The 69,232-nt window shown below is 33.3% G+C and overlaps 9 protein-coding genes across 15 annotated transcripts in view; 3 read left to right on the forward strand and 6 right to left on the reverse strand.

Moving 5' to 3' along the window:
• Positions 1 to 14,893: 14,893 nt before the first annotated feature.
• Positions 14,894 to 17,090, reverse strand: LOC112698132 (WEB family protein At1g75720). Its single transcript, XM_025751528.3, has 2 exons — positions 16,845 to 17,090; positions 14,894 to 15,723 (listed from the first exon to the last, which is right to left on the reverse strand). Exons 1-2 carry the CDS (start codon positions 16,980 to 16,982, stop codon positions 15,187 to 15,189), a joined length of 675 nt encoding a protein of 224 aa, XP_025607313.1. The 5' UTR covers positions 16,983 to 17,090; the 3' UTR covers positions 14,894 to 15,186.
• A 313-nt stretch (positions 17,091 to 17,403) lies between these two features.
• On the forward strand, positions 17,404 to 21,169 carry LOC112696377 (hexokinase-2, chloroplastic). 2 transcript variants are annotated; one of them, XM_072196836.1, is made up of 10 exons: positions 17,404 to 17,477; positions 17,639 to 17,937; positions 18,127 to 18,277; positions 18,525 to 18,707; positions 19,080 to 19,154; positions 19,252 to 19,407; positions 19,654 to 19,749; positions 19,850 to 19,980; positions 20,327 to 20,408; positions 20,639 to 21,169. In XM_072196836.1, the coding sequence occupies exons 2-10, from the start codon at positions 17,666 to 17,668 to the stop codon at positions 20,975 to 20,977; spliced, it is 1,485 nt and encodes a 494-aa protein (XP_072052937.1). In that variant the 5' UTR covers positions 17,404 to 17,477; positions 17,639 to 17,665; the 3' UTR covers positions 20,978 to 21,169. The 2 variants fall into 2 exon arrangements, with proteins under 2 accessions (XP_072052937.1, XP_025604897.1); XM_025749112.3 differs by lacking the exon at positions 17,404 to 17,477 and having other exon boundaries at positions 17,521 to 17,937.
• A 2,966-nt stretch (positions 21,170 to 24,135) lies between these two features.
• Positions 24,136 to 26,389, forward strand: LOC112696379 (AP-2 complex subunit sigma). Of its 3 annotated transcripts, none has more exons than XM_072196838.1 (5): positions 24,136 to 24,436; positions 24,550 to 24,699; positions 24,964 to 25,096; positions 25,920 to 25,979; positions 26,156 to 26,389. In XM_072196838.1, exons 2-5 carry the CDS (start codon positions 24,605 to 24,607, stop codon positions 26,195 to 26,197), a joined length of 330 nt encoding a protein of 109 aa, XP_072052939.1. In that variant the 5' UTR covers positions 24,136 to 24,436; positions 24,550 to 24,604; the 3' UTR covers positions 26,198 to 26,389. The 3 variants fall into 3 exon arrangements, with proteins under 3 accessions (XP_072052939.1, XP_025604904.1, XP_072052940.1); XM_025749119.3 differs by having other exon boundaries at positions 24,159 to 24,436; positions 24,959 to 25,096; XM_072196839.1 differs by having other exon boundaries at positions 24,164 to 24,436; positions 24,959 to 24,973.
• An 82-nt stretch (positions 26,390 to 26,471) lies between these two features.
• LOC112696378 (uncharacterized) lies at positions 26,472 to 31,636 on the reverse strand. 4 transcript variants are annotated; one of them, XM_025749113.3, is made up of 12 exons: positions 30,767 to 31,636; positions 30,260 to 30,486; positions 30,106 to 30,154; positions 29,588 to 29,706; positions 29,124 to 29,343; positions 28,803 to 29,040; positions 28,639 to 28,705; positions 28,511 to 28,568; positions 28,302 to 28,426; positions 27,745 to 28,116; positions 27,333 to 27,554; positions 26,472 to 27,034 (listed from the first exon to the last, which is right to left on the reverse strand). In XM_025749113.3, the coding sequence occupies exons 1-12, from the start codon at positions 30,873 to 30,875 to the stop codon at positions 26,681 to 26,683; spliced, it is 2,160 nt and encodes a 719-aa protein (XP_025604898.1). In that variant the 5' UTR covers positions 30,876 to 31,636; the 3' UTR covers positions 26,472 to 26,680. The 4 variants fall into 4 exon arrangements, with proteins under 4 accessions (XP_025604898.1, XP_025604900.1, XP_072052938.1 ...); XM_025749115.3 differs by having other exon boundaries at positions 29,597 to 29,706; positions 30,767 to 31,595; XM_072196837.1 differs by having other exon boundaries at positions 29,208 to 29,343; positions 29,597 to 29,706; positions 30,767 to 31,358.
• A 2,624-nt stretch (positions 31,637 to 34,260) lies between these two features.
• LOC112698133 (gibberellin-regulated protein 11) lies at positions 34,261 to 34,973 on the reverse strand. The gene is made up of 2 exons (XM_025751529.3): positions 34,786 to 34,973; positions 34,261 to 34,697 (listed from the first exon to the last, which is right to left on the reverse strand). The coding sequence occupies exons 1-2, from the start codon at positions 34,862 to 34,864 to the stop codon at positions 34,516 to 34,518; spliced, it is 261 nt and encodes an 86-aa protein (XP_025607314.1). The 5' UTR covers positions 34,865 to 34,973; the 3' UTR covers positions 34,261 to 34,515.
• Positions 34,974 to 39,573: 4,600 nt separating this feature from the next.
• LOC112696380 (gibberellin-regulated protein 1) lies at positions 39,574 to 40,711 on the reverse strand. Its single transcript, XM_025749121.2, has 3 exons — positions 40,224 to 40,711; positions 40,090 to 40,126; positions 39,574 to 40,007 (listed from the first exon to the last, which is right to left on the reverse strand). Exons 1-3 carry the CDS (start codon positions 40,299 to 40,301, stop codon positions 39,826 to 39,828), a joined length of 297 nt encoding a protein of 98 aa, XP_025604906.1. The 5' UTR covers positions 40,302 to 40,711; the 3' UTR covers positions 39,574 to 39,825.
• Positions 40,712 to 43,580: 2,869 nt separating this feature from the next.
• Positions 43,581 to 45,081, reverse strand: LOC112696381 (uncharacterized). The gene is made up of 4 exons (XM_025749123.3): positions 44,707 to 45,081; positions 44,256 to 44,596; positions 43,957 to 44,162; positions 43,581 to 43,866 (listed from the first exon to the last, which is right to left on the reverse strand). The coding sequence occupies exons 1-4, from the start codon at positions 44,927 to 44,929 to the stop codon at positions 43,818 to 43,820; spliced, it is 819 nt and encodes a 272-aa protein (XP_025604908.1). The 5' UTR covers positions 44,930 to 45,081; the 3' UTR covers positions 43,581 to 43,817.
• Positions 45,082 to 62,322: 17,241 nt separating this feature from the next.
• On the forward strand, positions 62,323 to 64,735 carry LOC112696382 (uncharacterized). Its single transcript, XM_025749124.3, has 4 exons — positions 62,323 to 62,906; positions 63,347 to 63,409; positions 63,542 to 63,616; positions 63,891 to 64,735. The coding sequence occupies exons 1-4, from the start codon at positions 62,538 to 62,540 to the stop codon at positions 64,419 to 64,421; spliced, it is 1,038 nt and encodes a 345-aa protein (XP_025604909.1). The 5' UTR covers positions 62,323 to 62,537; the 3' UTR covers positions 64,422 to 64,735.
• A 765-nt stretch (positions 64,736 to 65,500) lies between these two features.
• Positions 65,501 to 69,232, reverse strand: part of LOC112696384 (tubulin beta chain) — a 3,745-nt gene continuing 13 nt past the window's right edge. The window contains exons 1-3 of the mRNA XM_025749125.3: positions 68,625 to 69,232; positions 66,659 to 66,928; positions 65,501 to 66,448 (exon numbers count right to left, since the gene is read on the reverse strand). The exon at positions 68,625 to 69,232 is cut by the window's right edge and continues 13 nt beyond it. Coding sequence (XP_025604910.1) covers positions 65,763 to 66,448; positions 66,659 to 66,928; positions 68,625 to 69,042 — 1,374 coding nt within the window. The 5' untranslated portion in view covers positions 69,043 to 69,232 and the 3' untranslated portion in view covers positions 65,501 to 65,762. The remainder of the gene's footprint in view (positions 66,449 to 66,658; positions 66,929 to 68,624) is intronic.

A 69,232-nucleotide genomic window follows, 5' to 3' on the forward strand; every position in this document is an offset into this window, starting at 1 on the left:
ACTTGTATAACTTTTTAGTGATAGGAGTCCGACTTGGTTATGTCGGTCTCCTTTAAGTTATTTTTCGTAGTCCTCTTTCTTGGATCTTTGTCAGATCTCTTTCAGGGACTACTTGTATAACTTTTTAGTTTGGGACTGACTTTGTTATGTCAGGCCCTTCTAAGTTAAAGTAATCCTCTTTAATAGGGTTGGCCAGACCTCTTTCCAGGGTTTACTTATAACTTGGGTTGACTTGGTCCGACTTCTGAACGTCAGCCAGTCTTTTAAGTTATTATATTAGCTATCCGTAAGACTTCGTCGGGTTCTTTTTTTGGATTGCTTTCGATAACTTCTTACATTATTCTGTGTTCATCTTTGCCAATTTGTAGAAAATGGTTGGCGTCTTTAGATCGTCCTTTGGGTGAATCGCGTTTTCACCTTTATCGGACGATTGTCTTTATCGTGGTCGCGTAATGAATTTGTTTTTCACTTTCTGCCGACCTGTTGCTTTATAATCGGACGATGAATACTTTAGATTAATGCGTCTTGGAATCTTGTAGAATATCTAAGTAAACTTTATTCAAAGAAAAAATGCAAATATATACATGTGGAATTTTCCTTGTCCCTTTAAGTCGGGTATGATCTAGGTCTCTACATGGTGCCTCATTAAAAAACCTTTTCAGGAAAAAGAGTGCATCCATTTAGTGAGATCCTTTACCTTTTCTAACTGTAGTACCTTCTTAGGTTGCAGGCGTGCCATGATCGATGAAGCTCTCGTCCATTAAGCTCGGACAGTCTGTAGTAGCCCTTCCCTAGTACTTCAATGACTCGGTAGGGTCCTTTCCAGTTTGCTGCCAGCTTTCCTTCTCCGGGTCGAGCTGTTCCAATGTCATTTCTGATTAGGATGAGATCATTCTCTGCGAAGCTTCTCGGCACTACCTTTAGATTATATCTGGAAGCCATCCGTCGTTTTAGAGCTTCTTCCCTGATCCGAGCTCTTTCTTGGATTTCGGGTAACAAGTCGAGCTCTTCTCTCTGAAGTTGAGAGTTTGCTTGTTCATTGTAGTGGACTACTCGGGGAGATCCTTCTTCGATTTCTATTGGAATCATTGCCTCCGCTCCGTATGTCAGTCGGAATGGTGATTCGTTTGTAGTAGAATGGGGGGTTGTTCGATATGCCTATAGGACTTGTGGGAGTTCCTCGGCCCAAGCTCCTTTTGCTTCTTGTAGCCTCCGCTTTAGTCCGGCCAATATGACTTTGTTGGCCGCTTCGGCTTGTCCATTGGCTTGGGGATGTTCGACGGAGGTGAACTGGTGTTTTATGTTCAAGTCGGCCACCAATTTTCTGAAGCCTGCCTCTATAAATTGGGTACCGTTGTCCGTGGTGATGGAGTATGGTATCCCAAACCTCGTAACAATGTTCCTATATAGGAATTTTCGACTTCTTTGAGCGGTGGCGTTGGCCAGGGGTTCTGCCTCGATCCATTTTGTGAAATAGTCTACTCCTACTATGAGGAATTTTACTTGTCCCAATCCCTGTGGGAAGGGTCCGAGAAGGTCGAGTCCCCATTTCGCAAATGGCCAGGGTGAGGTCACGCTGATGAGCTTTTCTGGTGGGGCAATGTAAAAGTTGGCATGCTTCTGGCATGGTGGACATGTCCTTACAAATTCTGTAACCTCCTTTTGTAGAGTTGGCCAATAGAATCCCGCCTGGAGTATCTTTTTGGTGAGAGCTTGCACTCCGAGATGATTACCACAAATGCCGCTGCGTACTTCCTCCAAGACTTCCTTTGTGTTGGAAGTTGATACGCATTTTAGTAAAGGTGTTGATATCCCTCTTTTGTACAGTGTGTTGTTTATGATAGTGTAGTACTGTGCCTCCCTTTTCAGCCTCTTTGCCTCCTTTTCATCTGTAGGGAGTTCTTCTGTTTTGAGGTAGTTTATTATGGGGGTCATCCATCCTTGATCCCGACCTATTATGGCTAGGATTCTTTCTTCTTCCGCTATTGACGGGTTCTGTAGTACCTCCTGGATGAGGCTTCTATTGTTGCCCCCTGGTTTGGTGCTGGCTAATTTTGAAAGGGCGTCAGCTCAGGCATTTTGCTCACGAGGTATGTGGCAGATCCTATATTCCCCGAGTTGTCCGAGCTATTATTTGGTTTTATCCAAATATTTTTTCATGGTCGGATCTTTGGCTTGGTAGCTTCCTGTTATTTGTGAGATGATGACTTGTGAGTCACTGTAGATGTTGAGTTTCCGAGCTCCAACCTCCCTAGCCAGCTTCAGACCAGCTAATAGTGCTTCATATTCTGCCTGGTTGTTTGAGGCCGGGAATCCGAATTTAAGGGAGAGCTCAAGTTGAGTTCTTTAGTTGCTTTCAATTATTACACCCGCACCGATTCCTGTTTTATTCGAGGATCCGTCTACGTATATGTTCCATTCTATGGGGATTTTCGGGATGTCTGTAAATTCTGCGATGAAGTCGGCCAGGTGTTGCGATTTGATTGTTGTACGCGCCTCGTATTGAAGGTCGAATTCGGACAACTCGATTGCCCATTGTAGGATTCTTCCTGCTAGATCTATTTTTTGCAATATCCCTTTTATGGGTTGGTTGGTTCGAACTTTAATGGTATGCGCTTGGAAATACGGGCGAAGCCGCCGGGATGTGAGGATTAGAGCGTAGGCAAACTTTTCTATTTTCTGGTAGTTCAGCTCGGATCCCTGTAGTGCTTTGCTAATGAAGTAGACAGGTTTTTGCCCATGTTCGTCTTCTCTGACTAGTGCTGAGACTATTGCCCGGCTCCCTACTGCGAGATATAATATGAGCGGTTCTCCTTCTCGTGGCCGAGATAGGATAGGTGGCCGTCCTAAGAACTTCTTGAAGTCTAGGAAGGCTTGCTCACATTCTGTCGTCCATTCGAACTATTTTCCCTTTCTTAAAGTAGCATAGAAGGGAAGAGATCTTATCGCAGCTCCTGCTAAGAATCAGGATAGAGCGGCCAACCTCCCGTTGAGTTGTTGTACTTCTTTGATACAGGTTGGGCTCTTCATGTTGAGTATGGCTCGACACTTGTCTGGATTTGCTTCAATCCCCCTTTGTGTGAGCATGAAGCCCAAGAATTTGTCGGCTTCTACTGCGAAAATGCATTTTGCAGGATTGAGCCGCATGTTGTGTTTCCTGATAGTGTAAAACACTTGAGTCAGGTCGGATAACAATGTATCTTCGCTTTGCATCTTTATCAACATATCGTCTACATAAATTTCCATGATTTTTTCGATGTGATCTAAGAAAACTTTATTCATTAGCCTTTGATAAGTAGCTCCTGCGTTCTTGAGACCAAAAGGCATCACGATGTAACAGTAGTTTGCTTTCGGTGTTAGGAACGAGGTTTTTTCTTGATCTGGTGGATACATGGGGATTTGGTTGTACCCTGAATATGCATCCATGAATGAGAGATACTTATATCCTGATGAAGCATCCACTAGAGCGTCGATGCTTGGGAGTGGGTAGGGGTCTTTTGGGCAGGCTTTGTTGAGGTCGGTGTAGTCAGTGCACATTCGCCACTTCCCATTTGACTTTTTCACCAAGACGACGTTTGCTAGCCATAGTGGATATTTGACTTCCCTTATGAACCCGGCCTCAAGTAGCGCTTGTACTTGTTCTTCTACAGCTTGGGCTCGTTCTGGTCCAAGTTTTCTTCGTCTTTGTTGTACCGGCCGGGATCCCGGATAGACTGCCAAGTTGTGGCTCATTAGTTTGGGATCAATACCTGGCATGTCGGCAGCTTTCCATGCGAGGAGATCAACATTATCTCATAGGAACCGTATTAGTGATTCCTTTGTGTCTCCTTTCAGGATCGTGCCAATATTAGTTGTTTTATCCGAGGTGTCTCCGATCTGGATTCTTTCTACTTCTCCTTTGGGTTGTGGTCGGAATTCTTCTCGCCTCTGAACTCCACCGAGCTCGATTGTGTGGAACTCTCCTCCTTCACCTCGGAGGTTTAGGCTTTCGTTATAACAGCGACGTGCCATCTTTTGATCTGCCTTTATCGTAGCCATCCCTTCCGCAGTTGGAAATTTCATACATAGATGTGGGGTTGAAACTATTGCGCCTAGTTGATTTAACGTTGTCCGACCTATTAAGGCATTGTAGGCTGAGCTTACGTCGACCACGATGTAGTCTATCTTGAGTGTTCTGGATTGGTTCCCCTTTCCAAAGGTTGTATGCAGCGATACGTATCCCAGTGGTTGTACTGGGGCATCTCCTAGTCCGAACAGGCTGTTCGGGTATGCTCTTAGCTCTTTTTCTTCTAGACCGAGTTTGTCGAAGGCAGTTTTGAATAAGATGTCGGCAGAGCTTCCCTGGTCAATTAATGTATGGTGAAGGTTGCCGTTTGCCAGTATGATTGTAATGACCATGGGGTCGTCGTGTCCCGAGATGATTCCGGATGCGTCTTCCTTGGTAAACGTGATTGCTGGGATGTCTGGGGCTTCCGTTTTTCCTTCGACGTGGTATACTTCTTTGAGGTGTCGCTTTCGGGATGATTTGGAGATTCCTCCTCCGGCAAATCCGCCATGTATTACGTGAACGTGTCTTTCCGGTGTGCGAGATGATCGTTCAGATCGTCCAACATCCTCATCCCTTCTTCTTTTTCTTGGCTCATCATCCCGATTGGCCAAAAACCGATCTAGCTTTCCTTCTCTTACTAGTTTTTCTATGACTTTTTTCAAGTCAAAGCATTCGTTGGTGGAATGCCCTCGAAGTCGGTGACACTCACAGTATTCATTCCGATTTCCTCCTCCTCTTTTGCCTTTAAGTGGCCGAGCTGGAGGGATTTTCTCTGTATGGCAGACTTCTTTGTAAACACCTACCAAGGATACCCTAAGAGGAGTATAGTTATGATATTTTTTGATTTTCTCTCCGGAGCGATCTTCCTTTTTCTTGAATTCTTTATCTCGGTAGGTAGAACCGAACCTTGAGGTTTCGCCAAGTCGAGAGTTTTCCTCCATGTTGATGTATTTTTGTGCCCGTTCTTGTACTTCGTCTAAGGATGTAGGGTATCTCTTTGATATAGATTGGCTAAATGGTCCTTCTCGTAGGCCATTTATAAGGCCCATAATGGCAGCCTCTGTTGGTAGACTTTGTATGTCCATGCATGTTTTGTTGAATCTTTCCATGTAGTTGCGAAGGCTCTCCCGATCTCCTTGCTTGATCCCTAGTAGGCTACGTGCGTGTTAGGCTTTGTCCTTTTGTATGGAGAATCGGGCCAGAAAATTCTTGGCCAGGTCGTCGAAACTCGAGATGGATTTTGGGGGTAGGTTGTCAAACCATTTAATGGCTGTCTTGGTAAGAGTTGTTGGAAAGGCTTTGCAGCGAACTGCATCTGAAGCATCTGTGAGGTACATTCTACTTCTGAAGTTGCTGAGATGATGGTTGGGGTCCGAGGTGCCGTCATATAGAGTCATATCCGAAAGCTTGAAATCTTTTGGAATTTTGGTCTTCATAATTTCTCTGGTGAATGGATCTTGATCTTTCTGAGAGCTATCTTCTGTGGATGATCGAGTAGCTTTAGTTTTAAGATCGGCTTCGAGTTTTACAAGCTTATCTTCTAGTTCTCTGCGCCGCCTTATCTCCCGGCGTAGATCTTCCTCTTTTTCACGTTGATGTTGGGCTTCTCTCTCGAGTTGCTCCAATCAATTTTGAAGTGCTTCTATTACTCCTGGATTTGATGAATTTTTGTCTCCATTGGTTTCTGGAGTATCTTTGAGTATTGTGTCCGCGTTTTTATGCGGCGTTCTATCTTCCAAACCTGAATTGTGGTCGTTGTCATGGTCATCTGCCATGTCAATGGGATGACTTCCAGGTTCCCCAGCAACGGCGCCAATGTTCCGAGGGTTACCTGAAACGGTAGGTCGATCTTGGATGAGATCGTCTGTGTTGGTCAGAATCGACGTGTCCGGCAGGTGGGTGTCGGCCGGAGCTGGTGTGTCCGACTTGTTGGACTTGGTGGCGGTGCTGATCCTTCGTCCCCGGAGGGTGGGGGTACCTGCAAGAGACTCCGATGCTTAAGTTAGCAAGGGTATTAAGCAGGTATTGAGTAGAATCAGAGTATGAGTTATACCTGGGTGCCCCAGTGTATTTATAATGGTGAGATGTGGCCTCCTGTGGATAAGATAAGTTAGTTATCTTATCTTATCTTTATCTTTAAGTGAGGTCATCTTTAAGGGAACCGCCTTTATCCCTATGGGCTTTGGGCTGCCCTTGGATTTGGGACGTGTTCCTCTATTTGGGCCCTTTGTTTGGGCTTTCCTGTGACTTTGGCCGAACTCTTTGAGAAGAGGTCGGGTTGTCCTGACCTGAAGAGGTCGGTCGCTTTGTCTGTAGAACATCCCGGGTTGGACATTTCGACCCAGGGTATGAACACCCGGATTGCAAATCAATCTTAGAGAACATACCGGCACCCTGTAATTGATCCATTAGGTCGTTGATTCTAGGTAATGGATATTTATTCTTCACAGTAATTTTATTCAGTTGCCGATAATCGATATACAAGCGCATACTTCTGTCTTTTTTCTTTACCAGTAACACTGATACTCCCCACGGAGAAACACTTGGTCGAATAAAATGCTTACCCAATAGATCTTCTAGTTGAGCCTTCAATTCAGCCATTTCTAAAGGTGACATCCTGTAAGGAGTAATCAAAATTGGACCGGCTCCAGGCACCAACTCAATTACAAATTCAACCTCCCAGTTAGGTGGAAATTCATTAATATCATCTGGAAACACGTCTAGAAATTCACATACAACCGGAGTCTGCTCTAAACTCTAATCATCACCTGATACTCCCGTAGTTAATAACATAATACCCCTGAGTTTCAGTTCCAGAACAATTTACTATCATAGAGTTCAAATAGTAACTATTCACCACAACCGGTGCTTCTGACCCTTCCGGCATAAAATGCACTGACTTCTCAAAACAATCAAGCAAAACATGATTCTTGGGTAACCAATCCAATCCCAAGATGAGATCTAGACCAGTCATCGGTAAATAAATCAAATCATGCACAAATTCATGTTGTTGTACTCGAAAAGGAACTTGTGGACATCCTAACCTAGTCACCATAGCTTCATGAGTAGCATTATGCACTTTCAAATCATAACCTAAAACCACCATCCTCAATCCTAATTCATTAGCCTTTTCAAATGCAATAAATGAATGAGTTGCTCCAGAATCAAATAAAGCATTTAAGATTTTACCAGCCATTTTACAGTTACCTCTAATAAGTGTCTTAGATCCCTCAGCACCTACTGCAGAAGTGGTGTACACTCTCCCTAGCTGCTGTGCTCTACCAGTCTCATACTTCTTCCTCTCCAGAAAATTACTGGCCAAGTTCCTGGGCTGTCCACAAAAATAACATACCCCAAGTCCTAATCTGCACAGAACTCCAGGATGATACTTCCCGCACCTCTAACAGTTCAAATCCTGCTGTGGCTACTTTCCAAACCTTCTTCCTTGATTAACATTAGTATTCGGCCTTCTGTAATTATCCTGGCCTTGATTCTGCTGCAGAAAAAAGCCTCTACGCTTAAAATTCCTACTTCTCAGAGCAAAGTTTCTCCCTGAAGTCCTTTGAAAAGGCACCCACAAACTTCCTTTCTCTACTGCCGCCTTCCTCACACATTCCTCAACCACCATATTCTTATTCACCAATTCAAAAAACAATCAGATCTCCATTGGTGCAACAAAGCTCAAAATATCACTCCGAAGACCTCCCTCATATACTTAATACATTTCCACTCAGCAAAATCTTCAGTTGCACCTTGACAGATACGAGAAAAGCGACAAACTTCTCAAACCTGCTAGTATACTTAGTAACAGTCATTGGCCTTGCTTTAATTGCATTAATTAAAGTTCCTTGGTATTTCTGACCGAATTAGAAAAGTATTTATTATAGAAATCTGTTCGGAAGACTTCCCAAGGAATCACAGCGCCATCTAGCTGCAGGATACGTCGTGTTCCCTGCCACCAATATTGAGCCTCACCTTGCAGCTGATAAGTTCTAAACTCAACCCATTGCTCCTCAGGAACCTGTTGAGCCTGCAGTGCCCGTTTCATAGCTTGAATCCAATTATCTGCATCGGTGGGATTTGAGGTTCCACTGAAGGTCGGAAGGTGGGCCTTCTTCGTCATTATTATTTCCGTGATTACTCTGTTAAGTACCTCAGCTGTCGCCTGTATAACTACAACCATATTTCCCAGGGCAGCCATAAAGTCTATTGGGTCATTCCATGCTAGGCTAGGAGTAACGGTGCTTATCCTACCTCTACTTCGGCTGCGACCGCGTCTGCGAGTCAACATCTGGTCCCTATACACACCAAAAAAGTGATATTAAGTTGATCAGTCTGAATATCGCAGGTCTAATACTTTAAATTCCAAATGCATGCTCACAAACATTTATGCCATATATATCAATCAGATATCCTAATAGCACATAAACACATATACAGAGAATGCATAGAAGCATAATCAGTCCGTCTTTCAGACTCTATAGGAACGAACTGATCTGATACCATAATGTAATACCCTACCACACTCAGCTTTACGCTTAAGTTGTAAAACAGAGGTGATGTGGTATACGACCTCTAAAATGAAAAGTGTACATATAATAGCAAATAAACTAAGAGCCTTGAAGAACCGTTGAAATAAAAATCGCGGAATAAAAGCGCAATATTCAGAAAACGAGTTAACTTGCGTACAAAGAAAACTATAGCTTTGAAGCATAATATAAGAAAAGTAGGAATAGAGGATCAAGGATACAAAATAACAAGCTCCTAACTCAGCCCACAAAATCAAAGCTGGCAGGAGAATATATACACATATATATACATATCCAAAACCCAAATTTACATAAACAAAATTCTGTTTCTCCATAAGCCTCTAAGAGGGTCAAAAGGATCAAGTCTTGCGGAGAGGAAACTAAGTACGTATATATATATATATATATATATATATATATATATATATATATATATATATATATATATAACTGTACAACAAAATAACCCGATAACTACTTCGCTTCAAAAGTCCAGACGCCTAACAAGATGCCTCTCGACCTACATCTGAAAAATAACATAGTATGGGGTGAGAACCAACAGTTCTCAGCATGGTAAAGGTGCCACACATATAAGATATAAGGTCCTAAAAATGCCAGAGGCAATCCTAGAACACCGACACTCAGATTACGAAGCTTAAAGTATTAAACAGAAGTCATAAAAGGTAGTTTTCTACGAGTATCTAAGCCTAACTTAACTTAATCTTAAATCTAGTTTTACCGCCTTTCCACCATACTTCCATCTTCGACAACATATCATAGACAAATAAGAAGATAAAGACAAACACAAGAAGGTTACAAGTACTGCAGGTAGCAAATATACATTTAACATAGCAATTACACTTAGGCACACCCAGTTAATGCACAAAAAAGTAATTCAAGTAATATGCACATGATGCATGCCTGTCCTATGGCTGATGAGTCTCATCTGTCGGTTATTAAGCCAACCTAACAAGTCTGGTTTGCTAAACCTTTGGACTGTCCCACGACGTGCATCCCCAATAATCTATGCATAGTTTTTTCTCAAATAATCAATATTGCTCAATGGGGGTAATATTCTCGAGAATTTATAAGTGCCCGGTCACCCTTACGTCGTAGGGTCAACAGAGTATCGAGTTTTTGACCTGGTACACGTGGTGGCAAGCCACGGTACTTTACCTAGGGAAGCTCGTATCTCAGATCATTTAATTAATCAAGCCAAGTATTATACATAATCATTCATAATATTTCATAATTCAATTCATCACTTTTTCAGCTTTACTTCAGTTCCAAGTTATCCCCACTTCCTAACTTCATCTGCTTATCCGGTTTAATACTATTATTTATGACTAAAGGAATGAAAATAGAGGTTGAGTTCAAAATAGGGTTTAAAACTCAGAAAATCATGTTTACTGGAATTGGGGCCACGCGTTGCGTGGCTCACGCGTACACATGGGAGCGTAAAAAGGCAGCTCGCGCACGCATCCCTTTATCATGCGTACACGTAAATGAATACTTCGTGTCACGCGTACGCGTGAATCATGCATACGCGTGGACATGCATGCTGGTCCTTTACGCGTACGCACAGTTAAAAATTCCATGCCACGCGTATGCGTGGACGTACGTTTTTCGAAAAACCTGATTAGGCAGAAAGCTGCAGAATTACATAATTTTTAACCAAACTTTCGACGCACATAACTTAATCATTTTAAATCGTTTTTCATCCGTTTTTCAAACGGCATAAACTTCACGAACCCAATTTTCATTTAAAATAAGTTGGAAACAAATTGAGGGTCCGGAAGCCAAGTTATAGCTCGCCGAAGTTTGGCCCAAAATCAAATTTTGCAAAACTCCTTAAACCTTATTTTCATTCAAAATCTCCATTCTATTCATCACCAAACCTGCCAATACCAATACAATATGCCAGCAACAAAACTCTACACCATTTTATCAACCATCATTCATTAACATTACACAATCTCACATTTTAACAACTCCATCATGCTCTCATTCAAGATGTATGTAATCATATAATCACCAACTCAACCATGTTCCATACTAACATCAATATAACAACAATATCCATCACATAACCAAATCACATCATAAATATGTAGGATACTAAGCATTGTACATTTCTGTGCGTTCCAGCTTATTCTATGGTCATCTTGCCTAAGTTTTCACAGAATATTATATATTAAATGCACAAAACCTAAACCATACCTTGGCCGATTTCTTCGTAGTGATCAAGGCAACTTATTAAAACAAACACATCCCCAAAAACTTCAACAAAACACTAGTGTTCAGCTTCTTCCAAGTTCTAATATCCACAATTTCAAGCTCCAATTATTTATTCACAGCCTAATACACATTCATAACACATATATACCCAATTTAGTACTCAAGGCATAAATTCAGTAAATTAAATAGGATTTATGGTATCCTCACCTTATCCAAGTTTCGTATAAGCAAGAGTGAACGTTTTTCTCAAGCTAATTGGATCCTAAAACACCAAAGAGCAAAGAAATTCAATACCTCTACATAATTTTTGAAATTTGGGGGAAAGAGTGGATGAGAACAATAGTTACGTATGAAAGTATTCCAATAGAAACGTAGAGCTCGACGCGGTGGTCGCGTGGCCATAAACAGTGTGACGATCGGAGCTCGAACGGAGAAGATGCGGGAATTTGAATTTACCGTGAAGGTTTGAAGGTGTTTTTCATTTCTCCTTTCCCCTATTGTGTTTCAGCGCTGCATCTACTAAATTGGGGAAGAAGAGAGGCTTGGGTTCACTTAAGTGCTGGGCCGGTTCGGCCTACAGACCCGGTTTAAATCCGGTTCAATTAGTTCGTTTTGTTCTGTTCAATCTTGAGTCGAATTTTTTAAAATTAGTGTCAAAATTCTCTTTTTAATGAACTCTATCCTAATTTAATATAATATTCATATTTCTAATTTTTTATTAAAAATTAATTTATTAACTAATTATTTACTAATTTAACGGAGTTTACACAATATATATATGATTTAATTTATTTTTAATATATATTTATATTTTAATATATATTTTATATTAATAGTTGATTTTGATCTACACATAACATAAACGTTGTTAAAAAATTTATCAATCCAATATAGCTCGGCCGAAATGAGATCCTATATAAGGAGAATGAGTCTTCCAACAAAATTCTTTTCTATTTTGAGAGATCGAACTAATAAGATCACAAATTAAAAAACTGCGAGTAATAAAGAAGAAAAATTGTAATTTATAATCATCAACTTTGGTATATGAATCACTATATACGCAGTTAATTTTGTAGTGTACAAATGCATGTAAAATTATATTGAAGGGATTCATTAGTAGGGTATTCTCCTTAATCATTGATAAACTCAGTTTATTTAAATTACATGTGTTTTCAGCTCAAGAAATGACTTCACATAAATATCCTAAAGTTGTTTAGTTTAAAGGAAACAAGCATAAGACACTATCATCATGCTTTCGGAATCAATAATGATTATTCCAAAGCTTCCTTCACCAATGATAATAAAATTCTCTAGGAATATAAGGGCGCTGATATATTATTCAAATATCTAATATCACTAGAAGAAAATAGAGTTATTTTGACACTTTATTTTTTAACATCATAATTAAATGTCAAAATTAATATATATTTTTGACAAATATCACAAATGTCAAATTTTCTATATTTTCTTGACGAAAAATTTGACCGTAGAAAATTACTCTTCAATTTTGACACTCATTTGTTTTCAATCTACTCTACTATTTTTTTTTTCTTTGGGCTCTGTTAATTTTGACATCACACTACTCTCAGTTTAGGATTATACAACTCATTCTTTATCTTCAAAATCTCAATTTATTCTTTAGTTTCAAGATGACATCTCATTCTTTGTTAAAATTTTTTATTGAGAATATTATATAGTCAATAAATGTCAAAATAAATAGTATTTTTGACAATTAATAAGTATCACAGAAAATATGTTCTCAAAATTTTCTAACAAATTATTTTTGACAGCCAATATTTATGAAAATAAGATTTAAATTTTTTTTACAATCGCTTATATGTTAAAAATACTATTTTTGACAAAACTTTTATTAACATATTTTCATAGTTAAAATAGTGTCAAAATTTATTTTTTTTGACAAATTTTAATTTTCTTTTACACATTATAACCCTAAAAAATAATCTATATTGTTGTAGTGTATATATTATCATGAATACTACTAATTACAATTTACCAATGCAATCACGAGTATATTTAATTTCTAGTAGTGAAGATTATATTTTAGGCACACTTCAAGCAACTCAAAACCATTTGATTTTGGAGAAGATACACTGAGTTTTAAAATGCTGCTATCTATTAATGTTCGTTGATGAATTTCATTCTTAACGCTAAAACTTGCCCGTCTCACAAAAAAATTAAACTACAAATTGGCCATAATGATTGTAGCTTGGCTTTTGATCTCCAACTATAAATCATATTACTTTAACAAAAAATCCCTTAAGGATAAGGGAATTGCATATAAAATGAAAACCTAGAGAAAAAGACTTGCAACAAAATCATTCGCTCTAATGTTAGGCATGTTAAAGATGGGTTCCACATAGCTCGCAAATGATTATTGTTGGAGATTCGTCAAGGTTTTATATATATATATGTAGCAATGTAGATTGATCATCATTTTACACACTCTTTTTAATTAATCTAGGTAAACTAAACTACTAATAAACTCGAAATGATTACCAATTTTTATTTTCTGTAATAAGCTCTAGTTATATTATGTCATGGATTTAATTAATCATATTAATGATAATAATTAATTATTGTACAGAAATGAGATTAATTGAATGTAATGAACAAACCATAAAAAAAAAATTCTCAGGAGGACAAGAGAAAGCCATGCCAATGATTTGGGCACATGGGACTTCCTTGGCTAACATCTCATTTGGCCTTCCAATAAGGAATATAATCCTTAAATTTGATACATTATACCTTTTTCATACAAAGAAATCTTACTTTTTACGTCACATATCATTTTTGACACATGGAGAATAATACATTTATTATTAAATATTTCAAACCTTAAAATGTTGGTTGGTTAGAGTTCAAGTGGAGCGTAACGTCAAACCAATTTAATTATCGATCTATGTAAATAAGGGTAAAATGATGAATGCATAATATATAGTATACCCTAAAGTAGTTAATTAAGAGAAGGCTAGCTATTTCAAATATTTTATAGTAATATATTAAGTTAGCTTATAGAACCGTATTGCATAAAAAATAGTGTCCCTAAATGTTACACGTAGAGAAGAAATTAAGAAAGAATTATTGATTTTATATATACCTTCAAGAACCAAACGACATCCATCATAGCATTACACTTCCCGGTGGCTTGAAAGGAAGAGAAAAGCAAAAAAATGCACAACCAACAACAAAGAGGAAGACTAGGTCTAGCTTCTTCAAATCAAAGCTTTGTTATACAAATATGTGGCAACACTAATACTAATAGTGTTGTTAACAACAATAATCAACATTCCCTTATTCATCTACTTCCTCAACAAAATAATATCTCTTCTTCTTCTCCTTCTATCAAGTTTAACTTCTCAGCCATGAAGCTCTTCCATCGATTCCGCAAGATTCTAATGCGGTTCGTGTTCTCCTCGGTGCCTTCTGGCCGCGGCCAGTCGACCGCGGAAACAAGGCACCACAGGAGCTCGGAGCGGTTCGAGCCGCCCAAGACATCATGCAGCTCATATTACTCTTCTTATTCTCATTACAATGAGGCCATTGCCGATTGCATCGAGTTCTTCAACAAGTCAGCTCAAGATGGCAACATGGATGGTCGAAAATCAGATGTTACTAATGTTGTCTAAAGTCTAAACATATACATATACCCTTTTATGTCCTTTAATATAAGGTTGCCATATATATACCTATATGTTTGATTATTACGTCTATATTTTAATTTTTTCTTTTCCCTTCCGGCACATGATATGTTAAGTAAATAGGTATAAAGTTAAAATGAGTTTGAGTTTGAGTCTTAGCTTCTTGCCCAATGCAATAATGCAAATGTGGTATATACACTAAAATTTTTTCATTTAACTCTTCATGCTCCATAAAGCCAGATTTACCAATTTAATATATAATAAGTACATACAAGCTAAGCTTGAATATATATATATATATATATATATATATATATATATATATATATATATATATATATGATTTGAAGTGGCATGAAAGCCACTCAAAGTAATGATATTCTGAAAGGGTGCAGTTGTATAAACAAGACCAAGTTGAAAAAGTATAATCATATCATATGCCATATATATTCAATTTCACTCTCACTCAATATTATTAGTTTAATTTTGCCTCTACTGTATAAAATACAATACAAAGGACATGAGAGAATGAAAAAAAAAACTACTTAATGTAGACCGTCAATTTTTTTTTTTTACTTTTTTCCTATAATTTTGACATGAGTGATATTAAATTATTATCTGAATTTTAATTGGTAGGTGACACAATTTGCAATACACAAATGAAAGCTATAAAATTCAAGCTAAGGTGTCTATGGAAAGCATTATTTTTCTCTTAATAATTGTTTCCCTTTTTCTTTGAAAAGATACCTCCAAAACCAATGAGTGGAATAAGTGGCTTGATCTTATTCTTCTTCTTCTTCTCACTCCCAAATGAATGGTGCCTCTTCAATTTTTCAACTTCAAGTGTAAGCGGTTGTGGTGACGGTGAAATAATATGAGTTAATGAGGGTGTATTTGCAAAAGTCACATACCTTTTCTTTTGCAATTCATCATCATCAAACTTTGTTACATTATTTTTATTTTTATTATTCTCCATATCCTTGACATCTTCAATAATAACCGCTTCTTCTTCTTCTTCTTGCATTATGGGATGATGCTTGCCCATGGATTCTTGCTTCAATTGTTGAAGCTCTTGCCTTGTGAGTTCAAGCTCTTCTTGCAATGAAGAAAGACAATGCGCCATTGACATGGTTTCTTCTTTAGCTTTTTGAAGGTTTTGCTTTGTCTCTTCAAGCTCAGCTTCAATGGCTTCATGCCTCAGGCTCAAAGGCTCGTCAATAATAACCCTATTTTCCATTATTGCTTCACTCTGCATCAATACGTTTTGCATACACAAAATCACAATATTAAATATAGGGAAAAAAACGATAGATATACATACCAACCAAAATTTATATAATGCATGATGAGAATCTATTTTTAGAAAATTAAGATATATTTACTAATTCTTTGCTTACAGCACCAAGTGAGTCATTGGCTTTAGGCTTGTATTTGGTTATTTGATTAATGACATTCGGTGGTAACTAACTAGTTGTTTGGAGGCTAAATTCGGCTATAGTAGTTAGATTCAGTCTCAAAAATACTTATAAACCACTAGATTAATAAATGGTTAGAATTATTTTTTTTTAGTGTTAGATTAAGAATTAATTTAACATAAATTTAAATTTTATTTAAAAATTTATCTTTGTTTAAAATTATTATATATATAAAATGAGATTCAAATTTTAAATATTTATTTAATTACAGATGAATAAATTAATTATTAGATTATCCTAAATTAATTAACATAATGATCCGAAATTTTAGACCTACTAATTAATACTACAAGATTTCTAGCTAATTATTAATATCCAAAAATAAATTATATATTTTAAAACTAAATCGGATATAAATTAAGTCTCACGTAATTAAGTGTTTATATACAAAATATAATTATATAAAAAAATTATTATTGAAATCGTTTTAATCCTTTAGCAGCTTTTTCAAAAACAGTCTACATTATACTCCTGCATCTTGTTTGTTAAAATTTAGATATACATGATACATTATAAAAGTAGTAAATTAACAGGTAAGAGAGACCTCCTATACAATTATTATTATGAGCGAGTCTGAATCATCGAAAATGCATGTGAGGTTATAACAAGAATAAAGTTAAAGTTGGAGGTGTAATTTATAAGCATCAGCATAAGAAGTTTTGTTCCCAAAAATGTTACAAAGTGAAGCCAAATTAAAGAGCGAGGTTTCATAATTTCTGCACATTATATTATTTATTAGCACACATACAGATTTTAATTACAAAGTGTAGTGGTTATTGTTTGTTAGTTACTTGTTGTTTACAAAGGTATAGCTGCATATAACAAATTCTTAACTTGTGTGTAGTTCTTAATTATTAGTAGAATTAAGAAAGCAAATAGATGATGGTGGAATGACCTGTTTGAATTGAGATGCATAGAGAAGTTTGTCAGCGAATAAAGAGACAGCTTCTTTGACAGAGCGAAAGGGAGGCTTTGTATCTATCTCTCCCTTTCTTGTACCCACCATCATCACACCACCATTTTCCATGCTCATTGCTGCGATGCTCCTTTCAATTATTTTGGTTAGAGAGAAAGAAAGGGATAGCAATCAAAATATATAATGCGGTTGGTTTGTTAGTTACAAATGGGGTGAGAGAGAGGTGGGAAAATAGTGACATTATTATTATTTGTATAATTGTATTTACTTAAATTCTAGAGAAATATACTTAGAGGAATTATGTTAATGTATACTATTTTTAGTGCATGATTAAGTATAAATGTATATGATTTGTTAAGTATTACTTTTAATATTAAAAAAAAAAATAGGAAAAAGAAAAGAAGAGAGAAAGAATGGTTGGTTAATTACTTGACGTGAAGTTTAATAGAATTCTGTTATTGTTTGAGAGTGAGGGCGGTGGGTGGATTTGTGGGCCAATATATGAATAAAGAGGACTGTTGAGCAATATAGGAATTCTGATTGATGACTAGGCCTTCTCTATTAAGAAGCTTTCGTAAGCACAAGCCCATCTGGCCCAAAATGGACTCAAGTGTCAGTCACTCATACCAACCACTTTAAACTCTCGTTCTTCGTTGCTTACTTCTCTAATTCTTCTCTTCTTATTTGGGAACTCTTCGTTACATTAATTACCTAACATTTATTATTTATTATTTATTATTTATTCTTTAGTAATAATATAATTTCAAAAACAGACAACATAGTCATCGTCGCCGGGAAATATGTCAGTTATTGCCGTTGGATCATTCCTCCCGCCACCGCCGCCGTACCGGAGGATCAAGCCTCGCTTCACGACCATGGTGTCTCTCCGATCCGACGCTGTATCGGTTGCAGAAACAAGCAGCATATTGAGGAAGCTGAAGGAAGAGTGCGCCACGCCTCTTCCCGTACTTCGTCAAGTGGCGGATGCCATGTCAGCTGACATGAGAGCTGGCCTCGCCGCCGCACACGGCCTTCCCATGATACCCTCCTTCGTTGAGGATCTTCCCACTGGGTAACTAATAACTATTTTCTAAGTTACCATACTTAGCTTTGCATTTGCTTCGTGTGGGAGAAGCATTGGTGCATTCTATTGTAATTTTTTAATTACTTAATTTAACAATGCACTAGTTGAGGTTATTAACTTATTTTTACTGTTTTCTTATGGTTACTTCTTACTTGTTTTAATTTGAGAAAATGAAAGGAATGAGAAGGGATTGTTCTATGCTTTGGACCTTGGTGGAACCTACTTCCGTGTGCTGAGGGTGCAGTTGGGCGGAAACAATGAGCGTGTCGTCGCCACCGACTTCGACCAAGTGTCCATACCTCCTCAGCTTATGTCTGCTACATGTGAGGTATCTTTCTTTTGCTTGTTGCATAAAATCCTTCATCAAGGTTTCTAACTGCAATGCCGTCAACAAGGAAATATTGATGCTAGAGTTTTACTCCATGGTAGATCAAGTGTTATTTTGATAAGTTTCTCATTATGATTATCAAGTTAGCTTTGTTCTTTTTCTTTTTTTTTTAATTCAGAGACATGTTATTTAATTTTATCATGCATTATGGTAATTGAAATCTTTGGCCAACTTACATTCTCTGCAGGAGCTTTTTGATTTCATTGCTTTAGGACTAGCAAAACTCGCAGCAAAAGATGATGGTAGATTCAATTTGTCGCCTGGAAAGAAGGGAGAAATCGGGTTCACGTTTTCATTTCCAGTGAGGCAGACATCTATTGACTCCGGCATACTAGTCAAGTGGACCAAAGGTTTTGCAGTCAGTGGAGCAGTATGTATTTCTCTAGCTTCTGTGTATCATAATTGGTAATGACCATTTGAAATTTAGTGGTGCTTTGTTTACCCGATCAATTTAATGTTATCATGAAATTATAATCAACATAAACATGTGTGGCTTAATTAAACAGTGTTAAAATGTAGGATATGTTAATTGTGCTACATGACCTAACATAACACAGCTCCATTTAACATCAAGTAACTGATGGATTATCTCACCTGCTGCTGTGATGCTATAACTTGATCAATGCATGCTGTTTTTAATTTTTGAGTCTGAGGTTTTATCAATGCATTTAGCTTATTTGCACTTGTGTAATTAATCATTAATGTTTTACTCATGATGAGAAAAATCAAATTCTTTATGCAGGCAGGAAGAGATGTGGTTGCTTGTTTGAATGAGGCTATGGAGAGGCAAGGACTAGATATGCGAGTCTCTGCTCTGGTATGTTACTTTAATAATAATTCTGGTAAAACTGTAAAAGTTTGAATCAATGCAATGGTAGTATGGTTGAAGTAAATGCCTATTTCCTAATATATAGGTGAATGATGCTGTGGCAACATTAGCTGGAGCAGAATATTGGGACAATGATGTTGCAGTTGCTATCATTTTAGGTACCGGAACCAATGCCTGCTATGTTGAGCAAATTGATGCCATTCCTAAGTTACAAGGTCATGTCTCCTCTTCTGGGAAAATGGTTAGTAAGGGTACCATTCTTTCTTCATTACTTTTATGAGAAATGATTATCTTCTTAATAGATCCTCCTAATTACTACACATGGCAAGAATGTGTTGTCTTTTAAGATTTCAATTAGTATTTATGAGAAAGTTTGGGAAGAATGTTGAGATGCTGTATTACTACTCTATTTTATTTTCATGTCTTGCCGAAATGCTGGGAATGAATTTGCTTGTCTTAATCTGAGGAAAAACACTCTTTCATTCAGATTATTAGTACAGAGTGGGGAGCATTCTCAAAACGTCTCCCTTTAACCGAGTTTGATAGAGCGATGGATGCTGCTAGTATCAACCCTGGTGAGCAGGTCTGCCTTTTTTGTACCGTTTCCATTGTAAAATTCTTTTCCTAACAAATTAAATTAGCAAGCAAAACAAAAAGGTAAATCCCTTTATATTACTCTGCAGATCTTTGAAAAGACAATCTCAGGAATGTATCTAGGGGAAATTGTGAGACTAGTGCTTCTGGAAATGGCTGCAACTGGTGAATTGTTTGGGAAATCAATCCCAGAAAATTTATATACGCCTTTCATACTTGGGTACTCTATTAACTCATTTAATATTTATAAGCTCTAATCATATTTTCCCTCCATTCTCTGTCATCATTCACTATCACTTTTCGATACATTTTTGGATCAATATATCAGATACATTGATGGAAAAAAAATGTTTCAAAATGTGATAGTGACAGACAAAAGGGAAGAGAAGGAGTATATCAGATGGAGTGTTAAGAATTCCAAATACTACATGGGAACTGGTATATAACAAGTATTCTATACATGCAATTCTTCAACTTTAAGCATATTTCATGTTATCATTTTATCTCGAATTGAAATCTTTTGGGATTTGCTCCGAATAAATTGCCTCCACATAAATTTTTTATAGGACCCCAGATCTATGTGCCATGCAGCAGGACAAGTCAGGTGATTTACAAGGCGTTGGGTCCCTCCTCTATGATAAAGCAAGGGTATGATTCTTCTCCCAAACAGTATAACACAGATTGGAGAAAACAATTCTATGAAAACAATTCTTCCATTATGTTTTATTCAGAAGCTTGATAAAATAATACAATGCTGTAATAGTAGCAGGAAGAATTGTAGATTGTGATTTTGAAAATGATAATGTATTATGTAATTATTGTAAATGCATATGCTACATGATTATGATACTATATAAATATTTTTTACGTTTCTTCAGGTTGAGTCCACTTTTAGTGCAAGGAAAACCGTTTTAGAGGTTTGTGACACAATTGTGAAGCGGGGTGGAAGCTTAGCAGGTGCAGGAATTGTGGCGATTCTGCAAAAAATGGAGGAGGATTCAAAAGGAGTGATCTTTGGAAAGAGAACAGTTGTGGCCATTGATGGAGGCTTATATGAAAATTATCCTCAATACAGGACATATATGCAAGATTCGGTCAAAGAGCTCATAGGATCAGAGAAGTCAAACAATTTGGTAATTGAACATTCAAAAGATGGATCTGGCATAGGTGCTGCTCTTTTGGCAGCTACAAACTCCATGTACAAGCATGACTTCTAGAACCATTTGTCTTTTACAACAATAATCAAACCTTGTTTCACTTGATAAGTTCGACTACGTAGATTAAATGAATCCAAAATATTCTATCACAAATCATATTTGTTGAATGTACACCTCAACGAATTTTATGGTAGGAGCATGTATCAGAAAAATAAAAATATTTGTAGTTCAAGTAAAATATTATTTCTTTAACTGTTGGAACTGTTTGAATAAGCATTGAGCTAAGAGCGAGAAATTGAAGGAAGAGTGCAATCAATGTATAACATTTACCCATCTTTTTGGCGAGGATAAAGAGCCTAGAATGACTGAATGAGAAAGGTTGAGAGTTGAAACTAAAATTTTTTACTATTTATTTATTTAAGATAATAAAAGGAGAGAATTTTCTTTTTTTTCTTTTTCTTTAGCGCCTATGCACCGCAAGTGGGTTCAGACGAACAATACAAGATTAGGTTTTGGGAGGATCTAGAGAGTTTGGTTCAAGGCATACCTTTGGGAGACAAGATTTTTTTAGGAGGAGATTTAAATGGCCATGTTGGGAGAGAAGTGACTGGATATGGGAGTATTCACGGAGGCCATGGTTTCGGGGTGATCAATGCCGAGGGTAAAACTATTTTGGACTTTTCCTCAACCTTTGATCTTCTCATCGCAAATACATGTTTTAAAAAGAGAGACGAACATCTTATAACCTATAAGAGTGGCATGACAAGCTCTCAAATCGACTTCTTCTTGTTGAGGAGAGTCGACCGAAAATTTTGCATTAACTGTAAAATTATTCCGGGAGAGAGTTTGACAACACAACATAGGGTGCTCGTCATGGATTTTCGCGTTGAGCAAAAGTTGAGGAAAAGACATCATACGAAGAACCCAAGGACGAGGTGGTGGCAGATGAAAGGTGAGGAACAAAAAAGCTTCCTAAGACGGGTAGGAGAAGAGGCAAAGTGGGATGGGAATGGAAGCGCGGAAGAGATGTGGAGGGAGATGGCAGAAGTTATTAGAAGAACAGCGAAAGAAAGTTTTGGTGAATCTAAAGGAATAGGACCAAGAGACAAGGAGTCCTGGTGGTGGAATGCGAGTATACAAGAAAAGATAAAGATAAAAAGGGATTGCTTTAAAGAGTGGTCTTTATGCCGCAATACAGATAACTGGAAAAAAATATAAGGCGGCTAAGAAAGAGACAAAAGTGGCTATAAGTGAAGCAAGAACAAGAGCATATGAGGGTCTCTACCAGTCTTTGGGCACGAAAGAAGGAGAAAAAGGTATATATAGAATCGCAAAGAGCCGGGAAAGAAGAACGAGAGATTTGGATCAGGTTAAGTGCATAAATGATAAGGATGGAGAGGTGTTGGCTCAAGAGGAGAAGATTAATGAAAGGTGGAAGAGCTACTTCTACGAGTTATTTAATGAGGGACAGAAGACTCTTCCGAGCCTTGGTCGATTATGTACAAGGGAAGAAGATCAAAACTTTGACTACTATCGAAGGATTCGAGACTTCGAGGTAAAAGAAGCTCTAAAGCAGATGAAAAATGGCAGGACAGTAGGACCTGATAATATCCCGATTGAGGTTTGGAAGGGTCTTGGAGAAAAAGGCATCTACTGGTTAACCAAGCTTTTTAATGAGATTTTAGGGTCAAAGAAGATGCCTAATGAGTGGAGAAAGAGCACCTTGGTACCTATCTACAAGAATAAGGGGGATATACAAAGTTGCGAAAACTATAGAGGGATTAAGCTTATGAGTCATACTATGAAGTTATGGGAAAGGGTGATAGAACGGAGGTTGAGAAAAGAGACACAAGTAACAGAGAACCAATTTGGATTTATGCCAGGCAGATCTACCACTGAAGCGATATACCTATTAAGAAGGATGATGGAGAGGTATCGTAGTAATAAAAAGGATCTACATATGGTGTTTATTGATTTGGGAAAAGCGTATGATAGGGTACCAAGGGAGGTCTTATGGAAGGTTTTAGAAAAGAGGAGAGTAAGGATCGCATATATTCGGGCAATTAAAGACATGTATGATGGGGCCACAACTAGTGTGAAGACTCAAGGTGGTGCAACAGAGGAATTTCCTATTGGTATAGGATTACACCAGGGATCATCCTTAAGTCCATACATCTTCACATTAGTCTTGGAAGTACTCACAGAGCACATCCAAGAGCCTGTGCCATGGTGCATGCTTTTTGCCGATGATATCGTCCTTATGGGAGAGTCAAGAGAAGACCTAAATAAGAAGTTGGAGTTATGGAGAGAAGCTTTAGAAGTGTATGGTCTGCGCATAAGCCGTAGCAAGACGGAATATATGGAATGTAAGTTCAGTCTGAGAAGGGAAAACCCTAATATAGAGGTGAAGATTGGAGAAAACATCCTACGAAAAGTTAAAAGTTTTAAGTATCTTGGGTGCATCATACAGGATAATGGAGAAATTGAACAAGATGTAAATCATAGGATCCAAGCTGGTTGGTCAAAATGGCGGAGTGCATTTGGTTTTATATGCGACAAAAAAGTGCCTTTAAAACTTAAAGGTAAATTCTATCGCATCGCTATAAGACCGGCTATGCTGTATGGTACGGAGTGTTGGGCTGCTAAAGGGGAGCATGAACATAAGCTGAGTGTGGCAGAGATGAAGATGTTGAGATGGATGAGTGGTCATACACGATTGGATAAAATAAGGAATGAAGATATAAGGGAGAGAGTTGGAATAGCACCCATTGTGGAAAAGATGGTTGAATCGCGTCTCAGGTGGTTTGGACATGTGAGAAGAAGACCGATAGAACATCCACTCAGGAGGGTGGATGAGATGGAAGATGGACAAAGGGCGAAAGGCAGAGGAAGACCTAAGAAGACCATCCATGAGGTGGTCAAACGAGATCTACATGTAAACGGTCTCTCTGTAGACATGATACATAATAGAGCACAATGGCGTCTTTTGATTCATGTAGCCGACCCCACTTAGTGGGACAAGGCTTTGTTGTTGTTGTTTTATCAGAGATAGGAGACTCAAATCCGCAACCTTTTAATTGAGTATGGAAAGACTATGTCATTTGAGCTATTACTTATTGACAAGAGAATTTTCTCTTTTACATAAACATAAGGAACAAAAAAATTGAGCCTAAAACCCGTGCTTCAATATGAAAAGTTTCTCGTGAGTTACTACTAATATTCAAATTTGAGAAATCCTAAAAAAAGAGGGTAGTTTTCATTTCAAGTCAATAAACGGCAACGGCGTAGCCACGGTCCAGGGTCGTCTCCGTCATTACACGGTTCGGTAGCTGCACTCAATTAATTAATTGATTCACCCAAAAATTTAAAATTAAAAAGGAGAAAAGAAAAAAGAAAAGACGAGCTGGAAAGTAAAGTGAGTTTCATTTCATTCATCAATTGCAGTTTCACATCGCAGATTTTGAGTTTCTACTGCTTCCTTCTCTCAAATTCCTTAAGTAAATTACATCGTTCAACATGGTAATCAATCTCATCCCATCTCTTTCACTTCATAACTTTGTGTTCTTAATTTCGATATTAATTTGCTATTCTTTTGTTCCTCTTTTTCATATGTTCATGGGAAAATTGTGCAGATCCGATTCATTCTGCTGCAGAACAGGCAGGGGAAAACCCGTTTGGCGAAATACTATGTCCCTCTCGAGGATTCCGAGAAGCACAAGGTCGAATACGAGGTTCATCGCCTCGTTGTTAATCGAGACCCCAAATACACTAATTTCGTTGAGGTTCGCAGAGTTCAATTCTTTTTTGTCTTTCAATTGCATATAATTCATTAATTTCACAAGTTTATTGTTAATGTTCTCATATTTGTTGCTGTTGCAATTTGAATAGCAAACTAAACTTGTAAACTCGATTTTGGGAACTAAACTGGTAGTTGTAAGAGTTTACAAGCTAATTCGAGAGTTTGATAACCTTGCTGTTTGGTTAGTTTTTGTCAGCATTTTTTTTTTGTGGTTTTGGTTGTAACTGTTTTGTTTGATGCAGTTTAGGACTCACAAGGTAATATATAGGAGATATGCTGGCTTGTTCTTCTCTCTATGTGTTGACATTACTGATAATGAGCTTGCTTACTTGGAGTGCATCCATCTATTTGTGGAGATTTTGGATCACTTCTTTAGCAATGTGTGTGAGCTTGACTTGGTCTTCAACTTCCATAAGATTAGTTTGTTAATGGTTTTTTTGATCACTTATCTTTCTTGTTGTACTTGGATTTCAGCTCAACTTTTCATAAATGTGTTCTATATTGGTCTTTGATTGTCGATTTAGCTGTAAAGCATATTTCCTATACTTGAGAAAACGAAACAAAGTAAATGTATTTGGTTTGTTTCTTGTGTGTTTGGTTATGCTTTTGTAGAATTAATTTTAGGTAGAATGAATTCTAAACATGATTGATTTAGTTAGAAACTGATGTTGATTTAAGTTATGTATGTTTGGTGGTTCCTCTAAAACTGATATTGATTTTGGAAGACTAGAATTGTTTATAGCATAGCATGGGCTTGAATTTTAACCAAATAAGATATAAGCAGTCCAAACTCTATTATGAGGTGATACAATTTTACCAGGTCGACAACACAATTACATTTCGATATGGATCAGTTTCTGGTTAAAGGGCGGTTCTCCAGATTTTGGTTTCTTATGCATTGTTCTTGAGCTTATATTAGAGAATCGTCAAATCATAGCTTGCAATGATCAATGTGCTACATTAACTATTTTGCTTGAAAGTTTCAGTTTTTTCCTCCCTCCTACTTTTCTATGTGACCCGTTATTCATTTTCTGTGATTGAGCATGCCTCAAACGTAACTTCATCACTGTTATACATTAACATCCGCCAGTAAAAAATTTGTTATGTATTTAACATGAACTTTGCCACACTCTGATATGTTTTGTCCTTAAGATTCAGCTTTTGTTATTTCTTGACTGATGAATTTACCTATCCGTGTTTAAGGTATATCTTATACTTGATGAATTCATTCTAGCGGGTGAATTGCAAGAAACTAGTAAGAAGGTATGTTTTTTTTTTAAGATATTATGTTCTTGACATGTAGTTGCTACCATCCGATTTCCATTTCTGTAATTTTTTCAACTCCTTATAGTGCCATAAGATTTTAGACTTATAATTACCATATGACAATTGTGGCTATTTCTTGATTCCATCTCAAAACCTATTCTTGTGCTTTGCAGGCTATCATAGAGAGAATGGGGGAACTAGAAAAACTTGAGTAAAATATTACAATACATTGGCAGTTTGGAGATTTTGATGATTTGCGCATGTATCTCAGCATAATTCTTGTAATTCAATTGTGATACAGAATTCCGAAAATATTTTTCCTTGAGTAATGTGTTTAGTAAATCAATACCCTACCTTCAACCTAGGCTTTGTTGGCTTGTGTTTATATAAAGAAGTCATTTCACAAAGATCATGTTCTTTAATAACCTTTCGTTCATTGCCTGCATCTGTATGTTATGTTTTGTGGTTGTTAGCAGCATGCATGAAAAATTGGAATAATAACTAAAGAATTATAACATAAGCATCTGAAAAGTTAGTGAGATCCTTTTAGTTCTTGCTACAATTTGTGTTATCATTGATCAAAATCCGCAAGTGTGTAGTACATAAACCTTGGAGGTTGTAAGCTATAATTGGATTGGTTTGATTTTTCCAAATCGCACCATAAACATGCCCTACTTGGGAGTTTCTCTCAAATTTCTTCACTTACAGAAGGGAGACGAAGAAGGTCTAGCCCATTTTTCCTGTATAGAAGCAATGAGCTGTTGTTGTTGGGCAGAGATTGAAGTAATCTTGGATCCAAGTGCTTCAAGTGATGCAGGGGAACGAGGAAGAATGGCTTGTGCACATTGACTCAATGCATATTCATGTCTTCCACTTTGCGAATTAGGATATTGAGTCCTCATAATGTTGCTATTTGCCGCCGACCCACCTTGTGCTGCTAATTGCACTGCCCAAAAGTTTTGTTGGTACTGTTGTTTATTTGATACCGTTGAAGAACCATAATGAGTTCCACATAACGGGTTACCATAATAATGAGGTTGCTGCAGCCGAACCTGCAGTCAATTGAACCATTATGGAACAATAATTAGTACGGCTAGTTGTAATTGCAATTTATTCCTTGAACTTTATATTCTAAAAATATTCAAATCAACCACTTATACGTCATTACTTTGGGAGTAGTTTATTCATGGATAGCATTAATTTTTTGCCACTATCAATTTTAGTACGTGGTTGAAAAATGATCACATTAAGCTATCTTTTCAAACTAAGGCCCCCCAAGATTTTGGGGTCCATATTTATTGGATTGATTGTGTTGCTTGTTCAACAAAGGAAAAAGGTAAACAGTGATACCTGTGGTCCTGAGACAGGAAGCTGATCAAGGTAAGAAGCTGATGCATATTGACTTTGAGGTGTTGTAGGAATTGACATGAGCCCATTCTGCTGTGATAGTGTCTGAAAATAAGGCACTTGTTGCAACTTTGACAATGCTTCCAACCTAGTTCCAATCTTATCATAACTATTGTCCACCTTTAACCCATTACTTCCACTTGACAAGGACAAGAAGTTGAAACTCTGCAAAATAAAGACAGTAGTTATTCGGGTTAGTCGATTCTGGTGATAGGGAGACTCAGAGCAACATTTGTAGCCACATCTCAGTTTTTTATAGTGGTTGTGAATGTCTTGGTTCATGGATTAAATGTACTTTAGGAGCATGCAAGTATTTCTCGGGTGGTTTTCCTGGAAATAATAATGTTACACTTACTTGTTTCTGAGGGCCATATGCCGCAAATGGCGTTGGAATGGCATGTTGTATGTCGCGGTAATGGCATTGTTGTTGAAGAAAACCATTCTTACTTTGATGGGGGTTCCTCAAATTTTCAACTTGACATGTCACAGGTGCAGAAGAAGAAGTAACTCCATTATTTCTCATCCCATTGAAGTTGGGTACTTCCATAAGAACTCCATTCTTTGACCCTTCATCGTGTGATCTCATTTGATGATGAAATTCATGAAGCTTAGGTTGTTGTTCAACAACAACTCCTCTTTTCAAAACCTCCAACTTGTGGATGATATGGCTGATGTGAACATGAACTGCACACCTCTTCCATGTTTTTTGAGTTGCAACTTCTGAACTCTGCATGGAATAAGAAATTTTGACATAATAGATATGGAATTAGCAAAACTCATCATTAGTACAGAAAATTTTGGTGAAAATCTGAGGTGTTTTTTTTTTTGTTACTTTTTGTCAGAAATCACTTTAAGAGATTAATTCTACCAATCAATTTTACAAAAACAGAATCAAACACACAAGCCCCTTACCTTTCCACTAGAAGAAGTTTCCATGAAACTGGGTTTGGAGGAACATATGGCAGCTTCCAACCAATTTGGGCCCTTGTTGGCTGCTGGCACTCTTGATAAATTTGGCCAGAATGCAAGACCTTCTCCTAGAACAACCAAAAGTATCCAAATATAATGCAAAATATACTTTGGTCATTTAAACAAAAATTCATCATATATGATATATGTACCTGTTTCTTTTCTGTCCTTCAGTTTATGTTGTTCTTGCTTACAATCAACATCTTTGGCCTGAAATATAAGCCAATAAGAAGTATTATTAAACAACCATACAAAATTGTAAGAAACTTGAAATTCCTACCATCTCAAATTCCATGTCTGGCTTCCTCTCCATGTGTGCAATTTGTGATTGTTTGTACATATTTAATCTGCAACATTGTAAGAAAACATGTAAATAAACCATAGGAACTTGAAATGAATGGAGATCCAACCGAAACATTGAAACAAAAAGAAAAGGCTACTCACCCCATTGCTAGACATAACTCAGGACCATGTGTTGAATTTGTGTTCCTATTTTCCATCACAGGCAAGGAATGAAAATCTATCATTGGAGAAGTGCTATGAGATGCCATCAATACCTCTTCCTTTTTAGGAAAATCAAGTTGATGCTTCTGATGAACAGTTTCATGTGAGGAACTGATTTTTGTAACTTCTCTAGCAGATATTTCAGTACAAGGACTTTCCTGCTGAGCAATTCCTGAGGCTACAATATATAACAAAACAAATAAAATAAATAAATGAATGAACAAATGAACTATTAATAGCTGAAGATGAAAATATTATAACCTTCAGAAGAAGCATTAGCATTCTCCTTCAAGTCCTCCAAAACAGAAGTGTTCTTTAACAAAGATTCTTCATGTAGCTGCTTACTATTTTCATTCATGCCATTGTCAGGGAACATTCCAGCCAAGGCATAGAGAGTCTCTGCAACCTCTTCCTCATCTTTTGTGATTATGGGGCCACATACACCTTCCCTTTGGGACCATTCTTCCCCATTTTCTTCTTTCTAAAGGCGAAAATTCGAAGCAAAAGGAGTTAGATAGAAATACTTAAAAAAGATTCGGCCGAATGCCCGAGTCATGTTCATATCTTTACCATTGATCTTTTATTATCATTTTAACATTTTATCTTATTTTATTTTCTAAAACAAATAAATCAATGGTGGAGACGTGAACATGAGAAAGGATCCGAATCCATTTAGAAGAACCAGGCAAAAAAAAGTTCCAAATTTTGAAACTTGCATAACTCACCACACTCACTTTGGATTTCTTTATTCCATCCTTTTTTGGAGATTCTAATATTCCATTTATCTTATGGTTCACCTTTTCTGAATCAAATAACATGGATTCACGGCTGCGCTTCTTCATGGCTACAATTTAACAAAGAGGAAAAAGATAAAGTTACTTAAACTTTATTTCAACCAAAGAGAAAAAAGGAAAAAGATAATAAAAGAAAAAAAAATACACCTTTTCCCTTCCCCTACAAGAACCAACACATGAGAAGACACAGCTTTATGATAATTCATAAAAACAAAACTACACAAACTTATTGTTTTTCAGAAAGTACATAACACTAGAGAGACTGCAAAATAGAGAGAGTATATGAAAAAGGGGACCGAATCTAAAGTCCACCAATTAACATTTATAAAAATAATAAAAAGAAAGTTGAATTCGTGATAATAAGGTAGCAGCCCAAATCCAGTTGGAGATATAAACAATTATGAAAACTTTTAAGAGAAAAATAGAGAAAAAAAATCACAGAAACTCACCTGAACGTAGCTTCCTTGGGACTGAGGCATGTTGAACACCATTCAAAAACTGCAAAACAAATCATTTCACCAAAGCCATGGCCATTAGTTTAAGAACTGAATAAATTCAAAAGGGTATCATAATTCATAATAATAACAACATATAGTAACTTACATTTTTAGGAACCTTAAGTTTCTTGCTAGTGGCAATAATGGTGGTGGTAGAAGAAGAAGGGTCGTCATGTGTTAGTGTTTGTGCTTGTTCTTCTTTTTCTGAAACGTGGCAACCCATTTGGCAGTTGGATAATGCTTTTCCAACAGCACTCAAGCTTCTCACTTTTCCTTTCTTCGATTTCTCAGAGAATTTCAGGTCCCCACCACCACCAATAGCAGCTTTCAAAACTGTCACTCACAAAATCATAGAAGAAGAAAAAAAGGAAGAAAAGAAGAGAGATATTTATTGAACGAAAAATATGAAGATAACAAGGGAATGAAGAAGGGAGAAAGTGAGAGAAGCATTATCTGCAAATTGAAAGTCTTAGATATATGAAGAGAGAAAATAAAAGGGAACAAAGAAACAAACACAGAAAAAGACAATTTTTTAAAAATGGGTTTTGTTTCTTTGTGAAGAAGAAATTAAGAAAAGGATGACTTTTTGGAAGCAAAATTGTAATACACTCACCGAAGAGTTTGTGTCCTTTAGATTGCTTATGATTCATGTGTGGTCTCTTGTTGTTGTTGGATTTTGAGAATCTGATAGCTCCACGCCTCAAGTTTCGAGCTTTGTCCATTTCTGCATTTCTAGAATTATAGATAGATCATATATTGTTGTAGCTGAAAAACCAGCACCACCACCACCCCAGATGAAAAAACAAATTTTTTTTTTGGGTTATTGTTATTCTTGTGTGCATTCAATGAAGATAGTTAAACAGCCAACCCTTTTAGGTGTGTGCATCATTGCATGAAAAGGCAAATATCAGATAAAAAACTTTGTGAAATAAGGAAGAAGAGTAAGTGATAAATATATAGGTGAAGGTGAATTGAATGTGATGAAACTATGAATAAATCTCTCTGAGCTTGGTTTTGTTGTGTTGTGTTGTGTTGTGTTGATCTTCTACTGAAACAGAAAACCAGCGATTTGTGTGTGAAGAGAGAGAGTTTAAAGAGAGACAAAAAGCAACATGAGAATTAGAGTGTAGTGTGTATTGTGGTGGTGGTGGTGGTGTTGTACTATGTCTTCTGTGTTTGTTGTGAGTGTCTTTTTCTTTTACAATAAAAAAATAATGATTCATTTATTTATTTTGTATGGAAAAAACTAAAAATGTTTCAAATCAAAGTGAAGTGAGTCTGCGTGCCTCGTGTTCAGAGAATCAGGTTCTTTGTTGAAATAAAGTAAAGGGGATGGATGGAGCCAAAAAGAGGAAAATGAAAATAAGAAAAATGAAAAATCTAACTCACAAGAAAGGAAAAGGAAAAGGGTAACAAGAAAAATTAAAGATACACTCTGAAATAGCCCGTGAGAATTTTTGGTATCAGCATTTATTATCATCCCAGTGAGAAACAATTTTGGGACATCCAATTTTCAAGCTTTCATGTGTCAAAAATGTTAGGTATACAATTGTAATTTCGGGCATCCTATTCATTCGTAATCTATTTTAATTTTATTTAAATTGACTTTATATTTCATCCAACAAATGAGATGAAAATTGATTAACTGATATGCTGCTTATATAGTATTTTGATTTGATCATTTTTGTCTAAATATTTCTAATTTAAAAGTTCTACTTAGAATAGCATAAATCGTAAGTTACATAACATTTAAGGGTAACTCAATAAGAGGATTGAAAATTTGAATTACAAAGAATGTCAAGCACATCAATTAAGAGAATTTATACCTATGGACTATAGTACAACCATCAGATGCACTGAATTAATGTAAGGGAGATCATTATTCTTATTACAGTTGTTGGCCATTGGTTAAGTTTCTTACTTTCTTATGGTTCTTTGATTAATTAATCTAATTGAGTGATCATGAATTTTCAAATGTGATATGTGCTAAACATATATGCTACGTTTCCTTATTTTGAAAAGAAACAAATATCATGAATTTGATATTTCTGGATTTTATTTTGATTTGTCAAAAAATATCCTTAGGCATGACATTATGTATAAATCAAATGTAAAAGGATCTTCTTCCATAGACTGAGGGCCTTATATTACAAAAGAAAAGGCATCTCATTCATCATCATTGAATACAAATTTTGAGTGGAGAAAAAATAATTTATGACTATTTTGTTATAAACCAAGATAATTAACTATCATAATTTTATTCCTAGAGCATAATACATGGTGATATATATAGAGAATTTTACCTTCCAAAAAAGTAAAAAAGAAAAGAAATAGAGAATGGGTTTGGAGTGAACATGAAGTAGAAGAGGTAGTGGCAGAGATCATATCTGTGTAATGGAAAGTAAAGTCTGTATTTGAATTCAGGCACTTCATTTCTTTCCAATTTGCCATATCTCTGTTCTGTTCTGTTCTCTTCTGTGCTCTCTATCTCCTAACCTGCAAACCTCTCAGTTTATTTCTTCCTCTTTTTGTATTCACTCCCATTCATATTCAGTTACTCACCCAATCATCATTCACCATGATGTCACTAATTCTTTTCTTTTCTTTTCTTTTTTAAAAAATAAATAAATTATCAATAGAGTTCAACTTTCTTTTCTTAGGTTAGTCTACCTCAAATTATATATGTAAGATTTAAGATTTACCATTAACTTACTATATGCTAAATTTGTTTCAATAATTTTGTTGGTCAAATATAAATTTGACTCAAATATTGATTTTAATTCAATTGTTCGTATAAAGTGAAATTTTATAAATTAAACACCGTAAATTTATATGTTATAATTGTATATAATAAAGCAAACACATTATATATACTAGTCTAGTTAAGATGATAAATATTTTATGCTTAAACTAAAAAGTCATAAGTTAAAATCTTAGACATTGTAAAATATTTTTTTATAAATTATATACAATGAAGAATATCTTAGTAAAAAATTTATACATCAAGTTTCTTTCATACCTCCATTACATATAATAGATGTAGATATATAAAATCTTATTTATTTGCAAATTTAAATAAGAATTTAAGACTCTCAATGACCATTATTATTGTATATAAAATTAAATGAAAAATATTGTGAGACATAACAGAGATTGATATGTTGGGGCAGGTGTTTCGCAGCTATTCACAGATGAATCCTAAGCAAGTGTCACAATTGCATGTTTTTATGTGTGGCTATTCAATTCATCAACTACATTGTTCATCTTTTCATTCTTTCACAATTTCCTAGTGTTTAATAACACTCAAGTCCTAGTCAACTGAACTACAATCATATGTCAAAAAACGCATAAAATTTTCTTCTTCTGGTTAATTATTAGTAGCCTTATGCTCTCTTGTTCTATATTGTTTGAATGAATGAACATCAATGACAGTTTCCTTGCTTTGGTTTGTATAAAAAAAATGAAAAATGGATATAAAAAACAAAATTCTTGATTGCAGCTTTTCTCTCCTTTTGTACTTGCATTTCGATCACGAGTAACACCCTCATGCTATCAATGGGGTTGTAAATTTTGTCATGCTTTAATTTCACTTCATTTCATACTTTATTTAAGGACAGTTTCTTTGGTAGGTATAGTCAGTACCCATAAACTATGAGCTTGAATTCAGCTTTTTTTCAAATATTTAGAAAAAAAAAACAAATATATTAGGTATCTCAATTAGGCCATGCACAAGCCCAGTCAAATAGAAGTTTTTGGTGCTAGCTACAAACAGCCCAATATAAATTTCACACATTCTGGGCATTGGTTTCTTTTTCATTTTGGACCACTTGCCCGTATACTTTTCTTCGGTTCACAAATAATCATAGATATATAACTAAATTGGATTGGTCTAGTAGTTAATTCATTAATCCGCTTAAATAATTATCGGAATTTTGAATCCCTGCATGCAGAAACTCACTGGACAAAGACAAACCCTTAAATGAATCTCAATGCCGTAACGAATTAGTCACTAAATAATTATTACCTATTACTTTGAAATTAAATGCAAGCAACACTTTAACTTGTATTGTTTGCCGTGTAGTAGGAGGTGACATTTGGAATTGCAAATGTACTAAATATCATACTATATATAGCATATTTCTCATATTCATGTAAGAACACTTGGAAGATAGTATTCTAACCATAAGAGATAAGAGTTCATGATAATACAATCGGCATTTGTGTATCGAAATTTAAGAACATTGCCTACCAAATTATTGAAAGGAAGACTTTATTTGGAAGGGATTAAGCCCGAATTTTATTATACATAAAATAATATTATTGAATAATACAATTAATTTATTGTATTCTGTTATTTATAATTTAAGGACATTTATGTACGCCGCCATGGGTGGTTTGATTGGCATAACAAGGGCACTCCTCGTAGTGGCCGGAAGTGCCCGACGGCACACAATTGCAGCGGTTACAGCAAGTGCCGCAGGCTCTCTCACATAGGTTCGGCCTTGATGATAATGCACACCTCCTCTTGCATTCACTATCACAATCTACATACATTCACGTAAACATAAATCTAAATTACTTCCAATTCCAAATTCCAAATGATACATTAATTAAGAAATTAGGAATTCTTACCGATTGTTGCTGACTCAACTATCTGAAGAATGAGGATAGAAATAAGGATTGCGGCAAGAAGAGTTCTGGAGATGGCCATGGTAGTTGGCTCAAGGTATTATTATACATGTATGAAACAAATATATGCTCTTGTATTTATAGCACAAATAAAGTCTCAAACCTTTAGAAAACGTGTTAATTAATGAAAGATGCAAATAGATATGTAAATATGCATAAAATTGCACTATTGTGCATTGATTATTCTTTCACGCACAAGAATTCTGTTGAATGGAATTGCTTGTTGGCTATGCACTCTTTTCTTTCCTTTAGAGCATTGCATTGCATTCCCTTACGCTAATTTATTTCAGAAATGTTCAATTTTCTCAATTACGGCAAAAATACACTCCAATCAGCTAAATACTCTTGTGAATATTATTAAAGTTCGTGAGGGACATTTTCAGTTTTTTCAGTAATATGTAAAAATAAATTATATAAATCTAAAAATATACAATTTTTGAAAATATCTCATGCCCCGATATAATTTGTTATTTTTAGAAAAGATAGTATATATATTTCTAACAAAAAAAATTATCTACACTAAAATCAGCGACCAATGTATTCATATATAAATACATACGTAATTTAATTTATTTTCAATGTATATTTAAATTTTAACATATATTTTATATTGATAATTGATTTTGGTGTACACGTATCATATAATTGTATTTTTAATAAGTTATTGTTCCCAAAAAATGAGCTTAATTATAAATATCCTTAAAAAAACAATACCACGAGCACGAGTGACTTATATTAGCTTATTAAACAAGTATTTAATTAAGTAGAGTATCCATTGGTCTTTTGAATTACTTGTTATAAGGTGCCTGAAACTAATGAAACTTGGTGATGGAGAGGGTAAAATAATGGAAAAATTTACATTACTGTCCTTGATTTTGAAGGGAAGATACAATGCAAGTTCGGAAACAGCTGGCATATTCTGATAGCAACATGAACATACACATATCATGTTTGAATGAGGTTAAGATTGAAGTAACCATCATGGAATTCTTGTGTGTGTGGGCCTATATATGAATCAATGTTATTGATGAGAACCATAACTTGCTTAGGTTATTATAGTCTTATCTCGAAGCTAGTATTTGTTTTGAGATATTGAGATAAAATTTAAAAATTGAATTTTAGTATTATATTTATTAGTTTAAAAATTGGTACTAAAATTTTAATTTTTATTTTAAAAATTTTAATATTTTAGTATCTCCAAAAATTAAAAATACAAAAAATTAAAATTTTTTAGAATAAAAATTAAAATTTTAATAATATTTTATATCTAAAATATTCTCATTTTAAATAATTAATTTTATTTTTATTTTTATATAAATTAAATTAAAATTTATTTTTATCTCATATTTTATACTAAATACAATACTAAAACATATTTCAGTCTATATCTCTTAGTTTCGATCTCTAATCTCAATCTCTTCTCCCAACGTTACCCTTGAGTTTCAATCAATAAATAATACCAACTTTGTCTTGTTTTCACAGTTCAAATTAAAGAAATTGTTCATGTACGTTACCTCTTTATGTTGAATTTTTCTAGAATAATAATTATAGGAGTTCAAATGATATGATTAATATCATATTGAATTGAACTTGTTTAATCTTTTGCTTTGTTAAAAATTTAAAATGAATTTTAATTTCAAATTGAAATTCTTATCTTACAAATGCTTTAAATATTTGTATTCGACAACTTATCAAGTAGTAAATAATACACATTATTGTTGTTTTGGTGAGTTATAGCCTGCATATGTCAAAATAATGAAAGATGCATCGGTTATCTGTGATACAGGTAAATATTTTTTTGTCGAGCTTTTGTTAATTCTTAAAAAATTATTTGATTAGTCTTAAATTATTTAATGGCCTATAATAAAAATAATATTTTTATAATTGTCCCGTTTTTAAACCAATGGACTTTACTAACGAATGATTCAATGTGTTTGCTTACAATAAAAAAATTAGAAATAAAAATTATTTAAGACAAAATAAAAACTAAAAACTAAAATTATAAAAATAAAATAAAATAAAATACTTATAGATAGTTTAATTTATAGGTAATTATATAGATAGTTTTAGGTAATTTATAGGTGGAGTACCTTTTTTATTAGTCTCTTTAATTTAGGATTTTTTCAGAAATAAAATAAAAAAAATTATATTTCTTCAAACATCATTTTTAAACTTTAATTCCTCAAATACGATTTTTTTGTTTAGAATAAATTCGCTGCACCCCAGCAAACTCTACAAAAATGATAGAGTTTGTCGTATTCCGGCGAACTCCCTTTCAAATATTTTAAACCCACATTTTTAATCCATTTTAACCCATTATCATCATCTCCAGATAGTATATAGATCTACAAATTATATATAGGAGTACACAAAAATACAGATAACAAGTATCACTTCTTCAAGAAATTTTTTAATTATAAATTAAAAATAATAAACCATATTTAACAATGGCAACCAATATCATCGTCTCCAAAAATCATGACTTAGATATTCAACAAGCATGAAGGAGGTGATGATCCGTGACATTCATCACCTTCCTCACCCCATGAACGTGTGCCTGACAACCACGATTGAATGGGTATCTTTTAGATTCCTTAATCAGAATCTTGGTGGTATAAGTTCGAATTGATAGTGGCATTCATGAGAATCCGAAAAGTCTAAACTTGCCTGTGGTATTTCGAGTAGGATTCTGGGATTGGATGACTGTGACGAGCTTCAAACTCGCAAGTGTTGGGCGTGATGACAAATGGAAAAGAATCAATGGATTCTATTCCGACATGATCGAGAACCAACAGCTGATTAGCCGTGCTGTGACAGATCATTTGGACCGTTTTCACTGAGAGTATGGGAAGTAGCCATTGGCAACGGTAACACCCTACATATAGCTTGCCATGGAAGGAGCCTTGCAAATTCTAAAAGTAAGAAAGCAGTATGTTGCAGAGATTCAGAGGACAAAGCATCTCCAAAACTCCAACATATTCTCCATTATTAAGTAACAATTATTTATTTTATGCTCTTTTATTTTTCGTAATTCAAACTGATAATTATAATTGATATTCTGACTAAGAATAATAAAATAACCATAACTTACTTCAAGCCAACAATTTCCGTGGGATTCAAGTACACCAAAATAATTCATATTTAACAAAAAAATTTTAATTATAAGTCGTATTTTATTTTAAAAAGTTAATTATATTTTTTAATTATATTCAATGTAAAATTAAGAGTTCATTTATATAAGAAAAAAATTAACAGACCCTCGAATGTTTTTTTATTTTGGTTTTTTTTACGGTATCTCTTAATCAGATAGATCATTAATTATTTTTTCACAAATTTAAATTCTATTTAAAAAATTTAAATATTTTTACTCAAAATTATTTATTTTTTAAAATCGTATAGGTTCGAGTTAACCAATTCAATAATCTCAAAAATTTATAATAATTTATATAGAATAAATTTTTTTAATAATTAGAGTAACTTAATTACATTAAGACATAACTATTATGTAATATATCACTCGATCATTATTAAAATATATTAAGAGATAACATATTTAGCTACTAAACTGAAGTTTCCTTTTGTCACAAAAATCAAATATAAACCACCTGTACCATATTAAATAATAAATTATGGGTTCAAAAACTGCAAGTCCGGCTAAAGATTAGTACAAATAAAAGGTCCAATACGATGCACAGAAAAAAAAAATCAAAACAAATATTTTATGTTTTGGCATAACAATATTGCACATTTACAAGATAAATTTTAACTGTTGTAAAAGTAAAATTTTTATACAAAACTTACATATTTTTGGAACGTTAATAAAGCAATCTAAATTTTGCCAATTCATCAAGATCATTGACACGCATCAACTATGTGAAGGAGATCACAAAGCAAAAAGTTCGAGATGCATCATTCTCCTTATTTTGAGATGCATCATTCTCCTTATTTTGACAGGTGTAGACTATAACTCACCTGTTGTTTTATATATTTAATGTTAAAGAAGTGAATTATATTTTAAAGTAAAAAGAATATTATAGTAGTGGATTTTTATTTTTGGTATAGGAAGTGGACCACTTTAAACATGTTATTGTTATGTGCATAAAACCAAAGCGGCATACAAATCAAAAGAGGAAGTACAAATATAGTTTGTTGGCGTGTGTTGACAGAGACATCTGTTTTGTCACCTATGCCAAAAAGAGCGGGGGGGGGGGGGGGGGGATTACTAAGTTATGAGATTTTCATATAGTATAACAAAATTTAATAATGTTCTAAAATTAATGAGATTTTAATATGTTTGTTGACCTATAAAGACTCTTTTAAATTTTAAGATCGATTTTAAAAGAAAAATTGAAATTAGAATTGGAATTGAAAGATATAAATTAAGAGATTAAAATTAAATTAAATTTTTATATTATATTTAAAATAAAATATATTAGACTCAATTATATTTTAATATTATATTTAATTTAAAATAAATATAAAAATTAAAAATTAAATAAAAATATTTTTTTTAAAATATTATTAAAATTTTAGTCTTTAATTTTAAAAATTTTTGTTCTATATATCTTTATTTTTTAAAATATTAAAAAAATTACAATTTTATATTTTAATTTTAAAAATTATAATTTTATATTTTAAGACTAAAGCTTAGTTCTAATTATTGTTAACCATCAAACACAATAGATGAAGTAAATGTAGATATATATCAATAATGTGTATAAGATAATATAATTATAAAACATGAAATAGTAAACTCTTTTATTAATAACATAATTGATACAACAGTATAGCAAAGGTACATATATGAAGTATAAACAAAATAAAAAGAAAAAGAAACCACCAAATTCGCACAATAATGATTATTGATTCAACAAGGATTGAACAAAAAAAAGTAAACAATTATTATTCTTCCATGAATTTATTGAGAGCGTGGTGATAGATGGAGCAATATACACATGCATAGATTTAAGTAATTGGTTGGAATTAAGGGCACTTGCGCTTGCCACCGTGGGTGGTCAAGCTAGCATAGCAAGGGCACACTTCCTGGTTGCCGGCGGTGCCCGGCGGCACACAGTTGCAGCGCTGGCAGCAAGTTCCACAGGCTCTACGGCAGAGATTTGGACGAGACGATAACCGACACCTTGCAGCACATGCTCCGCTACAGTCTGTAATTAATCCAAATCAATTACACCATATATATATGTGTGTGTAAAATTGTATATGTTTAGTTTTAATTTGTTTGTATACCTATCTGCTGAAGAGAACCCTGCGTTTGTTGGTATGCCTGCAGTTCCAGAATAAACAAGTGCATGAATTAGGTAAACCATAAATTAAAGAAGTAGATAGAGGAATACATGATGAATGTTGAAACCAATTAAGACCTGGTGATCGGCATGAACAAGTTGAATGATGAGAAGAGAAGCAAGAAGGGAAGCAAGTAGAAGCTTAGAGAGAGCCATTTTTATTTGAAGAAGTATGTATGTGTTGAATGAGAAGCAGAGGATCGGAGTTGGTATTTATAGTTGATGAGGCAGGGGCTCTAGCTATGAAGTTGTTAGCATCATGATGAGTATATATTAATTAATTATTGTATGGGAATATATGTATTTGTAGATATAAACATACAACAAGTGGGGACATCAATTTTTGTGATGTGATACATACGCGCAAATTATAGAGACCTCAATTTTGATACAAAGTTTGGTGTCTTAGTTACCCCTCCACCAAATATATCATAATAATTCGAAGAAAACTTTTAAGGCAGAGGAGCATTAGAAGCATCTGGAGGCAGAGGTAATCAAAAGTGCAGCTTGCTTGGTTGGTTAAGGAGGATCCAAGTGCCTTTCATGCTCATAGATAAGCAAAGCACATAGACAAGCCTTTTTTCTTTTTATTAATCTCTTAAACAAGCCTCCTTCCCAGCCCCACGTGTCTTATCTCTATTTGCCTAACCCAAACTCACGTATTATTAAGTTGAAAAAGTATAGAAGAATAAGGCTTTTTTCTAAAAAACATAAATAATAGATTTTAAAAAAAGTTAATTTTAATTTTAATATATTTTGCATGCTCTACAATTATAATATGTTTGTATAACTCACTTTATAATTAAGAATTAATTTATTTATTAAAGCACTTTTATTTAACAATAATTAATTAATTATTTTTTCACACTTTAATTTTATTTGATTATATATATATATATATATATATATATATATATATATATATATATATATATATATATATATATATATATATATAAGTTGGCATAAATTGAATATTAAAATATCAGCATTTTGTGATTAAGCTTACATGCTAGTAATCATTTTTTGTATATTTTATTTAACTATGGGGTCTGAGACAATAATTATAGTCCTTTTTTCACTTGGAGAATAATCCTTAATATATCGAGTAGAAAATAATGAGTCAATTGTGGATAACTTCGAGAATAGTAGTATTTGATTACTGAAACAACACACAGTTGGGCGTGAAACAAACAAACATTTATGGCAATGAAAGACTAAAGAGGTTGCTTTACGTGTATGACATTTGACCGTGTTATATGAGCAGCTATTATCTTGGCTTTTACTGGCGCGGGTCATGAGAGAGATTATCATGCATTATTATGCTATATATATCCCATGCCTATCTAAGCCATCGCCACCTACTACACTATTACCATATCATACATATATATCTAGGGAGGGTCATATTATTATTATTATTATTATTAGGTCTAAGGGTGAAAAAATAGCTATAGCCTTATATTCTTTTTTGTACATTTATAATAATGAAGTTAGAGTATGACTTAATTATTAAATACCGAGTTGACTATATATATATGTATACATATGTGGAACCAAATAGAAATCAAATCAAATACGACAATATCTAAAGTGTTACATTTATAGTATTATTTGATTTGAGAATCTGAGTTGCATTATTGATGAGGAGGGAAATTAAAGAGAGTGAATGCATGAATGTGAGGTTACAGAAGCCAAATATTTAGCAAAGTGGCTTGCCGCCAAGTTTGGCTTTGGAGAGATGGTGATATATGGAATTGGATGCGATATAAGGATGTGGAATAATAGGATGAACTATGTAACAAGTATTATTAGCCTACCTTTGACAGCTGTATGCAGTTGCCACCACCCCCCAGCTGTGATATGCTAATAAAATGCTAATCACTAATAATACAAAAAACGTTCCGCCTTTCTTTTCTATCTTATATCAAACTAGCTCATAATTTTGTGGTGTTTCTTATTACCGGATAATAGTGCAATAATGTAGCATTGTTAACTCTTATTCTAATAATAACTAATATGAAATGGATTGAAATTATCATATGTATGCACCTCACAATATTCATCACAAATTATTTTCTATACATCTTTTATGGCTAGCAGTTTTATAATTATGAAGAATAAACAAATTAAATATCTCTGTTTGGATATATAAAATTGTTCATTTATTTTTAACCAAAAGTTTATGCTTTATCCTCTTAAAAAATTCCAAATATAGCTTTAGCTTGGGTTTTTATGCTAACAAACTCTTCTTTAGTTAGTGGAATGTTTGGTATATTAGATAGATTAATTATTTCTTGTTGAGAGAATTATATCTCATAAAAGAGTTTTATATAGACATTTAACACATCACTGAAAGATATTTAATATATTCATTAATTTATTTAAATAAGTGTTAGAAGTTTGAATTTCAGTTTATATATATAATAATCTATTATCTTTAAATCTAGAACGAATTAATTTTTGAACTCCTAAACAAATAAAAAATCAAAAAATTATATAAAACTATTTATACTTATAATGAATCAACATTAAACTCATTATTTGGCAAAAAAAAAACTTAAATAAACAAATCAAGAGTGAACTAGATTACCATATGCATGTCATGTAATTATTTTTTATTTTTAAATCTGATGGTGTTAATCATGATAAAGGAAAAAATAACATATTTAAAATTTTATTTATTTAAATATTAAAAATTAAAGGATAATTAAGATGATGAATTAGTTCTAATAATGATGACTCTTTTGTTAATTTATCGAAAATGCACGAGGATTATATTGCGTTTCTCAATTAGAGTATATATTTCACATTAATGAGAAAGAATGATTGCTTGTGTGTGTGTGGAAAGCCATTTGAATAAGGGAAAGGCGGCTATGGGAATTCGAAAAGCAATGAAAGCTTAGCTTGTGCATTGGAAAGGCAATTCCAGTTCACAATTCCTCATTCGAGGTGCGGGGCAATTTATACAATCATAATTAATTTAATATTATAACCAATCATTAGGGGAATTAAAGTCATATGACCTTCTAGATTTTACCAACAACTAGTTGTAACGTGGTTAATTATCTACACGAATGAAATGAAGTTTTAAAAAGAAACAAATTATTGTGGTTAACTATTGAGTATTGACACGGATGAAGTACACACCACCTTTTTGTGAGAGAACTTGTAGTTCCTGAATCCTGCTGTTGTGTGTGCTGTGTTTGATTGCTCTCTATTATATATATGTTTAATGTTTGTTTTCGATGAGACATAAATTTTAGAAGGACACACTACCGTGACACAAAATATGTGTATTTAATATCTTGCTATAAAGTTAGGATGCAACAATACACTGATGTAAATGTATACTACTATTGATTTTATCTTCTATTTATTTGTTGCATATATTAGCTAGGTTGGAATCAAGAAAATATATGAGGTGTCAACTAATTTGATTAACTTGCAGTTTATATATATGGATTAATTAAAAGTTTGTTGAAGGTACATATATATACGAAATTGGTGATCTATAATGGTTAAAGTCCTAGATACATATCTATATATGTGGGTGTGAGAAAGGTACATGAACCCCCTAATAAATGAAAAAAATCGATTATATGAAAGTTGTGTCTAGCTACATCCTGAATAGTGTTGATTGATGTTGAATCCATGAAAGATTTAATTAATTTACACGACTCCTGAAGGAAGGCGAAGAACAAGTTGTCCACCAAAAAGGCTGCATAGAAAATAGCTAGTAATATGAATATGGAAAAGAAGTAGTGAAAGATGAGGAATAATGAATGAATGAATGCATGAATGAATAAACCTCTTGACATAATAGTAGCAAAAATCAGCGAGGATGAAAGTCTGAATAATTTCGGATAGGAGAACCATAGAAGGCCACAATCCATATCCTAGAGCTGTTAGAAGACGGCCTCTGGTATCTATAACCTGTAGAACCCAATGTGCACAACTCAAGAACCTTGCTATTCCAAGGGCAAATACATAGTGTGCCGTGAATGGTTCAACAATCTGAAATAAATTAAACATGATAGATGATGAGTGATATGAATATATAGAATGCAATACATGTATGTGTGAAGGAGATAGAGAAGCAGCATGCACCTTAGTGTTCTGCATGACCCTTAACTGAGGAAGAACAGAAACAGCTTCAAGATAAACACAAAAGGCCCAAAGAATCCTATTAACAATGTGATGTGTTGTTGCTGGATGAATGAGGAAGGAAAGCGCAGCACAGGGTATTATTACATAATGAATTGCAAAGTTGTCCTTATCATCCATGTAAGTGGAATTTAGTGTGATGCGCATCATATAAATAACCCAAAGGGTTGTTCCTAATGTTGCTAAATCCAGTAATGTATGGATATCATATTCCATCACAAAACTGCAATACAGTCTAACTCCTAGAAACATTGCTGTTAGTTCCTGACATTTTAGAGAAAGTCCTGCACCCAACACGTCAAAATCCAAAATCAAATCTAACGATATTAATCAATTCATTTGCATTCTTCAATTAAAACTAATTAACATCATCAATTCAATTTATTATACCAACCGGCACAAGAATTTTCTTTGGTCAGCTTGTAAATGAGTAAGGAGATTCCTAATGCATGAACGGCTTCGGCAGCCACAAAGAGATTGTCATGATTGTGAACCACCATGCGGAGGAACATTAAGGCCATCACACCGCAAGCCACGCCCAGAAAAGCCTTCATTTGTGGCGGTTGCCGCCGAAACCATGTGGATGCGGTGTGGATCGGTCTCTTTGTCGCCTTCATGATCTTATTCTCTTGCCTTTGATTAATTTCTTCTTCTATTCTATTCTATGTTTTCTGTAATTACTTTTCTTTCTCTATCTCAATTAAGAAGCCTTGTATGGTAATTAACACGATTTACAAAAATTCATTAAGTGGGGTTTCAAGTGCATGCATGGCGGGACACGTGCTCTTGGATTGGATTTCATTAGTTCCTTGCTCAACTAATTTTGCACCATTCTTCATGTTTTAGGTTACGTAAAATTTGCACTTGACAGGTTTCTAATTTAATAGGTTGGGTTATACAAACACTAGGTATCTTTTAAAAGTGATCCTTTAATCAGTTTTTTATCGTAATAATTTAAAAAAATTAAAATAAATACGTTTAAATAAATTTAGTGTCTTCTTAAAATTAAATACACATCCAAAATATAAATTAAATAAAACTAAAATTTAAAATTTAAAATTTAAAATTTCTATTTCAATTTTAGCATTTTTAATTATTAACAGATTATCATTTAAATACATATTCAAAAATTAAATTCAGTAAAATTGAAGATTTTAATTTTAAAATTCAAAAAATAAATTTTAAGGGTTTTAATTATTAACCCACACATCTAAAGTCCCTAAAAGAGATCATATTATAAACTAATATGTTAGATATACTTTTATTGAATAAGATCTAAAAAAGTTAGCTTAATTATTTATTTTAATAATTTAAAAAATATTAATAAAAAAATAAGAAATATTATATGTATTTTTATCGAATAAAATATAAAAAATATTTTTATTTTAATGTTTAAATTTAAATTTTAGATTTATGATTTTGGATGTGTTTTAAACATATTTTATATATAAGTCAATAATTTTAGATGTGTAATAAATAAAAAAATAACTAATTTTTATAAACATATATTTTAATAATTTAAAAAAAGCATTAATATTTAAATAAGTAACAATAAAATTCAACAAATAATAAAAAATGAGAAATATTAGATGAGTTCTATCGAATAAAATATAAAAAATTAATTTTATATTTAACGTTTAAATTTAAATTTCTGATTTATAATTTTGGATGTGTTTTAGAAATATTTTATATATCACTTAATAATTTTAGATGTGTTATAATTAAAGACAAAAATGAGTTTTTACAAGCATACATTTTAATACTTTTAAAAGCATTAATATTCAAATAAGTAACGAAAAAATATAACGGCTTTTTTATCTAAATACGCATGAAAAAATGATTTATTCCCCAAATGCACCTGGTTTGAAATTGTGCTCAAAATACGCACACCTATTTTATCTCTGGCAACCACAAAATGGATTCTTACTCCATTTCACAAGAAACGCCCACGAAATGGGCCTGCTGCATGTCAGAAAGCAACTCAAACCCGCCTTCCACGAAATGGAGCATATCACAGGCGGCATCCACGAAATGGAGAAATGAGATATTAGAACTGAATACGAATCAAAACTTAATATATATATATATATATATATATATATATATATATATATATATATATATATATATATATATATATATATATATATATATAATTTTGATGCATGAAAGTGTAAAATTTTTTTTACGAATATCCAATTAAATTTATATGTTTAGATAATATATAAAAATATTTATCATATAAGTAAAATAAATATAATAAAAAATAAAAATATGAGAGAGTATTATTAATTTTATAATTTCAAATAAAAAGAAAATATTCTATAATTTTTTTAGCACTGTCAATATTCTTTAATTTAGTATTATTTTAAACTATAAATTTTCATTATTTATGGCTATATTGTTACTTATAATTAATTTTTTATCTATTTTATCTTTTTTTATAGAGTACATCAAAGAAATAAAAAAAATTATACAGATAAAAAATAAGAAAAATTTCATAAAACCAACAACATATATCATATGAAAAAATACAATAAAAAATAAATAAAATTTATATGAATAAAATCAAATAAAAAATTTCATACACAACATAAATATAACATAGTAAAAGATAAAAAAAGAATTTATATTAACAAAAAATAATAAAAATATCATAAAAATTAATAAAATACTTAAAAAATTAGAGCACTATAAAAAAAAGTCAACAACATTTGTCATATAAAAAAATGCATTTGCATCTTCATATTTCAAAAGTTGTATTTGCATAAAATTAGAATCCAAACATTTTATTTACATAAATTGCTCTATTATTTTATAGTAACAAACACTAAAAATTAAGATGACTAAAATTACAGAAATTTTGATATTACTTAAAAAATATAATTAAAATTAAGATGACTTTTTATTACTGCTTTAACTGATGAATGGCTAAAATACAAGTAAATAATTTTTTTTTCTTCTATATATTGAAGTGCCTTCTAAAAATAATTAAACTCGTTTATTATAGAAACATAGTATATAAAAGTATTTTGTTGTTGGCTCAACTAATGTCCACCATTTCGTGGATGTCCCTGTGATATGTTCCATTTCGTGGAAGGTGGGCTTGAGTTATTTTCTGACATACAACAGGTCCATTTTGTGGGCGTTTGTTGTGAAATAGAGTTAGAATTCATTTCGTGGTCGACAGAGATGAAATGGGTGTGCGTATTTTAAGCACAATTTCAAACTATGCGTATTTAGGGAATAAATCATTTTCCCATGTATATTTAGATAAAAAAGCCAACATATAACTATTAAAAAAAGAGAAATATTAGATGAGTTTTTATCGAATAAGATATAAAAAATTAATTTTATTTTTAATGTTTAAATTTAAATTTTAGATTTATGATTTTGAATGTGTTTCAAAAATATTTTTTGTATAACTTAATAATTTTAGATGTGTTACAATTGAAAAAAAAAAATAATTTTTACGAACATACATTTTAATAATTTTAAAAGCATTAATATTCAAATATATAAGTAATAAAAAAATCCAACTAATAATAAAAAAATTGTTGAAAACTATAAACCTTTATCAAATTTTTATTTATTATCTTTTTTTTCCTTCGAATATTGCAATTACTCTTTTATTTATCTTTAATTCGGTCTAATTATTTTATATTGGTGGTCATCTCTAATCATTCTAGAGATAAAGATTAAAAAAATAAAAGAAAGAAAGAAAAAAGAAAGTAAAGAAAAAAAAGAATATTGATGCATAGACTGGTAATTCATTTATTGTTTAATTCAAATGTTAATATAATCTTATTAAAATTTTATTCGACAATGATGATGAATGAGTTTTGAGTTAGCATACAAGTCACTCAAAATAGAAACAAAATAGCACGACTCATCTACTACTACTACTACTAATAATAATAATAATAATAATAATAATAATAATAATAATAATAATAAATGTTAAATATGAAATAGTAAATTTACCTGTAGAGGAGTAATACTCTTCTATGAAAATTTTTGTGAAAAACGTGAGAGAGAAGAAAAAAAGAACATACATGAGAGGGTGAAAAACGTACAAATAAATAAAAATTAATAAAATAATTACTTTATGAAGTATGTAGAAAGTTAGAAAAATTCTAATATTTAAAATTTAAATTAATTTTAATTATCAATATGTTTAGCCACAAACTAAGAATGTGTTTTAACTAAAATTTAATTAAATAATATTATTTGAATTTAAAGACTGAGTGAAGGCCAAATTTTAAAGGACAGATAGTATTTTCCTTATACAAAATGTTATTTGGACATTAAAGTCACTAAAATCAGCTATTAATGTATTTGTATATAAATATATATATAGTTTAATTTATTTTCAATGTGTATTTGTATTTTAACATATATTTTATACTGGTGACTAACTTTAATAGCTGATTTTGATGTACACGTAGTATAACTCTAAGTTATATTATACTAGTGGCTCAATAAGTAAAATAACTTTTAATAAATAGTGTTTTATTATTTTAAAGAGATTAGTTTTTATATTTTTATTTTTAAAATTATAAATTTAATCAAATAATTTAAAAAATATATATATAAATTTTATAAATTATTTAAATTTTAAAACGTGTAAAATTTATAAATTTAAATAAAATAAAATATTTAAAAAATTATTATAATATTATTACGCGTAACAAATCAAGATAAACATTTATAAAGTAATTATTTATAAATATTATATAAATTTATTTATTTATTTTTTCAACCGTTGAGATTGAGATTCAAATTTGAGATTTTTAGGTGAAGATAAAGAGATTATGTCATTTGAGTTATGAAGCAAAGACAAAACATTATATTCAATGTATTCTTTATCTTCATGAATAATTCTAAATTTTATATTCAATTTATTAAATTATCTTCAATTTTATTATTTTTAAAATTATTGATTTATATTTTTATTATATTCCTTCACTGTATCAAACACTATTATTTTCTCTTATTATTATTTTCTATATACATATCTCTCATTGTCTCACCGCAATTGTCATATTGTCATGTTCTCCTTTCTCATTTTTTCCTCCCACCTTCTCTTTATTCGATCGTAATTAATTATCATTAAGTACTATTATCACAATTTTTTATTTTGTCTATCACTTTCATCTATAACCATCCATTATGTTAGTTTTTATGAGTTGTTAAAGTGTTATTAAAAGAATTCATTTTTGTCTTTTGAATATCTAAATGTATACAAATACATATTAAAATACAAATACACATTGAAAATAAATTAAACCACATAATACATTGGTGGTTGATTTTAGTAGCTGATTTTAGTGTACAAATAGCATTTTTTATAAGAATAATAGTTTTTTATGTACCTGTTAAGTAATTTTATTGTTCTATTAAAAAAATTAATACATAAAATATTAAAAAATTTTGTTCAAATTATCAAAATTTAATTTTAGTAATCTTAAAAAATAATATCAAAATATATTATTTTTAACTAATATAATAAAAATAGTATATTATTGTAAGTTTTTAATTAATAATTATAAATTTAAGTTACAATTTAATATAATATCTTAGAACAGAAAGTTATCATTGTTTTTTATAGGGTAAGTATTGTTTTGGTCCCTAACGTTGAGGACTTGAGGGTCAGAATCGAAACCGTCCCCAACGTAATTTTTTATTTAGAATCATCCTTAACTTTTTTTTCGTATTAAAATCGTCCTTTTAATTTTTTCCAGACAAAAATACCTTGCACCACTATCGACACCTTTACCTCCACCACCAGCACTAGCACCAGTACCAACACCAACACCAACACCAACACCAGCACCAGCATCAGCACCTTCACCACAAAAAATAACAACATTAATAAAATCAACACAAATTCACAAACAGAAGCAGAAAGCAGAAAAAATCAACACAAGCAAAAGCAAAAAGCAGAAACCAAAGCAGAAATAGATGCATAAGCTCAAGCACAAAGCCAAATCAATACAAACAGAAACACAAATTCAACAAAAAACAGAAGCAGAAACTCGAGCAGAAGCTCATGCAAAAGCAGAAAGCAAAGGCCAAAACAAGGAGTAGAAGCCGAATCAAGAAGAAAAAGCAGATGTAGAAGAAGAAGCAGATGTAGAAGTCGAAGCAGAACCAGGACCACCGGCAGCTCGTGGGTGATGGAGCGACGGCGGCTGAGTAGATCGGCAGTGGCAGGAGCATGCATGAATGGCGGCAACGCACTCCACAGCTGGGTAGATCAGCAGCTCGGGCTCCCCTTTCAGGCGATGCACTCCACGGCGGCGGTAGAAGCATGTATGAACAGCGACGACGTCTTTCTCTGTTCGTGGTTTTGGCGGCGGCTATGGCAGCGGCCTTCTCCCCTCCACCGGTGCTCCCTCTCTCTTTCTCAGATCTCCTCTCTCGTTGTTCGTGCTCGGTGGCGAAGAATCTAAAGGTGGCGGCAATGGCAAGAAGCGACGGAGGAGACCCGCGATGAAGGCAATGGCCTCCTCCCCTCCCTCCTTCGCGTTTCATCCCCACCCCCAAACAAAAACGCGTTTCCTTCCCCCATTCCCACAAAATGCGTTCTTTTTTATTTTTTAAAAAATTTTATATTTTTTTATTAAAATAGAGGTAATTTAGGAATAAAATTAAAAATTTTATTAAAAAGGACAATTTTAATACGAAAAAAACGTTAAGGATGATTCTAAATAAAAAATTACATTGGAGATGGTTTCGATTCTGACCCTCAATGTTAGTGACCAAAACAATACTTATCTCTTTTTTATATTTGACTGCTATTATATAAGTTTCACGTTTGCTTTATGATGCACAATAATTGAACTACACTTTATTATTTCATTTTGTATGTTTTGAAATAATGCAATCGTACGGTAAGGATAACATTAGTTTTATAACTAATGTGAATTTTCTTACTATTTTATTTGTCATTTAAATGTTATCCATAAAAAATAATTACTTAAAGTAAAACATTATATAAATAGAAATAGAAAACTTTTGAATTTATCATTCTGATTTGTTTCTTAATTTTCACTTAATATTACTCAAATTTAATAAGTTGATGGTAGTAATTTTTTTTATTAGTTACAAAATTTCAACTCTCTCTCTCTTTCTCTATCTTAATTTTATTAAATAATTTTTTATGTCAAAATATTTTTAACTTTTTCTATAATAAATATTTTTTAAATAATCTAAAACATAAAATGTCACATCTTTTCATTTTATCTTAAAAGTTTCATACTTTTTTTTATATAAAAATTATGATTTATTATATTATTATATATTATTTTTATACCACAAAACAAAAGGTAAACTTTTATATCTTTTTTGTTACTTATTTTATTTTATTTTGACTATCTAAATTAGCATATATATATAATCAACATATTTTCTACTATTTATACAATATTTTTATAATATTTTTTCTAGTTCCAAATAATATTCATTTAAAAAATTATCTTTGAATCTTAAACTATGTAATTTAAAAGTCATTGCATCCAAATTTTCTAAAATTTCAGCAAAATAAAAACTTTTCATATTATTATAATTAGTTGAATGAACAAATAATAACGATCATCGTTTTAATTAATAAAATAAAATAATTTATTAATTTATATTAAATTATTAATTTCTATTACATTTGAAAGTGAATAACATTCTAAAAATAACTAAAAGAAATTTAAAAGTCTTATGTAAATTAACATGTATATAAAATATTATGTGAATAGAAATATAAACATTAGATAGTCAATAAGTAACTACAAAAAAATAAAAAAAAATAAAAAATAATTGTGAATTTTAAAAGTTGAAATAGTGAAAAGAAGGAGGAAAAAAATAGATATTTATTGGGTTATTCCTCTTAAATAGTATAAAATTGAGCAAAAATATAGGAATTGTAATTTAAAAACATATGTAAAGACATTTTTATAACATAATTTGAATACTAAATTGATAGTTTTTGAAGAATCTTTGAATAAATAAATAAATAATATTAAAGATAATTAAATAAAAATTAAAAAGATGAAATGCAAAGTAAATAATAAAAAATCACTCTTTAAAATTGAAGTTATTTATTCATAAGTACGTTATCTTACTGAGAAGAAATAGATTATTATCTTCAAATATATGCTGAATTATAGATATAATAATAAAGTTATAATTTGAATATATAAAGAACCTAAAATAAAAATAATTTTACACATGAATAATGAAGTAATCTGATTTGTTATTTTAAATTTAGAAAATAACAAATTAAGTATTGATAGAAAAACTTTAAAATAATTATAGTAAAACAATCAAATATTACAATGTCTTGATTTACAACTTACATAAAACCAATCAATAATAATTTTTTTAAAATAAATATAAATATATCTGCACAGTTTTACTTTATAAATATTGTGGTTTGGTTGTATTTAAAAAAAGTGCAAAAGTAGATTAAAAAAATATGAGTAAAAGCAAACTCTCAATTGAAATATTAGACTTAGTTACTCATTTAAAAGTTTAAATTAAATTTTTACCGTTTTTAACCGTTATTTATGCAAGGAAAAAGAGATATATTAGAAAAAACAAAATTTTAATTGTAATTACAACTTGATCCTTAATATTGAATTTTTTTATTACAACTCATTCTCTCCTTTTCTTCGCTACAATTTTATTTTCAAACATTAGTGTTATAATCTCACCACAAAAATTAACTACATATAATAAATTTTCAAAATATAATAACAATATTTTAGAATAAATAAATAAATCAAATTCGATTAAAAATAAACTAAACAAAAATTATAAATTAAAACAAAATTAATATTCCTAAACTAATAGTTAAAACAAAATTTAAAAATGATTAATTTATTTGTGTTCAACTAGTAGAATCAAGAATAATGTAAAATACAATGTAATCTAATAAAATAAGAGATGTTATGAATAAAAAATTAGTTCATTAATAAAAGCGCCGTTATAGTATAATTAGTATTAATGTTAACCAATTAATATTGTATGGGATAATTTTAATTTATCTTTAAATATATGATATATGAAAATTAGCCGTAAAATTAATATATTTATCTAAAAAAATTACAAAACAAATGATTAATGGTATATACCAATTAAATAATATTATAAATCAGAAAATTAATTTATTATTTTATAATATTATTTTTTAAAAAATATATATACGCATACAATGAATTCTCTATTTATATTTGTTAAAAGTTAAGGTTAAAGTGCAAGTCACAGTAAAATATATCACAGAATAGATACTAAATACTAAATCATATAAATTAAGACTTTTTTTTGTCTTGTATTCATCCCTTCTAAATTCCACAAGTAATAAAATAATTTACTTTCAGTCAAAGATTTACTAAAATATATTTTCTTTCTTAAAAATTGCTTCATTCTTAATTATTCATGTAAATCATATTATTGTAAAAAATATATATTTTTTGTTGATTGATAATTATTTTTTTGGCTTTTTTTAATAAAAATTATATTAATTACTCTTTATTAATAGAATTAAAATAAAAAAAGTTAAAATTGGACACTAAATTTCTGATATCCGCTTTATATATTGTTCACAAAAATCATCCATAAATTATTAAACGGTTATAACACCTTTTTTTTTATAATTATCATAAAAATGAAATTTTTAATGATGAATTGTAATAGAGTTTTTGATATGCTTAATTATGAGTCATTTTTTGTATTTTTTGGAGACAAAAAAATAAAAATATTTTAATACTATTATAATAATATAGACTATTTTTTAGGATTAGTATGTGTCAAAAAAATTAAAATTCGTCAAAAAAATAAATTTTGACACTATTTTAATTGTAAAAATATGTTAATAAAAATTTTGTCAAAAATAGTATTGTTGACATATAAGTAATTGTAAAAAAGTTTAAATCTTATTTTGATAAATATTGACCGTAAAAAATAATTTGTTAGAAAAATTTGAGAATATATTTTTTGTGATACTTATTAATCGTCAAAAATACTATTTATTTTGACACTTATTGACCATAAAAAATTCTCAACAAAAATTTTTAACAAAGAATGAGATGAGATCTTGAAACTAAAGAATAAACTGAGATTTTGAAAATGAAGAATGAGTAATATGATCCTAAATTGAGATTAGTGTGATGCTAAAATTGACGGAGCTCAATAAAGAAAAAGAATAATGGAATAAGTTAAAAATAAATAAGTGTCAAAATTAAGGAGTAATTTTCTACAATCAAATTATTCATAAAAAAAACATAGAAAATTTGACATTTGTGATATTTGTCAAAAATATATATTAATTTTTACACTTAACTATGACCGTTAAAAAAATCATGTTAAAATAGTTCTCTTTTTTTGTAGTGTATATAATTAATTTAATAAATGAAGAAAAAAGATATAGAGGGATAAAAAAGAATTAATAAAAGTAAATGAAGATCTGAAAGAAAAAAAATAGAATAAGAAAGAGAACGATGTGGATGAAAGTTATGCTTAGAATGAAAAAATTACTGCAATATGGATAAAGAAAAGTTAATTAATAATTACTTTTTTTCAAAATAAAAGTTATATAAATTACTCTTTGTTAATAGGATTAAAATAAAAAAAATTAAAATTGGACACTAAACTTCTCATATCCGTTTTATATAAGTTTTTTTTCCATTTTGGGCCTCTGATGAATGCATAATACTTGCATCATTTTATTGACTTTTTTTTTAAGGTGAACCACTCCCTTTTTTTGTATTTATGTTGGTCATACCACATACACAATTGGACATTTTTGTATCTTATGTGCTTGCTAGCATTTTCATGAAAAGGCTAACCGCTGAAGGTCCAATTATATTAAATATTGGTTCAACCAAAAGATTTTAATTTTTGGCCTCATAAGGATACCTTTTCATATATTTTCATCCATATAAATAAGTCACATTAAAATTCTAAACGCATTACCTTGATCCAAGAAGAGACTTTCGCAAAATTCATTTAATAACAAAAATAGAACTCCAGAAGTGAGCCTATCAAGTCTTCTGGATCTTCTCATGCCTAGAAGGTAATTTAAATGAATTTGATTAAGACAAAAAAAACAAATAAATTTGATTATTCTATTAATAAACCAGTTTAAGCTAGTTTAATGAATACTTTGTATATGAAAATGCAATAATTTATTAGTAAGCAATAAATTTTTAAATAGGGTTTAAACAATAAATTAATCTTTAATTTGCTAAGTTACAAGATATTATAAAAAAAATTCTATTAATTTATATAATTTTATCAAATTTTTCATTATATTTATATTTTAAAAAATTTATAATTAAATTTTGATATTATATAAAAATTTATAATTAGATCCTTATTAATTATTATCTTTTAGCAAAAAAAATACAATAACACTAAAATATTTATTTTTAGAATATTTCATAATTTATTTCACATTAAATACAAAATCCTAGTATAAAAAGAGTACGTACTCTATACTCTAAAGAGAACGGGAGAAGAAGAAGAGAGAGCGTTTGAGAATGAAATATGGTAAGGAAGATAACCATGCCGGACGAAGAGACAAGAAGGAGAGCATGGAAAGGTTTGCATCAAGTGTGAAGGAGAGAATCAGGTAAGCACGGTATTAATTTTAGGGTGACATCTATGATTTTTTGTGTGATAAGGTGATTGGTTTTTCGATAACCTAAGGAATAGACCGGGTTGAGACTCTAGATGAGGATTCAAATGGCAGTGGTCATCAAACAACAAAGAGATCATATGCTTCCGAGAGTTTGTTTCTCCGAAGAGGCTAGAAACGTCATTTCTAAACCATACAGGGAGGCAATTGTGAGTAAGGTTCTTGAAAAAAACCTTAGTTACACGGTTCACAAACTGAAAGGGATATCGAGATCACTGGCAGATATGAGGTTTTGGACGCTACTTTTGGGTACTTCCTCGTCAAATTTGATTGCATGGATAATTGAGAGAAGATTTTACTAGGAGGCCATAGATAATCTTCGGTCACTGTGTTGCGGTTAAGCTGTGGTCACTGCGGTTAAGCTATGGTCACCGGATTTTAAACTTTGTGAAGACACTTTTAGGGAGACTATGGTTTGGATTTGAATTTGAACATATGGTACTACTAGGATAAAGCCATGATGAGAATTGCTTCTGTTGGGAAGACCAATTGGATCTGGCTACTAAAGTGGCAGGAAAAATTTGTTCGAACTTGCGTGCAAATTAATCTTGGTTTGCCGATGGTTCGAAGTGTGATTATCGATGAGTTTGAATATAAGGTGGAGTATGAATATTTACACTTTATTTGTGACAAGTACAATTATTTCGGGCATCCAACGACTCCAATATTCTCTCAAGAGAGGTCAGTGACCGAGACGGCAGTGCGGGTGGTGCATGAAGCTTGAAAGGAGAAAATTTTTGAATTTGGATACAATCCCAAAGATTCAGTGATAATTGCGGATATTAGGGAGGAATTGGCTAATACGTTGCATGGAAGGAAGTAGGATCCCAGCATTTGGGAGATGAGGCTAGCTAGACCAAAGTCAACGGTAACGGGAGAGAAAAATTGGGTCAATCAAACAAATCCCAACAAATCTCTAAAGTCAGTATCGTTACACTTAAATCAGGCATTGGCCCAGAACCGTGACTTTGCGCCGCGTATGAGAGGAGTCAGATCAGGGGTGAAGACCGGGTCGGTTGGCGAATCTCTTTTTTTTCTCTCAAGCTCACACAACGTCTTCCAAACAACAAGGGGTGAAGGGTAAAGTTGTCTCCGTTCCGGTGCCAACTTTTACTGGCCTCATCAAAAATGGGCACAAAAGGTTGCGCCCTTCTTCTTTGCAAAATTTGCCGTCGACTCTAGACTGCCTTGGTGACGTAAGTAAGCAGCAAATCAGCGAATTGGAAGGGTTGCCTGTGGAGGGATACAGACAAACTGAGCAGCAACTGGGTAAGGACAAACAAGTCTCAAGGGGATATGATGGTGGATTTTCATCATCTCCTTAGGGTACTTCGGCTGAGGTTGGTCCTTTTAACAGTACAATTATTTTATGAATTTTTCATATTTAAGCTTTTTATTTTGGAATATTAGAGGAACTTCTAATAAATTGGCCCTGGTTCATAATAAAGAATTAGTGAATAAATTTCACCATATTTTTTTATTTTGTTTGAAATCCAAATTCTTTTCAAGAGGATGACATCTTTTTGGAATAATCTAAGTTACCGGGGTGTTAGTGTTGTTGAGGCTAATGGTCATAGTGGGGGTATTTGAGTTTTATGTTATAATTCAAATATTTCTGTGAGAGTGTTAGATGTAGTTGATCAATGTACCAGTTTTGAAATCACTATGGACAATACTTCTAATTACTACAGTGCGGTGTATGCTAACCCGCATATATATCAGTGTAAAGATCTGTGGGGTGACTTGACAAAGATTGCTAATATGATCCATAGACTTTGGACCGTGTTAGGGGACTTTAATGATGTTCTGTTGTAGAGTGAAGTTAGAGGGGACAGTTCAGTCTTGCCAGAGCTAAACAATATTCAAAAACATTAGAGGATTGTGGGTTGTTTGATATGGGTTCTATTTGGAGAAGATTCACTTGGTATAGGAATGTGAGAGGTAGGGTTCAGGTGGCTAAGAAGTTTGATAGAGCAATCATCAACGAGAACTAGCAACTAATATTTCTAGAGGCTTATAGTGAGGTGCTGGTGTGCATTCACTCTGATCATTGCCCGTTGTTCACTAGGTGCAAGATGACAGAGAGGGCTACCAAGGGCCATCGTCCGTTCAGATTTCAGGTTGCATAGATGATTCATCCTCTTTTTAGGAATGTTATTCAGACAACTTGGAATAAAGGAGCTTTGGATGTGGTCAAATGTTTGTTGGAGGTTCAGAAAGATGCAATTAGTTTCAATATAAAGGTTTTTGGTAACATTTTTGTTAAGAAAAGGGAGCCGAAGAGGCTTTTGAATGACGTTTAGATTACTTTGAAGAGTCAGAAGGATCAACAACTTAGGATCAAAGAGCAAATTTTGCATTAGAAACTGAATTCTGTTCGTATTCGAGAAGAGCTCTTATGGTACCAAGAATCTAGAGAACAGTGGGTAAGATATGGAGACAGAAATACAAATTTTTTTCATCTGCAGACGGTTATCAGGCGAAAGAAGAACAAGACTTATGGGTTATTTTTGGAGGATGGGTCTTGGGCTACAGAGACTTCGACTCTAGAAACGTCGACAAATTCTTTCTTTCAAAAACTCTTTTCTACAAGGGAGGATATTAACCTGGATGTCATGGGGCTTTTTTCCTACCTGTCTCTTAGTACTATGGTTTGTCAAAAGCTAGTGTAATCAATGACGTCTAAACAGGTTATATGAGCTGTGATGACCATGAGTTTGTCCCAGGACCAAATGGATTTTAAGCTATTTTCTACAAAAATTTTGGGACTCTCTTAGCAATGATGTGTGTGGATTGGTCAAACGAGTCTTTGAGAGTGAGTCAATGAATGAGACTATTTTTGATACTCTCATTGTTCTAATTCCTAAAGTGGAAGTTCCTTCTTTCTTACGAGAGTTTTGGCCTATTAGCTTATGTAATGTAATTTATAAAATTGTTACAAAGGTTCTAGTTAACAGGTTCAGACATTTTCTGTCAGAGATCATTGGTCTTTAGCAAGGCGGGTTCATTCCAAGGAGAGGAACCATAGAGAATATTATCATTGCTCAAGAGATTATACACTTCATGAAGAACACCAAGTCTCGAAAAGAGACCATGGCTTTCAAGATTGACTTGGAAAAAGATTATGGCAGGGTATATTGGCATTTTTTGGAGGCTATTTTGGATTGATTTGAATTTTCAAAGGCTACCATTAATCTTATATTAAATTGTGTGACTTTCTCTTCGCTGATAGTTTTGTGAAATGGGAACAGGCTCTAAAACTTCAATCCAAAGAGAAGGTTGAGGCCAGAAGATCCCATGTCTCCATATCTATTTGTACTCTGTATGGAAATGCTTGCTTGCTTTATCTCTCATAGAATTTTCCAAGGTTCATCGAACTCGGTAGCGGTTTCTAGAAATGGACCTCGACTCTTTCATTTGATGTTTGCAGATGACCTCTTACTTTTCTGTAAGATATCGAAAGCTCAAGTAATAGAGGTTATGCATTGCCTGGACTTGTTTTCTAGAGAGTTAGGTCTAAAGGTAAATCTTCATAAGTCGAAGGCCAGTGTACCAAGAGGGTGTCGGAGAAGAGGAAAGAGGTTCTCTATGGGGTCTTTAACATCCGGTTCTGCAATGATTTGGGTAAATACCTAGAAATTAATATCGGCCATGCCAAAACTTCTAGGAGGACGACTCAGGAAGTTATTGAAAAAATTTCGAGGAAGCTCTCCAGTTGGCAAAGATGCCTGCTGAATAAGGTAGGGAGGTTTTGTCTTGTTAAATCAGTTATGGCCTTTATCTCGGTTTATGACATGCAAATTTTTCTTCTTCCGAAATATGCATGTAATAAAATTGATTCCTTGATGAGACAATTCTTGTGGAAAGGCTAAGCGACCAGAAAAGGGTTGCCTTTGGTCAAGTGGAAGGTCGCCATAACTCCTAAAAGGGCACGAGAATTGGGTATTAGGGATACTTCCTGTGCTAACATGGCGCTTCTTGGAAAGTTGGTATGAAATTATCTAAATAATAGCAAAAAGTTGTGGGTGCACGTTTTGAAGCATAAATAACTCAGAAATCAATTTGATATGAGCAAAAATAGTAGAAACTCTTCATCAGCTACCTGGAAGAACATTGTTAGTGTCTATGAGCATCTCAAGGAAGGGCTTCGTTAGAATGTTGGGGATGTCCACAAATTAGTTTGGTATGATGAGTGGACTCCTTTTGGTAAGCTTTGCAACCTTGTTCCTTGTATGCATGTTTTTTATCAGATTTTATAGTGGCTGACTTGTGGATAGGGGTATCTTGGGAGGTTGATAGTCTTTCCACGCCTATTCTGCATGAGATTAAGTAGTTTATTCATGGTCTGAGATATCCTAGTTCGAATGAGTTGGAGCCACAGTGGAAGTGGTGGCCTGCAGTAATAAAAAAGTATAGTGCAAGGGAGGGTTATAGATGGTTATTAGAGAAAACCTTGAAATAGAATGCTAACATTTCGGAGAAGATCAAATTTACTATATGGCTTGGCTTACATAATGCTCTACTGACTGAGACTTTTCAATTCAAGCGGCATTTAGCTTCTTCAAATATGTAAGAGATGTAACAAGGGCAGAAACTAATGAAGCATTGCTTTAGAGATTGTGAACGATCAAAGGCAATTTGGCATATGTTGGATCCTCGTATCTTGGACTCGACGATTGGTACTACTCTTGAAGAGTGGTTTTGAGAGGCCTTGGCTAACAATGAGGCGTCTTTTAGTGCAGGACTTTGGTGGGTATGGAGACATAAGTGCAATGACATATTCAATGCTAACGACCATTGGACAGACCACAAGGTTGTTGCCTTGGCCAGAATTACCGTCAAGGTCTTACAGGTTTACAGGAATTGAAACAATGTCTTTAGGTCTCTCCAAAATTACCTGTGTTGGGAACCACTGGCAAATAACAGTTTTAAAGTTAATTGTGATGCAAGCTTGTATCTGGATTCAAATTTAACAGGGTTCAGGTGTATTATTAGAGATTCAAAGAAAGGTTTGATTTCGAACTGCTCTGGAAGCATTCCCACTAGTTTATTATAAGATGTGAATTATTTGCTGCTTGGAGGGGGTTGGTTTTAGCTTGAAATTGCGGTTTGAGAGATATTATATGTGAAACGAATTGCCTTGACATTTTGCCCATCATGCATGACCTTACAAGTAGGTATTCATCTGAAGTAACAAATTTAGTTCATAATATTCAAGAGCTTTTATCTCGTCCTTGAATTGTTCACGTTGAATGGGTGTTTCGAAAAACAAATATAGCTATAGATTGGATGGCTAAATATGGTGATAAGAGTATCTCTAATAATGTTATTTGATCTGAGCCTTGTCTTGATCTCTAGCAAATCAACATACTACAGCCCCAGGTGGCGAAGAGCCGACATTGAGGTGCCAAACCTTCCCGTCGATGTGAGCTCTTGGGGAAGATCAGCCTGTTATCCTTAGAGTAACTTTTATCCGTTGAGCGACGGCCCTTCCATTCGGTACCGTCGAATCACTAAGGCCGACTTTTGTCCCTGCTCGACGGGTGGGTCTTGCAGGCAAGCTCCCTTCTGCCTTTGCACTCGAGGACCAATCTCCGTCTGGCCCGAAGAAATCTTTGCACGCCTCCGTAACCTTTTGAGAGGCCTACGCCCCATAGAACCACTCGGATAAGATAGTGTTTGCTTTATTTCTTTGTATGTTTAGACAAAAAAAAAATTAATCAATAAAAATTAAATTAATTTGATTGGTTCACTAAATTGTTCAATGTTAACCTATTTGTCTGTAATTAATTTTGTTCGGAACCAAATTGGTGCGATAGTCAATTACTGTTTGACCTAATTGAACTAACCAATTCAATCTAGTTATCAAAACCATGGAAAAAACAATAGAGCTTAACCAATGTAGTCACTTGTTTGGGCAATAGTATCTCCTACATGCATGTCTGGCTGTATGGTCTATTTTGTTGTGCATTGTTGTAATGTGGTGTTTATTGGCTCTTGTACTCCAAATTATGTTTCAAATATTTGTTCGTATTTAATATATTTTATAAGTATGAAATAATATTTAAATTTCAATATGTTGTTCCTTTAAATATTTTATTAATAAAAATGAATTATTTTAGAAGAGAATATTAATTTGTGTTTTGTTTTTGTTTTAAAAATGGGTAAGCTATACAATTTCAGCACGCTGAGGGTATATAAACCCTAGCAGAAGAAGGTAGCCAACCCCAATGTCTGTAAAAATGACACGTGTCAGAAGCCAGAACCTAGCCACTGATTTTCCAATTCCTTTTCTTTTTTTTTTAATTCTTATTATCAGAGACAAATAAAATCGAAGCAACAGAGCAACGCAGCACACTCTCTTCTTTTCTCTTTTCTCTCTCTAATCCTCTCTATCTTCCTCCTCAATCCATTCCCATACCTCACTCCTTTGCCGCTACGCTCATAAAAAATCTTCTCTTTTCTAAAACCCCAATGCAAATTTTCACTTACGTCCCCAAACCACGAAACTGAAACAGATAAAGAAGATAGAGATGGAACAGAGCAATGGTGAAAACGGTTCAGGTGGTCGTGTGAGGTCAACGCAGTTGACCGAAGATGAGAGAGAGGTTTTTGACATCCTTGTGAGATTGCATGACATGGTGTTGGAATTTGAATCAGAGGTACGAATACCGTTCCAATGGGGACGAAAGAAGAAGAGATCTGCAATTCAACCTAGCTTTTTCCGCCGTTTCTCTTCTTCTCCGCCGCCGGTGAGTAACGGTGGTGGTGACGGAGGTGTTGTGGCGGCGGCGGTGGTGAAAGGAGAAGCTCCAAGCCCAGCAACTCCTTTGTCCTTATCGCTAACTGAATCTGACGAAAAGCCCAATAACATATTAAGAGCCAAAGCCTCTCTCAAAAGGGTATATGTTTATCTTCTTCTCTTCTCATTTTTCTTTTCTAATCTTTTTTAATAGTGTTTTTTGACCCCTTTGATGAAGAGCTCTTGTTGGAGTTAAATTGAAATAATAAAAAAATAATTGTTTTAATTTAATATTAGTTATTTCATTTTTCTTCATTCATCAAATTTTGTTAGTTCTTGTTTGATCCATAATGTGTTCTTCTGATCGATTCTGTTAATGTTATGTTACTGTTGTAATTTTTACTGGGTCTAAGTTATCTTCCATATATTCTTTTTTTGGCTAATAATGAATTCTTGGTCTGGAATTTTTTTTTAACAAAATTACTGTAGACAAATTTTTAAAAAATACACGTGGTTTATTTATTTATTTATTTTTTCTGGTTTATCTTCCCATCTTCTGATTTCCGGGTTTTTGCTGGGTTATTCTATCAAAACTTGTAGAAGAGAGAACATTATCTAAAACTTATAGAAGATTTGACTAAGAGCCAAGCTTCGCTGAATAAGGTAAGATTCTCTATTTACCCTTTTTTTCGCTCCTCATTAAATGGTTCGTTTTTGGGCATTTGTTGATTTTATATTTCCTTTTTTTTGTTTTAAAAATCTCTCTCTTCTCACTCATTTTTGGAATTCAAACAGGAGATAGAAAATGTGAAGAATTTCCGTGACCGATTGAGGGCCTTCAATTCGAAGTTGAAAGAAAGAAAACTAGAGGTACTTTTATATTAATCTCGCTTCATCCTTTTTTTTTCCCTCTAAAAAATTATGTCTATCTATTAAAGAGTTAGAATCCAATGAGTTATACCAGTTGGTTCATACTTCATACTACCATTATTGGGTTTTATAGTAATAGTACCAAGAAAAAAAAAAGAGGATTGTAGAATAGTATTAGCATTTAGTTATGACTCTATCTCTTGTCTAATGGTGGGTCCAATCCTTTATTTAGCTTTTGATTGATGGAATTTCTATTTTTTTTCCCAATTTACAGCTAAATAATGGCCCCAAAAGTGAATGCAAAAATAGCAGCATGGAAATTGGGTGTGAAATGCAACAAAAATTGGGCCATGATGCACCAAGGAACTCATCAAATTCCATGGGCGAATATCAAGAAAACAATAAGCCTCATGAATTGCATAATCTACAAGCGCCAAACGCACCACATCACATAAGACTGAGGGTCAATAACCATTCTGAGGCACCCCAATTGTGTAGCAGGGAGGGAATTAATCAATTACCAAAAAAATTGATGCCAATGGAAGCACCTTCTCTATCTTCACCAAATTCTTCATTGGCTATTGTCAACAATAATGGTAATAGTAACATAGTGCAACCAGTGATTCCTGATCTCAACGCCTTTCCTGAAGATTTCGTTCAGGTGGACTCTTACCAGCCTTTGGATACGACTGCTGCAAACAAGGATTTGAGCAGAGTCATGGCAGCTCAAGCTAGGCAGATGAGGCTTCAGAAAAACAGGCTCAAGAATTCTACAGCCACTAAGTCACGATATTCTTGTAGATGATACTAGTATGCTTCTTTTCTTCTTTATTTCTCTCATCTAAAATTTTATTTTCTTTATAAGTTGAAAGTAATTTTGGTTCGAAAATTATAATAATCAGATAAGCTCATTTTTGAGTTGCAATTTCACTATAGCCCCGCTTTTTTTGACAGATACTATAGAATCTTAAATATGGTAATAGGTTTGTTTCCTTTTTTTGTTAATGTAGCGTTTGCTGGAATGTATATAAGGAAATCTTTGAGTTTTTGGTAGGATTATGGTGAATGGCATAAATTTGGAAACAACATGTGATAATAAAGTTGTAGATTCCTAGTTTTTATGGAGATTTCGTATCAGATTTGGAAGCAATCGTTTATGACTTATGATCCCAACATGGTGGGATTATGATCACTTTCCACAAATAAATACGTTTCATTCTTTCTTCATTGGTCAGTTGGGAAATCTCACACTTACATCGCCCGTCCTAAAACTAGCCATTATAGAGGGGGAAAAAAAAAGTGTCCCCGTCCAGAATAAAAAGTAAAGAACTAAAGAGGAACAAAAAAAAGGAAACATTTCGAATTTCAAATGGCACGCCACATGCTGCACCCAATTTAAAATAAGTTTGTTATCATCAAAAAAAAAAAAAAAGTTTGCAAATTCCGTTTAATTTTTTCAAATAACATTTCATACATTTATTTAATTTGAAATTTCGAATTAGTTTCTTTTGACATTGTTTCTGGTCAGATTTAGAAATAATTAGTTTTTTTTTAATAGAATTAGTTTTTATTGTCATCTATTTTTTATTTTTAACATGTTTTCGGTTTATCAACAGGGCTGAGGCCCAAAGAAAAGGCTACAACTCAATTATTGACTTGGGCTTTTTTGCCTGAGAGATTTATTGTCAAATATTTTATTTCAGTTAGCATCCATGCCAATGGGTGGATTGTTAGCTGAAAAAATGGTCTCAGGCACTGGATCCATTGCTCAAGAAGACGGCCCGATATTGAACCCTGTGATTTTGAACTTTTTGTTCATCTTCCTCATCAAGGAAAGGTCTATCTCCAGTTGACCCAAAGCCGAAATAAAATAAAATAGAAAAAGAAACAAACAGCCTCCTTTGTCATTCGTACATTTATAATAGAACACAATGTGCAGCAATCAACAAAAATGTTGTCTCAAGGGTAACAATACAAAATTACCAATATCAAGGGCATGGCATACGCTGAAAATAAAGCAGATAACAAGAAGGAACAAGTACACATATTGGTCACAAATTACACACATGGCAAATCTGGTAAAACAAACACAAGCAAGTTGCTTACCATTATTACCAAAGTTGGTTTTTTGGTTTTGGTTCAGCTACTACTGCTCCTCATAAACCTGTTCTTCACCCTCTTCACCATACTCCTCCTCATCCTCCTCCACAGTTGCATCCTGGTATTGCTGGTACTCTGCCACTAAATCGTTCATGTTGCTCTCTGCCTCTGTGAACTCCATCTCGTCCATTCCCTCACCTGTGTACCAGTGCAAGAAAGCTTTTCGGCGGAACATTGCAGTGAACTGCTCGCTCACTCTCCTGAACATCTCTTGAATCGATGTCGAGTTACCGATGAAAGTGCATGCCATCTTCAGATTCTTGGGTGGGATGTCACACACACTGGACTTCACGTTGTTGGGGATCCACTCAACGAAGTATGAGGAGTTCTTATTCTGCACATTGATCATTTGTTCATCCACCTCTTTTGTACTCATCTTTCCCCTGAACATGGCTGATGCGGTGAGGTACCGACCGTGGCGGGGATCAGCGGCGCACATCATATTCTTGGCGTCCCACATTTGCTGTGTGAGTTCTGGGACGGTGAGGGAGACGTACTGCTGAGAGCCGCGAGAGGTGAGAGGTGCAAACCCCACCATGAAGAAGTGGAGACGAGGGAATGGGATAAGGTTCACGGCCAGCTTCCTCAGGTCAGAATTCAGTTGTCCAGGGAACCTCAAGCAACAGGTCACACCGCTCATAGTTGCAGAAATCAGATGGTTCAGATCGCCAACTGAAATTAAACAATTAAGAGTAAATAGACCAGTTAATACTATTGGTTATATTACATGGTGTTATTCTTAGATAGCTATTCTTTTAGTACCATGCAAATTATTGGTGTTTGCCAATTCAGTGCAGCAATAATAGTGTTAAGCAATTAAATTAGCGCCTAAAAAAGTAATACTTAGTCTAGATAAAGGGTCGGCTATGGTCTTATACTCACAACTAGGAGTGGTGAGTTTGAGAGTCCTGAAGCAGATGTCATAAAGTGCTTCATTGTCAAGAACCATGCATTCATCTGCGTTCTCCACGAGTTGGTGAACGGATAATGTAGCATTGTATGGCTCTACAACGGTGTCAGATACCTTTGGTGAAGGGAAAACGGAGAACGTGAGCATCATTCTGTCTGGATACTCTTCTCTGATCTTGGATATTAAGAGTGTTCCCATGCCAGAACCCGTGCCTCCTCCAAGTGAGTGACAAACTTGGAAACCTGGCAAAAGATTCACATATAAAAACAGAATAGAGGATGAGTGTAAGATAACTTTTTCATGATCAAGTATCTTTTGGGGAACTCAACAGTTGAAGCAGTTAATATAGTTAGCGAGTCATCAAAATTTTGAAATCATGTATATAAATCACGGCTAAAGTTCTTCACCATTAATAATTCAATTTCTCTCATTCCAGATTCCAAAAATTCTCTCTTCCGTCCGCATCTAACACTATACAGAAAGACATGTTTCCTTCAGCAACTTCAACTTAATTTCATGTAGTTATTACAATTTTGCAACTGCCTTATGGTATATCTACAAATTTGGGAGTGAATAGACACTGTAATTTATTCTGTAGTAAATTGCTAAATGTAAAACCACATCGTCGGTGCCTACTTATGAGACACTGTTTCCGCAATCACAATCACAATCTCAATAAGAAACAAAGAAAGATACGATATAGACTTATAGATATTCAATTTAGCCCTGCATTAAAAAGCAAGCCCCGTGTGGGCCCTGCCTGTCTTTGCAGTACGCAACAGGCGACCTGCTACCACAACTCAGCATTTGTAATTACTCCAAAATAAGCAATCTGGTAGCCTTGGCTCACACTATAAAATACAAATAAGCAATAATAATCAACAATGATGATAATGAAGCATCAATTATTGCAATGGAAAGTTAACAGGAACGGGTTCCTGAAAACTTGGTTCCAAAATCCAGATCTACTATTGCGATTTCCTTTTCCTAATAGATCTATGAATAAAGACAATAGTAACAAAGAATAGTAAATAAAAAGAACTCCGAAAAGTAGTCAGAACTCAGAACGAAGATACAATCGCAAAATAAAGTTCTTAAAAGTTCCATTAAACAATTGTCAGAAAACCAGTTCATCAGTCAACACTGTAGTAACTCAGCAATTTTCCTTATGAAAGTTCATTTGATATTTCTTTTGTCTGTATCACGATATAAAACTTTTTCAGCACTTTGTTTTCTCAGTCACAGAATTTCAACTTAGAATTTCTAATCATTAGTTGCACTGGTTTTACAATATGGTTCAATTGAACTTAAGGCACAAAATCCCTTGAAATGGAAAACATGATTTGATTCATTATTCATATCCATCTTTCCATTATCCAAAACCACTTCCTTCTAATGAATATACTCATGAACGCACAATTCATCGTCCAATTCATTCATCACTAAGCTGTAACAATCACTGGAAATCAAGCAACCAAAACGATGGTATCATGGCATTCCATCCAAAACTGCTGCTCAAAGAAGTTAATCAAATTGTTTTAGTACAGTTAAGATCAGTTCAGTGTTACAAGTTCGCATGTTAGAACTCACGCAAACACAGAAGCACTACACTACTATCAATCTCAATGTTCTCAACGGAAACTAGATCTCACATTTTTATTCATTTCTCTGAACTTGTTAACACATTCAAATTCAAAGTCGCAATTAAACGAAATCAGAGTTAGTTACACAGCCAGTTTCAGTTCTACATTTCGCATGTGACGATTGTATATCAGTTAAAGAAGCACTGCGATCCCGTCAATGCAATCTACCTTAAACAGATTACAGATCTCACTTTCACTCATTTCTCAAAAGTTGTTATAGTCACATGAAAACCGCAATTCAAAGAATCGAAAGTCAAATTAGAGTAAACGCAATTCAATTGTGGTATATATATACCTTGCAAGCAGTCGCAGTTCTCGGCTTCTTTGCGAACAACATCGAGAACGGAATCGATTAACTCAGCGCCTTCAGTGTAATGACCTTTCGCCCAGTTGTTACCGGCGCCGGACTGTCCGAAAACGAAGTTATCGGGACGGAAGACCTTACCGAATGGACCGGATCTGATGCTGTCCATGGTTCCGGGCTCGAGATCCATGAGAACAGCCCTGGGGACAAACCTGCCTCCTGAAGCCTCATTGTAGTAGACGTTGATGCGCTCAAGCTGGAGGTCGGAGATGGCGGCGTCGTTGGCGTCGGCCGGGGCCTGGTGCTTGCCGGTGGGATCGATGCCGTGCTCGTCGCAGATGACTTCCCAGAACTTGGAACCGATCTGGTTCCCGCATTGACCTCCTTGAACGTGAAGAATCTCTCTCATTCTGTTTTTCTCGATAAAGCCAAGGCAAGAAGTAGAAGAAGAGTGTGATGACTGATGAGCGATGAGAGTGTGTGTGGGGCGTAGTGTGATTTATGGAGTGCGGTTTCAGAGGGTAGGATGGTAAATGTAACGTTAATGGCGGGATTTTTCTTAACTGTATCACCCAATAACTGCCCCCAAGCCCCCAACT

The sequence above is a fragment of the Arachis hypogaea genome, chromosome 6, assembly GCF_003086295.3.
Source record: "Arachis hypogaea cultivar Tifrunner chromosome 6, arahy.Tifrunner.gnm2.J5K5, whole genome shotgun sequence".
NCBI lineage: Eukaryota > Viridiplantae > Streptophyta > Magnoliopsida > Fabales > Fabaceae > Arachis > Arachis hypogaea.

What these genes read in the sequence shown, in the direction of transcription:
- LOC112696377 (XM_072196836.1), top strand. Translation starts at nt 17,666, where the DNA reads ATGTCAGTTATTGCCGTTGGATCATTCCTCCCGCCACCGCCGCCGTAC. An exon ending in ATATGCGAGTCTCTGCTCTG is followed by an intron (nt 19,155 to 19,251) that starts GTATGTTACTTT and finishes CCTAATATATAG; the next exon opens with GTGAATGATGCTGTGGCAAC. An exon ending in GTATCAACCCTGGTGAGCAG is followed by an intron (nt 19,750 to 19,849) that starts GTCTGCCTTTTT and finishes ATTACTCTGCAG; the next exon opens with ATCTTTGAAAAGACAATCTC.
- LOC112696380 (XM_025749121.2), bottom strand. Translation starts at nt 40,301, where the DNA reads ATGGCTCTCTCTAAGCTTCTACTTGCTTCCCTTCTTGCTTCTCTTCTC. An exon ending in TTGTTCATGCCGATCACCAG is followed by an intron (nt 40,127 to 40,223) that starts GTCTTAATTGGT and finishes CTGGAACTGCAG; the next exon opens with GCATACCAACAAACGCAGGG. An exon ending in GGGTTCTCTTCAGCAGATAG is followed by an intron (nt 40,008 to 40,089) that starts GTATACAAACAA and finishes GATTAATTACAG; the next exon opens with ACTGTAGCGGAGCATGTGCT.
- LOC112696379 (XM_025749119.3), top strand. An exon ending in AATACACTAATTTCGTTGAG is followed by an intron (nt 24,700 to 24,958) that starts GTTCGCAGAGTT and finishes TGTTTGATGCAG; the next exon opens with TTTAGGACTCACAAGGTAAT. An exon ending in TGGATCACTTCTTTAGCAAT is followed by an intron (nt 25,097 to 25,919) that starts GTGTGTGAGCTT and finishes TCCGTGTTTAAG; the next exon opens with GTATATCTTATACTTGATGA.
- LOC112696378 (XM_025749113.3), bottom strand. Translation starts at nt 30,875, where the DNA reads ATGGACAAAGCTCGAAACTTGAGGCGTGGAGCTATCAGATTCTCAAAA. An exon ending in AACTTAAGGTTCCTAAAAAT is followed by an intron (nt 30,155 to 30,259) that starts GTAAGTTACTAT and finishes TTTGTTTTGCAG; the next exon opens with TTTTTGAATGGTGTTCAACA. An exon ending in CATATGGCCCTCAGAAACAA is followed by an intron (nt 27,555 to 27,744) that starts GTAAGTGTAACA and finishes TTTATTTTGCAG; the next exon opens with AGTTTCAACTTCTTGTCCTT.
- LOC112698132 (XM_025751528.3), bottom strand. Translation starts at nt 16,982, where the DNA reads ATGAGCATGGAAAATGGTGGTGTGATGATGGTGGGTACAAGAAAGGGA. An exon ending in ATGCATCTCAATTCAAACAG is followed by an intron (nt 15,724 to 16,844) that starts GTCATTCCACCA and finishes GTATTGATGCAG; the next exon opens with AGTGAAGCAATAATGGAAAA.
- LOC112696381 (XM_025749123.3), bottom strand. Translation starts at nt 44,929, where the DNA reads ATGAAGGCGACAAAGAGACCGATCCACACCGCATCCACATGGTTTCGG. An exon ending in CAAAGAAAATTCTTGTGCCG is followed by an intron (nt 44,597 to 44,706) that starts GTTGGTATAATA and finishes TGTTGGGTGCAG; the next exon opens with GACTTTCTCTAAAATGTCAG. An exon ending in TGCTACTATTATGTCAAGAG is followed by an intron (nt 43,867 to 43,956) that starts GTTTATTCATTC and finishes TTTTCTATGCAG; the next exon opens with CCTTTTTGGTGGACAACTTG.
- LOC112698133 (XM_025751529.3), bottom strand. Translation starts at nt 34,864, where the DNA reads ATGGCCATCTCCAGAACTCTTCTTGCCGCAATCCTTATTTCTATCCTC. An exon ending in AGTTGAGTCAGCAACAATCG is followed by an intron (nt 34,698 to 34,785) that starts GTAAGAATTCCT and finishes GAATGTATGTAG; the next exon opens with ATTGTGATAGTGAATGCAAG.
- LOC112696382 (XM_025749124.3), top strand. Translation starts at nt 62,538, where the DNA reads ATGGAACAGAGCAATGGTGAAAACGGTTCAGGTGGTCGTGTGAGGTCA. An exon ending in GCCAAGCTTCGCTGAATAAG is followed by an intron (nt 63,410 to 63,541) that starts GTAAGATTCTCT and finishes GAATTCAAACAG; the next exon opens with GAGATAGAAAATGTGAAGAA. An exon ending in TGAAAGAAAGAAAACTAGAG is followed by an intron (nt 63,617 to 63,890) that starts GTACTTTTATAT and finishes CCCAATTTACAG; the next exon opens with CTAAATAATGGCCCCAAAAG.